This window comes from Phodopus roborovskii, unplaced genomic scaffold (assembly GCF_943737965.1).
Source record: "Phodopus roborovskii unplaced genomic scaffold, PHOROB, whole genome shotgun sequence".
NCBI lineage: Eukaryota > Metazoa > Chordata > Mammalia > Rodentia > Cricetidae > Phodopus > Phodopus roborovskii.
The window spans coordinates 19,915,428-19,987,516 of NW_026126563.1; the positions used below are offsets into that span (position 1 = coordinate 19,915,428).

At 40.8% G+C, this 72,089-nt stretch overlaps 1 protein-coding gene across 1 annotated transcript; it reads right to left on the reverse strand.

Moving 5' to 3' along the window:
* Positions 1 to 19,533: 19,533 nt before the first annotated feature.
* Positions 19,534 to 53,877, reverse strand: Dsc3 (desmocollin 3). The gene is made up of 16 exons (XM_051202024.1): positions 53,796 to 53,877; positions 46,154 to 46,238; positions 43,937 to 44,136; positions 42,911 to 43,030; positions 41,616 to 41,771; positions 40,309 to 40,453; positions 37,911 to 38,077; positions 34,998 to 35,132; positions 34,424 to 34,609; positions 30,466 to 30,725; positions 30,210 to 30,352; positions 28,526 to 28,750; positions 25,355 to 25,579; positions 23,287 to 23,408; positions 22,699 to 22,953; positions 19,534 to 19,749 (listed from the first exon to the last, which is right to left on the reverse strand). Exons 1-16 carry the CDS (start codon positions 53,862 to 53,864, stop codon positions 19,552 to 19,554), a joined length of 2,691 nt encoding a protein of 896 aa, XP_051057981.1. The 5' UTR covers positions 53,865 to 53,877; the 3' UTR covers positions 19,534 to 19,551.
* Positions 53,878 to 72,089: the final 18,212 nt, after the last annotated feature.

The window sequence follows — 72,089 nt, forward strand, 5'->3', positions numbered from 1 at the left end:
GCAGAGCTCTAGTCCTTTTATTCAACATTAAATTCCCCATTTTATTCATATCCCAAATAGCCACAGGATGGCAGCAAAGCATGATGTATCAAATTTGATTTTTAATTCATAATCAGCCAGCAGAAGTGATTAATAAGGCTTGAATGAATCCCTTTCTGCCCAAGACATGGGACCAGTATCAAATCTACTCATGGAAAACATGGGTGTGGTGCTTGCTTGCACCTGCATAGGCTGCCGTGACAGCTCACCAAGTGATTTCTCCATTTAGTCCAGTTAAAAGCCCTGGCAGAATCTGTCTTTTACGCTACTTCAGCCTGTAGTCTCACTGTTTTATTAATCTGAACATAAGTCTGTGTGTTCATGGAGGTGTGGAAAAAGTGCCCCTGACAGCCTTGGGCTTGCTTTCTCTAGAAGTCAGTGTTAAGTTCCTCCCCTCCCTGCTCCATTTTCCTGCCACACAAAGAAATTAAAATGCACAATTCCACACTGTCTGTACCAACTCCATGTGGCTCATTCCTATTTCCACTCACTCCAAGCGGTATTCTTCACCTGGCTATTGTGTAACAAAAATGTTCCTGTGGAGATGCAGTCTACTCACTGCAGTTCCACAACAGACCCAAGTATGGATACCACCAAAGTCCACTTGGTGAACCGATGGGTTTTATTGGGGTTACTTACAGTAACAAAAGCGACTCTAAGACAGTTACATCACCAAAGTTCCCTCCAGCATGGGTGGCAGGTCACAAAAGCTGAGAAGATGGAGCACATTGCAGGCATCTCAACAGGTTAGAGAGTGTCCTTTCCAAGGAACTCTTGTCTAAACCTCTTCCCGGTGTCTGGGCTGGTGTCTAAGTCTTCTTTGCAGCTCAGCTTCACTTCATCTCAGTGGGACTCTTCATCTTTTATTACTTAACTCTAGTGAATCTGCTCAGTTTCAGGAGCTTCCTGAAGCCAGTGAGTTGCTTGCCCTCCTGCAGAATGGAATATTTCAATGGAGAAAAGCTGTTATACATTACTGGCTTATGAATCTACATTTCCAGCAGGCTTTTTTTTTTTTTTTTTTTTTTTTTTTTTTTCCTGGAGAATGTCCCTAAGAAAATGCTGCACTCTAAGATTTCCATTTGGGAATCCCACACATCTTGCCTTTGGAAGAAAGGTGTCCCTGTACTAGAGTGTTAAACCATGGAAAACCCCCAGCATGGCGGGGGGGGGGGTGTTGGGGGGAGGGTCAATTTGCCTTTAATCAAGCCAATCTTGTAAATACTGCTACTAGCACATTTTTCTACATATGACCTAAAACTAAAATTAATATTTTCTTGTAAGAGCCATTCTATCTCTTACACACAACACGGACAATTTGGTTACTTACCTGTCAATCCAAAACTTTAAAAGAGTAAAAACTCCAACAAATTACAAAAGAAAAGTGAATTTAAAAAGTGATTTCAATCTTATTTGAAAAGTTTCTTTATGTACTTCAACTAATGTAACTCATTCAAATTATCTTAAATATTTCCATGTGTAAAATTGTGCACCTTATAACCTAGAGCAGGGGAACTACAGAATTTATCAGTATAGATTGCCATCTAGTGGTCATATATTAGATTACAGTTTGGACTCTTAAACTGGATAACATGTAGTTAGGGTTCTAGAGTGCATCATCGCTGAATTCAAATTAGTTTCTCGTGATTCTGCCATTACAACAATTAATTTAAATTTTGTTTTCTACTAATGTATTTGCTAAGAAGGTGTGATATAAAAGTATGCATATCAATAGCAGCAGCTATGTCTAGGGGGCTGGTTTGCTGAATAGCCACTCACTCACAGATTTAGTCATGAATATTTCCATGAAACTTAATTTATGAAATTTTCCACCATATTGTGTGTGACTGCATACTCCCTTTCAGAAGAAATAACCCTTCCATCAAATAATTGCAACTAACTAAAATCAAGGGTGTGTTGTTGCTGGCTGTCAGTCCTGTACTCCATCAATGAGACAGTTCTCACTCATTTATTTAAAATATTCACTTAGGTGGGCATTGAGCTGAACATTTGAACTTCCTGACACATAGGATGTGGAGGCAAGAGGGTCGGGATTTCAAGGTTATCCTGAACTACATGGAGGGTTGGAGGGATATGTACATGTCTATAATATTGACTTGGTGCCTTGTTGCATGCTAGTAAACATAAATGATTTATGTTGTGGGGTATTCACCAAAGAATGCTCAGGTACAGCCAATAGAAAGTCTTTAGTAGCCAGCCAGCTACCACACTGCCTGTTTGGGATCCCTGTGTAGCCCTGAGTCTTTCTCGGGGTAAGTTTTTAAGCACAACATCCATACTCTGGGTTGACATACTTCAGATAACAAGAACAGTGAACAGTTACCCAGAAGTAGAACTACAGAAGCAAAACAAGCAAGATTAGCGCATTTGGGGACTTTCCCAAAGCTATAGATTTTGATGGATTCAGTCTTCGCTTTAGTTTTGGCAGGTGGTGCTGTCCACATGTGTTTACAGCCTGAATGGTACTTCCATCATGGAACGTGTTGTACTAAGGTCTGGAGCCCTGTTACAATTAATGACTAAGAAATATCTAGAATCCTCATCTAAAGAAGAAACTATTAGTAATTGTATGGTGTCAGGGTTTGCTACACAAGTTTTGATGTGCTATCCCTCCTCAGAGTTCTCCCATATGTCTAAAAAAATCAAAACTTTTAAGGAAGTGGACATTCCCAGGCAACAGAAAGAATCTTGTAATATAATTGTGAAATGTTTGCAATTAATTATTCTATTAAAACCTGTTATCTGAACCTACTTTAATGAAAACTGCCTGTATCTAAAGCATTGCTTCTCAACCTGTGGGTCATGACCCCTTGGCAAACCTCTACCTCTAAGAATATTTACATTATGATTCATAACAGTAGTAAAACTACAGTTATGAAGTAGCAAAGAAAATAATTTTGTTCCTGAGGGATACCACAAAATGAGTAGCCGTATTGAAGTAGCATTAGGAAGGCTGAGAGCCATTAGTGTTAGTCTCAGCCATTTGAAAAGAACATAAGCATGTATAATATGGAAATGTTTGAAAACACCAAGGTTGTTGGCATTTTCCCATCTGGAACATCAGTAACACAGAGCAAGTGAGAGTGAACATAAGCCAAATGACAAAGCAACTACTGACTTATTCAAATAAGTTTGGGAGAATAAATACTTCTCACATGTTTAATTGGGATTTTTTTTTCAAACACACCATTGTCTTCAGGGACTTAGGGATGATCATTTCTAATGCTTATTATAGAAATATCTAGAACCGCTGGGCATTGGTGGCACACACCTTTAATCCCAGCACTTAGGACGCAGAGGCAGGCATATCTCTGTGTGTTCGAGGCCCATATGGTCTACAGAGCAAGCTCTAGGACAGGCTTCAAAACAATACAGAGAAACCTTGTCTCAAAAACCAAAAGAAAAAAAATATATCTAGGATCTTGTCATTATATGAGTAAATGCTGCTGTAGCTGCTGTTTGGTCCCATGTATAAGCCAGGGGTTCATGTGCTTAGCACAAAGTCTCTCACAGGGACTAGAGATTGTTGATTAGTTAGAATGACTGGCCAGCAAGCCCACCGGTCCTCCTGTCTCTGCTTGGCTTGACTGTTTTTACCTGAGTGCGAGGGATCTGAACTCAAGTCTCTAGGCTTGGACAACAGGCATTTTGACCTTGACACCCCCCACCAACCAAATGTCTGATGATTCCAAATAAAGCTAGAACATGACAGCTAAGAGCGTCCTATCTAGGTAAGTTTCTGATGGTTTCTTTTCAAACATATTTTGGCACTGTACAGTTAGTATTAAAGCAGTTGAAATAAAATCGTAATTTTTAATCTAACAAGTGATGAAATATAACTATACATCCCACAAACCTTAAAAAAAAATAGTAAATACCAGGACTGGGAAAATGGCATGGCAGTGACAAGTATACTGCTCTGATAGAGGACCCAAGTTTCATTCCCAGCACCCATACTGGGCAGCTCACAACTGGGAGCTGGGTGCAAGTCCAGCTCCAGGGAGATCTGAGCCCTCTGGTCTCCAAAGGCACCTTAGCTCACATGTGCACACACACACACACACACACACACACACACACACACACACCTTTAAGGCAAAACAAAAAAAAAAAAAAACATTTTAAGAAGAAAACTTGAAAACTAGTAAATACCAAAGCAAGGAATCAAAAGACCCATGCCTATGTATGCAGCGTAGATTCTGACCCGTTCTTTCCAAAGAGAGCCCACTGAGCAAAGAATAAAGTCGCTTAAAGTCCCATGTAACCCGGCATGTGTGCGAACAGTTGAATAGGGGAAAGCGTGTGCGAATAGAAAAGCCATGGAGAGTTCAAGGTCACATGTTCAGCTGAGGAGGAAGACCCTTTGACCTTCCCCATCACTCAGCTAAGGGCAGACAGAAACTACAACAGGAAGAGAAGACTCCGCCAGTAGCACCACAGAATGCCTTGCATTTTGTTCGTTACGTTTGCTTCCCACATTATGTATTTAAGAGTAAGCAGCAAATACAAAAATATTTATGTCTAAAATCAGGACTTTCAATATTTATGGAATGCATGCCTACTGCTGTCACATTATTAAGCAGTTATTGATTCACTTGGATATTGATATTCTGGCACATTCTTCCAGGAAGCTGACACCAGAAGAAGCTCATTTGTCTCTGATGGTTAACCTTGTTTTATTATTAAAACAATCCCTTCAAGGTGTCAGCTTGACATTGTCTCGAAATGACCCTTTTATTCTCAGCAGTCTTATTAGGACACATTTTTACCCGTGAAGCACTTCTTAGTTAATTGAAAAGATAATTGGAAGCCAAACCCAACCTTCCAAGCCTATTTGTGAGGATATTTTATAATTACAACATTAATTGAGCTAATTAAGTCAACATGATTTTGAAAATTACCTTCAAAAGACAGCTCAAATGTCCACACATTGTAATTTCTCAGAAGAGAAGATGTCATTTCTTTAAAAAGAAAAACACAGGAAATCCCTAAAATCACTTTCAACTCTTTTTAAAAGTGAAGACAAATTATTTTACATCCTGTATCTAAAACAGAAACTAAGGTACCATGCTCTAAAATGAAAGGAACTAACTTTTTGACTTGGAGGAAATGACACTTGAGATTATTTAGTAGACATTTAGAAGTACAAAGGTATTTGCAGGCTTTATAAAGAAATCAAGTCTAGCATTGTAAGAGTTTATATATAAATATTGCTATAATCAGGAAGCATTGTACAAATAATTTCTAAAGCAAATTCTATGTATTACTCAAAGAGAATATACTAGACTTGGATTAAGCAATGTCTTTTCGTTTCTTAACATAGAAATTTGGAAAAACAGCTGTTGGCATAGCTAAGAACTCCATCAGCAAAGTGATAAACTACAGAACTGCAAACCTTCCCTCCTCCTAAGGAACACTGAGAAGGCAGGTGCTTCTGAACAATTCTCTGGGAGCTTCTAAACAAAGATTTGTGGTAGTCAAAAAAAGCCCCACACTAATAGGCACTATCTCCGAAATGACAGTAGAGCTGGGTAGTATATCTAGCTTCAAACCCTCCCCCCCCCACCCCGCCCAGTCACTTTCTTAGTCTTCGGCAATAACAACCCAGTTCCCTTCATTCTGGAAGTAAAGAGAGCAAGACACACTGAATAAGAAGGGTTCTTTGCAGGCTCCTGTGTTGAACTTGTGGTCCCCAGGCTATTTTGGGAAAGTGGTGCCAAACTTCAACAAAGGGCCTTCGCTGAAAGGAGTAAATCACAGGAAATGTGCCTTGGATGGTTGCTGCCAGTCCTGGACCAACTCTCCCCCTCCCCTGTGTCATCTCTCACTCCTTCACTTGGGCTGTGGGGTAGATTACATCTCCACAGGCTCCACTATAGTAAGACTTTGCCCGGTCTCAGGGGCCAAGCAACCGTGGACTGCGTCTTCAGGAAACAGGAGCCAAAATCACCCTTCCTTTGAATCATTCTGTTGGTATTTGTTCTTGTTGACAAGAAAACTTGATGAATATGAATACAAACACCTCATTTACATACGTGTGTATGTGTGTCTGTGTGTGTGTGTCTATATGTGTGCGTGTGTGTGTGTGTGTGCGTGTATGTGTCTGTGTCTATGCATGTATGCGTATGTATGTCTGTGTATCTGTGTGTGTCTGTGCATGTCTGTGTGTGTGTATCTGTGCATGTGTGTCTGTGTGTGTATGTGTGTCTGTGTGTCTGTATGTCTGTGTGTGTCTGTCTGTGTGCTCACACATCTGTCAGTTGATCTGATTTCTGGGCTTCAAGAAAATCTCTCAAAGCAGTTGGTGAATGTGATCTGAAGATACTATTGTGTATTGAATATAAAATGTCAGCAGAAGGCCATGTGTTTGAATGTTTGGTCCCCAGCTGTGGGTGCTATTGGGAAAGGTACAGTAGCTGTAGGACTAGGACAGGAAGCCTTGCTGAGAAGTCCAAGGACTGCAAGATTTTATAGTCTGGCCACACTCGCTGCTTGCCGTCTGTTTCCTGAGTAAGGGTCTAATGTGAGCAACTTTTGTTCCAGTCCCCATGAATTCCCTGCCTGTTGGCATGGCTCTCCTGCCCATATGGACTCTAATTCTCTGATACTGTAAGCCAAAATGAATCTGTTCTCTCTTAAGTAGTTTTTTTTAAGTATTTTTATCACAACTACAAAAAAAAAATTCATTACAGCAACAGACAAAAACAATCATCATCTCACGAGTTTAAATGTCTCAAAACAGATGTTCTACTACTTGTAGTATCTCTTAACATAAAAAAGTATGGGGCCATCTCAGGGCAGGGAGAAATCTGACTTTTAACATAGACACATTATGATTATCAAATAATCAGTTTCCAATAACAAAACCCCACAAGCTAAATGCAGAACAGGAAACAGGACTCACTCAAAACACAGAATAAATTGTGCAGACATCAAATTCATCAAAGGCTTTTAAAAGATTGACCTAAATACACTCAAAATACTGAGAAAAACATGAAGAGACAATGAAAGAAAATTTTAAGATAAAGATAATCGAACAAATTGAGAATATCAACAAAGTAACAAAGGTTATTTTTTTAGTAGCAAAATTTTTTAGAACCTAAAACTATAAGTGAAATTTAAAAAAAAAAATCATTAGAATGGTTCAGTGGAGGAAGGGGTTAGGAAATAGAAAATCAGAAGACCCTAAGACTGATAAATGGAGTTTCTAAATTGAGCATGAACCTTTTTGTTTCTTGTTTAAACTATTGACTTTTTAATTCCAAAATAACATTCTGAAAATACAGCATTCCTCAATTCCAGGGATGGATGTTGCCATGGGCTGCACTGTGGGTCCACTCACTCTGGTATATATCTGTTGGAGCTCTGTTTCCCAAAGTGACTGTGTTTAAAAGCAGAGGGTTTAGGGAGATAAGTAGCATTAAATTTCATCATAAATGTATGGTCTTAGTCCTTTAGAACTTGTAGGTGCCATGAAATAAGCCACAGAAAAAGCTTCACTAGAAATTAGTCTTGCCGGGACTCTGATCTTGGACTTCTGGCCTGCAAAGCAGTGAGGAAAATAAGTATTAGTTGTTCAAAGTGCTCAGTCCGTGGTACTTTCTTATGATGGTGCTGTCATCTAATGTAGCCCTTGATTAGAGTCTGGAGCCTGGATTTAGATGACTTATTTGTGAGCCTGTGAGCATCCACTAGGAGCAAGAGATTTCTACTTTAGAGACCTCACCTTTTGCTTTTCTATAACCCCAAGAATTCTGTGACTCAATATTCTTCAAAATAAAGAGCATGAGGCAGGAGAGATGGTGCCAGAGGGAAAGGTGTTTGGCACCAAAACTGTCCACCTGAGATCCATTCCTGGCATGAACGTGGTGGAAGAGAGAGCCAACTTCCACAAATGACCTAAGCTCTCACTCCCTCTCTCTCTCCCTCTCTCTCTGTCTCTCTCTCTCTCTCTCTCTCTCTCTCTCACACACACACACACACACACACACACACACACACGAAATTTTTATTATAGGGCTAATAAATAAATAAAAATCAAAGACAAAAATCCTACAAACAAGGAAAACAAGATTAACACACAAACAAGACATTATATATTATATATTATATATTATAGCCACACATATTTGAAGTTAGCAATGTGTAAATGACTTTATGAACACAAATCTATCAAAAAAAACACTCTATGAAGGCGACAAATTTGTTCTGGTAAACACTTTCACAGTTTCTCAGGCAATAAACAGAATTGCTCTGTCACATATGTTCACATGAATTGTATATATAATGAATGAAGAACTTTGAAGGTGGAGAGAGGCAGGAGAGATCAGGAGTTATAGGTCATCCTTGTCTACATAGCAATGAGAAACAGAGGAGGAAAGAGGCAGAGGAAGAAGTGGTGACAGGCAGACAGGTGTCTGATACACAATCAGTCAGCTCTGAAGCTATTACACGTAGAGTCACAGAGAACTAGTCACAGAAGGCACACTACATGAATGCTCATAGTGGGAAATATGTCTCAGCCTAAAGTAAACTGGCTGATGTCGGTAAAGGGAGCTCGTAAGGAATGGGCGTGAAATAGTGGTCAGGTGACAGCCATGTCTCCTGTTACCACCAAAGGTCATGTAGCTTCTCAGGGGCAGAGCAGCCACCTGAGTCCATGCTGATGTCTGTGGGGCCATGCTGCACCTGGGAACATACAGATTTCAGTGATATCACCAATGTCATGGTGGTATCTGAGCCAGTGATGCAGCTGAGGGCCATGCCTGGGTCCATAGGCCTGTTGCGGCCATGGTCTGTGTTGCTGTCCAAGGTTCTTGTTGCCATCAAAGGCCATGTAGACTCAAGGTCTGGGCCCACGTTGTTGTTGTGCAAGGTCCACACTTGCACAGGGGCTGTGCCTAACTGAGTGGCCTAAACTGCCACCTTAGGCAACAGTGATATCCAGACCTGGCCACTGCCAAGGAACATAGTCCTACCATGGCTGGAGTCTGGGTTGAAGTCTAAGACCCACGTTATCCCAAAGGTCACACAGAAGCCTGGGGTTGGAGTCCAACCCTGTGACCTTGTTGGTGTCTGGGGACCATGCCACCACTAGAGTCATACTGACATGAGTGGTCAGTGCTTCCACCCAGAACTAGGATGTTATCCTCACATCCAGGTGAGCTGCTGCTAAGGACCAGTCTAGGTCCATGGTTCAGATTGAGGCACAGTGTGCGATTTCTTTTGTTCTACCCTTCTTCACTACTTCTCAAAACGTTCCTACTACTTACCTTGGAGGACCCAAGTTTTTCTTTTTATTTAATTATTTAATTAATTAATTTCCTTCTACATTCCAACCAGAGTTCTCCCTTACACCCTTCCTTCTGCCTCCTATAACCTCCCCTATCCCATCCCCAACCATCCCCCCCTAACAAGTAAGGACTCTCATGGGGAGTTTACAAAGTCTGGTACATTAAGTTGGGGCAGGACCAAGCCTCTTCCTCTCTGTGTTAAGCCTGAGCATGACATCCTTATTATAATTTTAAAAGCTGCACTGGAGAGAAAGTCGGCATAAACAATGTGTCTTGGGGAAAATGGAATGGTAAAAAGGAGGAGAAGAGGGGAGAGACAGGCTTCTGGGGACAGGAGCAGCAGAAAAGAGGTAGAGAGGGAGAAAGGAACAGACATAGGAGGGGAGAGAGATGAGAGGTGGGTAATGCCCTTTTAAAATGGAACATACTGAATGTGCACAGGAGGTGCTCTTAGTGGCTGCAGCTGAGGACATTTCCTGTCAGAACCCCAAGGGCAAGCCAGTACAGACACCTGAATACAATAATCCCCTCATAGGAAATGGGCTCCAACAAGCTAGTTTATGCATCAGGGATAGATCCTGCCAAGGACCCCTCAGATAGCCCAACCTTCACAACTCTCTGCCACATATGAAAGGCCTAATTTGGTACCTAGAGGTAAGGAGCCAAGTTTTAATCTGCAAAATAATGAAGACACACAGCAGAAGTAAAGAATTAATTACCCAACATGTACCCAATGTTAGTTTTACATCTGTCTTTTGTGTTCCCAAGCAATGCAGACTCTGGTTTTTTGGTTGGTTGGTTGGTTGGTTGGTTGGTTGGTTGGTTGGTTGGTTGATTAGTTTTCCGTTGTTGCTGCTGTTATTGTTTTTTTGTTTGTTTGTTTTGTTTTGTGACAGTGTTTCTTTGTGTAAAAGCATTAGCTGTCCTGGAACTAGCTCTATAGACCAGGCTGCAGACTCTGGTTTTATCGGAAATTTCCCTTAGATAGTGATTAGAGCAAGAACATGATAAATTCACAGCATAAATGTATTATATGGCTGAAAGAAACAGTCACTGTCTCATCGAATTATTAAAATTTCTAACAATGGATTTTATATTTGAGGTCAGGCTTTCCTTTCTGCCTTCAAATGACAGCATTAAAATAAACAAAGTGAACAAGCTAGGGCTGGGCATGTAGTTTAGTGATGGGATACCTGTGTGGCATGCAGGAAACCTTGGATTCAAAGTAAGCAAAAGGAACAAAACAAACAAAAACAGGACCTCAAAGCTCCATTTTCAGTGACAAAGGGGAAGAGACTGTGGTGGCAGAACCTAAGTGAATCTTGGTGGTAACTCAAGTTTCTGTTTATGCCTTGGCATCCAGCTGCTCTTCTAGTCGAGCAGGACCTGTAATTTACCATGATGAAGAGGTTCAAGAAGATGGGTAGAATGCCTGCAGTGCAAGCCTGGTGACCCCAGTTCCATCTCCACCTGCAGGTAGTAAGCGAGAGCGTACTGCACAGAGTACTGATTGCCCTGCATACATGCCTAGTGATGCACATGCACTCACTTATCACATACACACACACACACACACACACACACACACACACACACACACACTAAAATAGCAATAATAATTAAAATACCCTTTAAACAAATAAAAAAAATAAGAGTATGTTTGTGGGATATCGCTCCTTTGCCTAAGTTATGTTATGAAAGACTCCATGTGGCAGGGATGAACAGGAGTTACACTGAGAAAACTCTCACAGTAAAGCTTCTACATGGCTTGTGAGACCTAAGAGCAGCTCAGAGACTGCAGCCAACAAAAAGCCAGGACTCTGTGGTGTCGTCCTAGCATGTGGGAGGCTGAAGGAGGAGGAACACAAGTTCAAGCCCAGCCTGGACTACATGGTTGGACAATGTCTAAGACGGGAAGCCAGACTCTCAAATCTGCAGCTCCCTGGAAATGAAGATCCTCCCCCTTCTGGCCTCCAGGAGAGAATGCAGAGCAGCTGAGCTCTGCACCCCAGCGTCCCCCAGCAAAGAAGCAGCTGCGTTTTTTGAGTCACAGAATCCAGATCAGAAATGTGGACTACTTAAATCCACAGAGTTCACGGTCATTTGTAAGACGTCAATAGAAAAAGGTTTTACAGGGTTCTTCCTCAGATAACAAACTTATGAAAGGAAACATTAAACGAGTGATGATGTGACAAAAGAAGCTATAAGTTGAAAGGGCCAATGGGAGACCTCAGGATGTGACAACAAAAACATGTTCCTTCATGGAAAGCTCAAACTTGGTGTGTAGAACATAAAAGAGTAAAGGTGTCAGGAACAATCCATTACACATAAATTATGCTGAGCGTTCACGGTATGTGAGCAAAGCACTCGGTTTAAAATAAAGAAGTGGGCAACTATATTAACTGTGAATGAAGGAGCAGCTGATATAATTAAGAGATAAACTAGTAACCACATAATATTCTGGCCATGTCCTCCAGTCGAAAACATTTGACAAGCATCCTTGCCATTTGTCATAACGAGCAACTGTAACACAACTATGAGGACTTTTACTTGCAGAGTAGTCTCACAAGCTGCAGGCTGTTGCCAGCTTGGAATCTTGGTGCTAATGTCTACGTTTTTGCAGATCTGTGCATGCATGAGTATTTCCATGCACAGATAAGATTTTTGAGCTACTGACTCAGAGGTAGGTAGAAAAGCTACTCTAGAGTACAAAAATGAAAATAAACGGGTGGTCTTTGCTTCCCTGGGAGATGTCCCAAGTGTTAAGGTAAGAGATTGCCTGAGGGTGGAGATGAAATACTCAAGGGTGACACAGGCCAGCTGGAGGGTAAATGGCTCCAGTCTGACATGCTGATCCCCACTGATGGAGGACAAGCTAGATCCCCACTGTTGGAAGATGAGCAAATGCCAGATGTTGATATTGGCAGTGAGGTTCTCTAAAACACTTGCTGGTGCATGCCTTCTTGTCTAGTCAGTTACGAAGGAGCAACCAGGTGACATGCACCTGGCAGCCATCAAAGCCCAGGTGCAACCTCAGCTCTGTTTCAAGGTAGCAGAGAAAATAAGACAAGAGAAGGGGCAGAAAAGAAGAAGACGTGGAATTGGCCAGGGAAGTAAAAAGAAGAGGGAAGGAAAGAGGATGAAGAGAGAGAATAGAAGGAGAAAAACGCCAGTCATCCCTTGCCTTACCAAAGATCCCAGAACACTGTGCGCTCACAGAACAAGAACAAGAGGTCTGATGTCCTGCTGTGGTCCTGCCCCACCCCATTCAAGCTCACACATGCTGCCCTTGGAGACAGAAGCATCCCAAGCTGTGTTCCCTCTCCCTTCCCAGAATGCAGATACAGGACCCATGGGTGTCAGCTGCTCTCTCACTGCTGTATCTTTACCATTTAAAACCATGATTAACATGTGATAATTGGCCAAGTAACTTAATGAATAATAAATGAATAACCATTTTTTAAACAAGAGAATGAAGCAAAAGTAGACCTAGTACTTACATACGTTACCTGGCAAGTTACTAAATATCCCCATACACTGAGAGAGATCAGATCAGGTCATCATTTGCACTCAGATTTGAACCTTGTTCTTGGCTTAGACCTAAGTGTTGTAATTTAAAAAAACATGCACAAGACACCATTCAACAGGGCTTGGATGTTTTGTTATTTTTTGTTTTGTTTTATTTTTTAATGGGGGGGAAATGAATGGGAAAGGGGGAGATGGGAGAAGGGTGACTGGACTCTGGAGACAGGAGTGGAAGAAGAGAAGAGAGAGACAGAGAGAGAGATGGAGAGACAGGCAAAGAAGCAGAGATAGAGAAAGGTAGGAGGTGGGCAAGTCCCTTTTTAAAAAGAATGTAATGAATGTGCACAGGAGGTGCTCTTAGTGGCTGCAGCTGAAGACATTTCCTGTCAGAACCCCAAGGGCAGGCCAGTACAGGTGCCTGAATGCTAACAATAAACACACACACACACACACACACACACACACACACACACACTGTGTTAAGATTTATTTTAGGTTTTATTTATGTGCCTTTGTAATATACCATATATCTATAGATGTCTGTGCAGTAGAGAATGCATAAAATACCCTGGATGTGGCATTAGAGGCAACTGTGAAGCAGCCACTATGGGTGCTGGGAGTTGAACTCAGTCCTCTATAAGAGCAGCAAGAGTTCTTACCAACTGTGCTATCTCTCCCACCACCCTTATGCATGTTTATGTGTTAGTGGTTCCTTGTCTTTTTCTCTGGGTCATTATTCTTATGCTGTCTTATCCTCACCTGTCAACAGTGGCCTTAATCCACTGTTACCTGATTGCTACACATGCTTGTGTATAATAGATTGGATATAGGGAGTTAATCTAATCAGCAGGCAGAAATAAAAATTGGTTTAATTATATTGTTAAAAAGTATGGACAGAAATTGATTGCAGCTTTTAAGTATTTGTAAAATGAGTGAAAATTTAAAACAGGGTAAAGTATTGGACTGATAGTCTCAGAAACAAGAATCCATCCAATTTTGTGGGGGAAGTGTGCCCCCACAAACTGTGAGGACGCTGATGTAATGGGATTGTTTCTATTGCCCTTTTGCCTAAATATTTTTGATTATAAAGACAAATTAAGTTATGAGGGAAGTGAAGGTTTATTTGTATATCATGGTTGCATGAATTGAAGCCTAAGTTAGCATAACTTATAAAACCTAGATCCTGGGGCTGGAGAGAGAGCTTCAGTAGTAAATCGCATAGACTGTTCTTGCAAAGAACCCTGAGTCCATTCCCAGCAACTATATGGCAGTCATGACCATCTGTAACTCCAGTTCCCAAGAGTCTGATGCCCTCTTCCGGTCTCCTGCGTGCATGTGGTGCACAGACATACACACATATAGATAAAGTAAGATAAACAGTTTTAAAATAAATTAAGTAAAGCGTAAATCTCCTGAATGACAAGACTGTTCAGGCTGGATGGAGGCCACATGAGCAGGGTTCTCATTTGAAGGACAACATGGCGTTCAGGATCCGAACCCAGGCACATTCACACTTAACTCTGAGTCACCCTTCTGCCTCAGGTATACTGTGCACTTCACTAAGTGGGAATCACAGGGCTAAAACTTTACTAAACCAGCTTGAAACAAAGAAACAAATAGATAAAAATGCACCATTGTTTTTCTCTTTGAACTCTCTTTCTGGGTCCTATATGCTTGGGGCTTTTTTGGTTTGGCATTTCCTAAGTAAATGTATGTCTCTGTAAGGATGGAAAAATGTAGCCTAACTCTCCCTAGACTCTGCCCCCTAGCAGTGAGTAGGCAAAAGGTCATTCTTGACTGTTTACGACAGGGCGGTTTACCAACAGCACCTGTGAGTGAATGAGAACAGGAAATGAGCCGTGCCACACTACCCAGAAGCCTTAGAGAAAGCAGACTTCCTGGGCAAAGCGTGGGCTTGGATAGCTCAAATTGATTGGTCCACACTGGATGCTATGAGATGATTGGTTTCTGATGCGTGGGCTTTGTTGTAACCCTATAAAAGCTGTCTGAACCCTGTACCCAGGGTTCCCAGTCCCTTACCCCACGTGGAGTATGGCTGTGGACCCCAGTGCACTGGCATATAAAAGACCTCATGCTTTTGCATCAAGACTGCTTCTTGTGAGTGATTTCGGGGGCCGCCTTTCCTGAGTCGGGGCGTGAGGGTTCGAGCCCTCCGCGAGTTTTTCATCTCTATGTATCTGCTTTAACTTGTCTACGATGATTCATTAAAAAAAAAAAAAAAAAGAGTATAACAGGAATAATCTGTATGATTGCCCTTAACTTCCAACCATGCTACATCATATCAGGGAAGCCTGCCTGCTTCACAAACATAACTTCAGTTTTCACACGGCTCTACCCAGTAATTCAATTTCACTAGAGACACAGACATGCATAAAAGAATTGGAATCATTAAGGGTAAAATTGAAACCTATCCTTTAGCAAAATTCATATGCATATAATTTTATCACACAACACATTTAGCACAAGGCATTATGAAGGGAAAACATAAAACATCTACATAAGGGTACCAGAATGTAAGAACAAATGTTCCCCATGGAATCCTATTGCATCTCTTGGTATAGGTTGATGAAAATGCTAAGAAAACTGATAGAAGCTTTGTTCTAGAGCTGGAGAGATGGCTTAATAGATAAGAATGCTAGTTCCTCTTTTTGAAAACCAGAGTTCAGTTCCCAGTACCCATGCTGGATGGTTTACTACCACCTACAACCCCAGCTACAGGGGTCCGTCTAATGCATTCTTCCGGTCTCTGAAGGCAACTGTACTTGTGTGAGTATATACACAGACAAAGTAGATCTTAAACAAAAATACTTTCTTCCCACAGTGGTTGCATGTCTCACAGGAGACAGTGATTATAAATGGGGGAGTTTGGGGGTTTCTTTCCTGCTCTTCAACATTTGTGGGCCCAACGTAGATGTAAGTTCTTCTGCTTCGGGAAGTATGCATGACAGTGCCTTGTGTCCTGGCACTGTTGGTGTGCTCACCCTGTTTGGTTCTTGAGAACAGGAGAGGTCTGAGTCATTGCAAGGGTGTGGCCCAGGCTCACTTGCAGACACTTGAAAAGAAGTCCTGGGAAGGGGGAGCCAGCCACAAGGAAAGGCAGAGCACCAGCCTCTCCTGCCAGGACCAGGAGGAAGGCACCTCACCAGCAAGCAAAGCCAAAAGCATACTGGGAAACCACTTGCCTCTCAGATTCCTATTTCCTAATGGCTTCCTTGAGCGAAGGGTAGAAAGAATGTCATTCCATCCACGTTGCCAAAACACTGCCCCCTTTATTCTCCTATTAGTAAATTTCTATACCACGTGCTAAAAGGGGCTGGAGCTATGGTTCAGCCATTAAGAGCAGTTACTGGTCCCCAATTTCAAGTTCTTTACCAGTGTGGCATCACTGCAATCCCAACCACAGTATGAATTTTTCCAGATGGCCCTCATCTGGAAAGTTGTGCCTCAAAAACGGCATCCTGGACCCAGTACGTACTGATGATACCACCAACAACTTCCCTTGGACCTGTTCTCTAGAATATCCCCCACTATGCTGCAAAGGTGCCCGGGAATGTTTTGATTTTCTTGCTGGCCTGAAACTCAGTGTTTAGGTCACCTTCGATCCTTTAAGTCTGTACACACAGCAAAGACAGGAAACCAATTTAGCATCACTTTATTATATTCCTTATCAAGAAGTATTATTTTACACACTCGATGCATGTTTACTTTTATCAGACAAGTTTCAAAATCAATTTAAGTTTCAAAAATTAAAGTTGTTTAAAACACTGAAAAATACACTCCAATTGCTCTTTAGACAGTTAACTGCTTCCCTATAAATGTAAGAAAAAAATAGTCTGTACATTTCCATAAAAACCCGTAGGGGTGAAAGCGTTAAAAAAAGCAAGCTGTTTTTCTTAAGCACTAAAAGCACAATTTTCACCTTATACATGTGAGGAAAGAATAACATTATATGATGCTATGAACCAAAAAAAAAAAACAAAACAAAACAAAAATCAAAAATAAAAAAGACCATTTCCAAGAAAATGACTCTCAGAGAAAAAATGAAAATATGAAAAATGTGAAATCAAATCAGAATCTTAATACTCATGTAACTGAAGGCCTTAGCATGGCTAGAAGAGGTAGGGGTTATCTGGAGGAGACTGTTAGACATGGCAGTTCTGGCCCTTCGACTCACCGCTTGTAGCGCAGGCTTTCCTCAAGCTGCTCACCTAGCTACAGAGAACTGTGAACTTCCTTGACGCCTGGCCCCCCACATCCCTAGTGCTGGTTGCTTTATGCTTGGAATCAAATCCTGGACCTCATGCATGTCAGGCAAGCATGCAGCTGACTGAGCTACACGCCCAGCTACACCCCTTCACAGCCTACTTTCCTGATTTCGTACCCCAAATAAGAAGAGGTCTTAAAAATGTCTTGCCTGACACTTCACCAAACTAATGGGCAGCTGTACTGGTTTAAGAGCAAGATGAGACTTAGGGAAATGCAAATTGCATAGAAGGCCACCCTCGCTGTTGTTCACGGGCCTGCTGGCTTCACTTCCTGACCTTTCCACCCGTTTTGCTTGCTTGTCTCTGAACAGCACTCTGCTCCATGGCTTGTCCTCCCTAAATGACAGTTCTTCCATGGATCCTAAATTCCTGTTTCTTCTGTCATGATAATTTCCCCTAACAAAGCAAACCGATCAAAAGTTACCTCACTGGGAAAGATGACTGAGTTTCTGGAAGATTGCCACCTAGGTGTTCCTGCGGGAGTTCCTTCCAGCAGCTTTGGCAGACAGGAAAATCACACACACACACACACACACACACGCACGCACGCACGCACGCACACACACACACACACACGCACGCACGCGCACACACACACACTCACACACACACGCACGCACGCACACACACACACACACACACACACCCCGAGGGAGGGCTGGGCTTCTGGACTGGCCCCAGACCTGCTTCCCAGTAGGGCGTGAGCCAGTGCTATAGAGACAGCTGCAATTCTGGCTGAAGAGTGGGTAAGAGCCCCGAGTCTGCGGCTCTGAGGGCTCCACTTTCTCCCCACTGTCTGCTTAACTTGTACTTCGTCTCCTGGCACCACAAAGCCTCAACTTAAAGGACAAGGCCAATTGGCTCTGCATCAAAAACAAGAGTAGTGGCATCTGCCTGTAATTCTAGTATACAGAGGCTGAGGCAGGAGAATTGTGAGTTTGAGTGAGGCCAGCCTGGGGTATGTAGACATAACCACACATAGGCACGCGCGCGCGCGCGCACACACACACACACACACACACACAGGAAGGAAGGAAGGAAGGAAGGAAGGAAGGAAGGAAGGAAGGAAGGAAGGAAGGAAGGAAAGAAAGAAAAAGGGAAAGAAAAGAAAGAAGAGTTTTAAAAAAGTAGAAGAAAAAAGTGATGGGGGATATAAAGTTAGCAAAGATCAGCACTAGGTTCCCCCCCAAAAAAAGTCATTTCTGTAAACTTCTCCCCCTGAAACCTGGGGGTCCCAGCAGTGTAGGGGTAGAAAAATGGATCCTGTAGTTGGCTTCTAATATTTGGTTGTACAAATCTTTACATATCAGTGAAATAAATCCATTCTTCCACTTGCCTGTCTCTTTAGTTCCAACTAAAACTAGAATATATGTCTCTAAATTTAAACAAATTACACAAGCAGGCAAGAGCTGTCACATTCGGGTGTCACACCCACAGTAACCAGGCAAGAAGACTGCCCCTTTAAAACCCCAATTTCCTGTTACAAGATAAGCCACACCCAGCCTTATTTTCCATCATTGCCATTTCCTCTGTGTTTACATTGCATTTTAATCAATGCTCTGGTGCCTAATCTTGTAGAAATATACACTGGCTTCAGCCTGTGTTGAAATAATCAAAATTGCTGCACAATAGGCCAGCTTACTAAATTTTGTTTCCAAAGTCCAATAAAGTATTTGACAGTGAAACTGAAGAGAGGCAGGTCCTAGATTGCAAAAATTTTAATGTAATTTAGTATTAATTATTTCTGTCCTGAAGCATTCAACTAGTGTTACTTAATGTCTTGTTTGTTTCTTAAACCGTTCTTAAGAGTGTGTGGTGAGCTGATATATTGGTACAGCTTAGCTGGTTTTAGATTCATATTTTTACTCAATTCGTTTGTTAGGAAAATATCTGCAGGGCAGGGTGGGTCCTTTACAGACCTTAGCTAACTCCAGGACTACAACATGAGCAGCTTGCTGGCTCTCTATTTCAATACTTGTTATTTTGGAAAAATGTTCTGCAGCAAGTCACTTTAACAACACAAATCGTGGGGGCGGGGACTGCTCATTAATGTGTGCACACACTCTTTGACTCATGGTATGGTTGTATCATAGGAATACTCGGCAGACATACATGCAGGGCCCACTGTGACAGACTGGGAACTGGAGCTCACTGCCCCTGCCCAGCATTGTAGGAACATTACACACAGCACATGGCCAACCTGGAAAAGATCAGAATTCACAAGTGGGTTCTTCTGAATATGTATCAATTTCACACTAAAGCCGGAGTATCACAAGCCAATATAGCTCAAGACCATTTTGTGTAAGTAGTGACTCAGTTGTACAGTGTCATTGTTTCAAACTTCTGGAATAACTGCTAAGGCCCTGCCTGGTTGTCACCCGGTAGTGTTATCTCTTTGTGCACGTTTCTGCCAATGTAAGAAATTTGGGTTCCAAGTTGTTTAAAAAGTCAAATCCATCTTCTTCCTGCTTTTCGCTGCAGCAGCCTACAGAGCCTGCTGGAGATCCCCTGCCTTCGTAGTTGTAGGTGAGGACATAGTCTTGGGATGGGATGTGGTCTTCATTCTGATTACACGCATGCAATTTCTGTAAAGTCCAAAAAAGAGGATTGTATTATTTCTTTAAACAACTTCAATATATGAACAGAAAATTTATTTTATTTACCTTTTATGTTTAATTTTTAACCAGTGTGTCCTCTAACGGAGTCCTACACACAAAAAATGCACATGATTGGTCTATATAATACAGCCATATCATAAAGCAGTATAGTTTGCATTTTAATAATCCATAAAAATAAAAAAACAGGTCTACAAATGTTATATCTAAGTACATTTAAGTCATCATGAAATATTTATCCCCGAATGCTATGTCTACAGTTGAGGTCAGTTTATAAAGTGGAGACGATATGCCAAATGGTTGGAATTTATATGTGAATATCACATGGTCCTAATTTTATGTAACTTTAGTTTGCTAGCCTGTATTACTTTAAGCTACATTCTCCTCCAATATCACCTTGTGATTTTGGAAACAACGATGGGAATACAATGCACAGCATGCTTCTTATGCCCATCAGTGTACAGTGAATATAAACTAAACCTTTATTGTGTGCAGTGACAAAGTACAGTAAGAAAATGACTGTGCTTCAAAGTAGCCAAAAGCCAAGCCAGAGATATATCCCCAGAAGCACTGAAATTAAACCATCAGCTTAACTCATGCAGTAGAAACTATGCTTCCCTTGTGAAGCAGCAAAGCCTTTGACCACCTCTGCCCTTGGTGCTGTGTCCTGCTGGCCCATCCTCCAAATGTCAAGGCTCCCTCTGCTGACCTGTTTGTGCAGTCCTCCACCAACACTCTGCTCAAGGCCAGCTGCTGCCACACCTCCTGTTACTGGCTAGGGCACTGCACTCCCCTCAGTTAGGGCACTGCATTCCTGTTATCAGTTAGGGCACTGCATTCCTGTTATCAGTTAGGGCACTGCATTCCTGTTATCAGTTAGGGCACTGCATTCCTGTTATCAGTTAGGGCACTGCATTCCCTGTTATCAGTTAGGGCACTGCATTCCTGTTATCAGTTAGGGCACTGCATTCCTGTTATCAGTTAGGGCACTGCATTCCTGTTATCAGTTAGGGCACTGCATTCCCCGTTATCAGTTAGGGCACTGCATTCCTGTTATCAGTTAGGGCACTGCATTCCTGTTATCAGTTAGGGCACTGCATTCCCCGTTATCAGTTAGGGCACTGCACTCCTGTTATCAGTTAGGGCACTGCATTCCCCGTTATCAGGGCACTGCATTCCCCGTTATCAGTTAGGGCACTGCACTCCTGTTATCAGTTAGGGCACTGCATTCCTGTTATCAGTTAGGGCACTGCATTCCTGTTATCAGTTAGGGCACTGCATTCCTGTTATCAGTTAGGGCACTGCATTCCTGTTATCAGTTAGGGCACTGCATTCCTGTTATCAGTTAGGGCACTGCACTCCTGTTATCAGTTAGGGCACTGCACTCCTGTTATCAGTTAGGGCACTGCATTCCTGTTATCAGTTAGGGCACTGCATTCCTGTTATCAGTTAGGGCACTGCATTCCTGTTATCAGTTAGGGCACTGCATTCCTGTTATCAGTTAGGGCACTGCATTCCTGTTATCAGTTAGGGCACTGCATTCCTGTTATCAGTTAGGGCACTGCATTCCTGTTATCAGTTAGGGCACTGCATTCCCCGTTATCAGTTAGGGCACTGCACTCCTGTTATCAGTTAGGGCACTGCATTCCCCGTTATCAGGGCACTGCATTCCCCGTTATCAGTTAGGGCACTGCACTCCTGTTATCAGTTAGGGCACTGCATTCCTGTTATCAGTTAGGGCACTGCATTCCTGTTATCAGTTAGGGCACTGCATTCCTGTTATCAGTTAGGGCACTGCATTCCTGTTATCAGTTAGGGCACTGCATTCCTGTTATCAGTTAGGGCACTGCAGGGCATTCCTACATGATCTTATGTGAATGCTGTCTTCAAATAGAAAACATGTAAACACTTGAAATATGACAAAAATATAAACAAAAAATACAATAGGTATGCACTAACTGAGAGCCCTCTTCTAGAATAGTGCTCATGTTCTCTCTATCACAAAACTAAAAGTGTCTGATACAGTGTTTGCTACAAAAGCACTAGTGTCCTCTGATACAGAAATGGAATCAGTGCCAGCGAGAATGTTTAAACAGGATCTCCTACCCTGGCCCCACATACATATCAATGTGAAATTTTGCACACCAATGGAATCAGAATCTTCCAGAATGAAGCAAAGGCATTAGTATAGCTAGAAGCCTTCCAACAATATGAATGTAAACTAAGAATCACTCATTTCTTTCACAGCATTGCTCTCTCTAGAATCTAGATAAGATTCTTTATATTTGCATTGCATGTTTTATGCATTAAAAATAATTCATATGTAGAAATAATAATATGTTGAATGTTTCAAAATTACTAAGAATAAATTTTAAATGTCCTCACACACTGGGTTATTTAGCCATTCTACATTGCATACCTATGTGACCACTCACCACACCCTATAAATATGGGCATCAATACCTAGTCCATTTAGAATAAAGTAGAAAAAAATAAGTAAAAAATTAATGTATAGCCTATGTGAAGCGTGTTGATCATTAACCTAAAGCTGCATTCAAATGTTTTCATAGCAAAATACAAGTTTGATTTGGGAAATATGTGTTTGTGACAAACTAGAATTTATCTTCACATTCTTTTTTAACAAAGGGGTTTATAAGATAGATGTACACCTAGAAATGACTCTTTGGGGGCAGATATTAGTAACCTCTGGTTCTCATAAGATTCTAGAAACTAAGCGAATGTGACAGAGGAATCAAAATGTTTAAAAGTTCAATGTAACAAAACCAAAGCATTTTTTAAATGACCAGAACTAACAAAAGAGGGTGCATAAAACACCACCGTGGCAAAGAGGTTTCTGGACATCAATCATCAGTGTTCTATTGTTCTTTACATCAGAATGAAATGTCTCAGGACACTCACTTCACCAAGTCGGGGCTGAGTGAAACTGTGCCACTCCGAGTAGGTGTATCTGCAGTTGTCAGTCTCCATGTGTGCTCCTCTGCAGGAATCCAGGGTGTGGTGATGCCCAGCCACACGGCAGGAGTCTAAGGTCTGGTGTCCTTTCATCATCTCAATTGTCTCCTGCCCACCGTTTCTCATTCCCGACCCCATTGTGCCACAGAAGCCTTGGCTGGAGTTGTTGGCAGTCTGAGTGGTGAATCCATTGGCCGAGCACTGCGTTATAATAAAACAAGACAACGGTGCAGGACAAAGAATGTCACACTTTGCAGAACGCAGTTAAAGTCATTACTGTTGTAATAAGCTCCCAACATAAATGACTAAGTTTGAATTAATAAGAGTGGGAAAAAATAGAGCCCAAAGGTAGTAGACTTCTTTTATGGTGTTCAATAAATACCACCCGGTAAGCTCTGCAACACTGATAGACCAAAGACGACTAACAATTTACAAGATCCCAACTGTTTTCACATATCAAGTGACTGCTAAAGAACTTTCCCAGGATGAATTGTAAAACTATAGGAATAATTATTCACCAGAGAAATTACTTACCACCCTGTCATCCCCAGGTGCTTCAGTGTTTGATATAATTAAGTTTTGCTGTGCTAAATCTTCAGGAAAATGTTTTCCTTTCCGGGCAGTAACAACTCCACATACTAAAGTTAGCAGTACCGCTAGGTAAAAATAATAAGAAGAAATATATTTTTTGAAGAAATACTTAATCTACCATATATCCAAAGCAAACATCCTTTATTGTTTATGCCTTGGGCCACAAGAGGACAATAAGGATATTGTCCTGGCCTTGCTAAATTCACAGGCACAATTTGAAATGTGAAATAATCACATTTGAAGTGTTTAGTATCATGAGTTCAATTGTAGATCTTAAAATTCTCAAACATTTATGTAAGTCAAACATTAAAGGTATGCACTGATTCCCAAAAGATCAGTTTGCCAATTGGAAAATACAAAATACAAAAAAAAAAAAGAAAGAAAGAAAGAAAAAAAAAAAAAAACCAGACCTTTTCACAGAACATAATTTGTCTCCAATAAACATAATTAAGTACATTTTGTATCTTACTTAGACTTGTATGCTATATCATAATAATAAGACATTTAAGATAATGTGATCACTAAACCAATAGTAATAGCAGTAATTTACAGAGGTCCAGAAGACCCAATAGCACACTGGCAAACCATGGCTACTATTCCAGCCCACCAGATGTTTTTATATAACCCAGACCTAAGATTTTTAGGTTGAAAAACAAAAGCAAAGACAGCAATATTTCATGATACTGAAATTACAGGAAGCTGAGCATAGTGGTATTTGCCTTTAATCCCAGAATTTGAGAGACAGAGGCAAGAAGATCTTTGTGAGTTGGAGGTTAGCATGACCTACACAGTGAGTACCAAGGCAGCCAGAGCTATATAGTAAGACCTTGTCTCAAAAACAAACTAAACTGATGGGCAGTGGTGGCACATGCCTTTAATTCCAGCACTCAGGAGGCAGAGGCAGGTGGATCTCTGAGTTCAAGGCCAGCTACACAGAGAAACCCTGTCCTGGGGGAGATGGGCGGTAAACTAAAACAAAAACTGCAAATGGAAAAATTACAGAAAATTCAAATTTTGGCTCGCAGATTTGAAGTACTGAGGGAACACAGCTATGCCTTTCATTCACATATTCTCAGAGATGGCCTTCCTATTACAGATGTCACAGATTTCAGCTGGCCCAAATATATACCATCTGTCCCTTGAAGGCTGACATCCCTCCCCTCCAGTCTACATGCTATCTTCTGGCTGTGTTTCTTGAACTTCTTCCCCTCATCCACTTCTGACTAGACACAGGAGCCTCCAACAAGCCATCGTTTAACTTCTCCAGGCGTAACCTCACCACACAGACTTTGACTTGACATTTGCCTCCAACTGAAAGCCCTTCTCCCTGTGTGTGCCAACACAGCTAACTCCCCAAATCATGTCATATAGGCATGACCTAATGATCTACCATCTTGAAAGGTGTGGCCACCAGGACAGATAACCTCACACACACAGTAGAATGACTAAGTCCACTTACTGTACTCCAACTTTTTCTTCCTATCAAAACTTACTTTTTTTTTTTTTTTTTGGTGATTTTTGGTTCTATTTTGTTGTTTGTTGTTTTTGTCTGTTTTGCTCTCCAATGAATCCTACTTAATACAATTTTCTGAAGTTTAGTAGGTGTTTAAGATATGCTTATTTTGTTGGGTTGATAAAAAGTAATAAATGTATTTTAGAAATTTAGAATGCTCTAGTCTAAGGATTTCATATCAGTTAACTCAGTTGGACCCCAAAGAGCAGATTACTACCACTGTTCCTTCAAACGAAAAAAGGGAAGCAGAATTAAGAAAGCTAAAGACTTTTTTTTTTTTTTTAACAGTTCTGTATGAGTGTGGAACCTACCCCAGAATGATCGTACTCCCTCAAATAGTGACTAGTCAAGCACAACTCAGCTCCCATGGAATACAGAGGCAACTTGTAAAGGAGCTCACACTTGATAGATGTTTATCTATATTTACTTCCCAAAATCCTTTTCGATAGTCAGATCTTTTATCTCGCGTTTTAACTTCAAGCGAGTGAAAGTACTTACAAAATAACAGTGCGATGCCCAGCAAGATGGCAAGGATGGCCCACTTCCCCAAGGTGATGCCTGCACTCCTGGACCTGGCCACACACTGGCTAGGATGAGTACAATCACACAGATTAACTCTCAAGATTTTGGTTGCAGATTGACCTGCTCTGTCTTTCACAGTAACAGGAATGGTGTATTCTTGAACTTCAGCATTTTTCCGATAGGACAGGCGGGCAGCTGTATCTTTAAGGAAACAAAAGACTTTATTTTGATTGATTGATTTCATGTGAGAGTTGTACACATCTGTTTGCTCACATATAGAGATCCTGTATGAACTCCAGGTGTCATTCCCTAGGAACTGACCACCTTGATTTTTGAGACAGGATCTCTCATTGCCCAGCATTTGCAAACTAACCTAGGCTGGCTAGCCACCAAGCCCAGGAATCCCCACCACCAAGACTAGGATTACAAACAGGTACTACCCTACCTCGATTTTTCATGTGGGTTCTAGGGACTGAACTCTTGTCTTCATGCTTGTATGACAAGCATTTTATTGACTGAACTCTTTCTAACACAATGCTTTTTAATGATTACTTATTCTTTCCTTAGAATCTATTGCACCACTCTTATTGTAAAATACCCACTTACCAACTTAAAAAAAATGCAAAGGGGGCTACCTTGATGCCTTCTACCCTTTCAGGAATTAATATTATCCTAGACATGGTTCCTTGAAATTCTATGAAAGAAAGCCTTAAAGAATAAATTGATATTCAGGTAAGGAATGCATACATGAATTCTTAACATCTGAAACTAAGAAGGCTAAAAAAGGACAATGAATTTGAGGTCAACCTGAGCTACAAAGTAAGATTCTATTTCAAAAGGCTGAAATAATAAGAATAATAATTAAAAATAATAATCTGGCACTGAAATGACCTAGTGGCATTCTGGCAGTATCTAATTGCCCCTAATGGATAGAGAATAAGAATTCTAGGGTGACAGCTAAACACTGAGCTGAACTGGAATCCAGATGCAGAGAGGAGGATAAAACCAGGCTACAGAAACCCACAGAGACAGCTGACCTGAACAAGGAGGAGCTAATGGGACCCCAGACTGATACCTGGGAATCCAGCATTTGACCAACTCAGACCCCCAGAACACCAGTCAGAAGACCTGTGCAATCTAAGGGACCTCTGACAGTGGAACCAGGATGCATGTCTGGTGCACAAAAGGACTTTGGTAGCACATTTCACATGGAGAGATACTCCCTTAACCTAGAGGAGGGAGGGCCTAGTCTCTACTCCAAATGACTTGACAAATTTTGTTGACCTCTCCTAGAAGACATCACCCTCCCTGTGGAGTTGGGGGGCTGTGGGAAGGGAGGGTGGTCGGGAGGCATGGGAGGGAGGGAGAGAAGGAGGAAGAGGGATCTAGAACCTATTTGTAAAATGAGAAAAAAAGAATTCTAGGGTGGCTCTTACTGTAGAGATCATTTTTTCCCTTAATTGCAGCTCATATACTATTTAAGAATCTATACCTGAAGATACACAAAGAGCATTCTCCGTTTTCATGCTCTAAGCCATTCACCTTCTGCTGCCTGCCCATTAGCCCTCTGGAAAAGACAATGCTTCAGAGAGCACAGTACTTCCTATGTGACTAATGCCTTGTATGTGGAAATAATCTCCCCACCAGAGCTAATTATACTACTTCTCATTATAAAAACATAGCCATTTACATCATAATATTTTTTTATCAACTATGGTAGTCAGCTTCCCACAACTGTCTTGGCAGCTTATTTGAATAATGTTATTGTCAATTAACCAAAGCTGAATAGATGTTCAATGGCAATTATAGCATCCTTGAGTTTTTATAATACAGAAAAAATGGTATCATGGCAGCATAAAATATAACCTAGAAAGCACCTGGAGAGTGGAGAGCTTAAATGTATGTTAGAGATTTAAGGTTTTGGCTACACCTTCTGTCTGAAAGTTGCTAGAGGACTGTGAATGGTTCTTAGATTATAATGGAACACTTCAGCATCACCAGTGTCTAAGGAAAGATTGTACAAATCACTGATCATTTCCAAGACCAATGACCAAGCCATAGCCATGTCATATATTATAGTAGTTCAACAACCTTAGATGTTCCTTATCAATCAACTCTGTCCTCTTCCAATTATCTCCTGATGCTACTGTCATCTATGTGAGACATATATCTGGATGAAGAATGGCTTCCTTTCACAGTCCCAATGCATACCCTAGTATCATCTACCATACAATTGTCAGTCTCTTCCTCGGCTTGGGACATAAGTATCTTCACCACCTGACTTCACTTTTCCTTATACTGAACACTCAGCATTTCTGAGAAAGTCTTCTAAACCCAGGTGCTATCCAATCATTCATTTCCCTATTGTGTTATTTTTTTCTCATATGCATGTTCTTTAATCAAAACATTGATTAAGCAATCACTTTTTAAGCCATTATTAGCTGCTAGGCAGAGAGCTCAGTGCTGAAAGTGAGAATATGGATTATGAATACAAGGTGTGTGTGTATGATGCAAACACAGGTCACAGGGCCCTCCTTGTACTTCCAGGATGATTTCTCAGAGGTCTAGCATCTGAGCTGAGGTAGTTAGTGCCTGCCTGACTCATCCTTATGCCTGAACTCAGAGTAGGCAGCTTATCTGACCAATAGAAATAATGTAACATTTATAAGGAAGGGTGAAACTAAGACACAGAGAAGGTGGTGTTTTTTCTAGGCAGAAAGGACAGCATCCATAAAGCTTAGCATGAAAGAACACGGTATCGGGAGCTGGAGAGATAGCTCCATGGTTTAAAAGGCTTACTGCTCTTCCCGAGGGTCAGAGTTCAGGTTGCAGAACCTATACTGGACAGTTCATAACTTCCTGTAACTCCAGCTTCAGGAAATCTGACACTATGACATCCTCTTTTAGCTTCTATGGACATGTACACACACAGTGTATGCGTGTGCACATGCACACACACAAGCCGTACAGAGAGAAATGTATATACATGCATATACACTTACACATGCACACACAGGCACATTCATTGGAAAATGCTGATTTAATACTCTAAACTTCTGCATTGTACTTTGTATAAGTTAACATGTAAACCCTCCAGTAGTTAATCTGCTACATCAAGTCATATGAATCATTATTTTTCTGGAATACCATTCACTTGGTTGAGCGTCCAGATCCTGTTGACTTCTGGAGAAGTGCTTGCCAAGTTGAACTGAAACGGAGGGCCATGGACAGGCTCATCAGGATCCATGGCTGAAATGTCTGTATACCCCATCTTTGGCTTGCAGATGACAAGGTAATCTTGAATTATCTCAGGTGCATTGTCATTCATATCCTCAATGTTCACTGCTAGTGTTCCCGTGCACGATTTCCCCTCTGGGAAGGAAAAGGGACAAAGTTGAGTACAGTTCTCATATGCTTGTCTTAGAGTCTCCAAAGAGGAAAATAAATTCCAACTCTGTATATACATACAAATATATCATTTTAAGTCTAGGTCTAACACATGGGACAAAAACATGTGTTATTTATGTTTCTGAGTCTAGTTTGTTTTTCTTAAGTTAACGATTTCCAATTATGTAAATTTCATGCAAAGGTCACTATTTCATTTTGCTTTACATAGACATGAAATCCAACTGTATGTATGTACCATGCTTTCTTTATCTATTTTTCCTTGATGACCATCTAAACTGGTTCTGTTTCCCAGCTGTCATACAGCAATGAACATGGATGAATGGGTTGCTTTGTGGTATATTGACTTAGAGTCCTGTAGGTATATACCCATGAATGGTACAACTAGAATCTGTATTTTCTGAAAACATGATCTTTGGTTATTAGACAAGTAGCAAATAAGAATATGGATGAATAAAAGCTACAGATTATCTAAATGGTTCCTGCTGCTAATAATATCAGATGCAAGTTTCAACAAACATTTTGCCTGAGTCATTATAAATAATAGAAACAAATGCCGAACTGCAAATTCTCTTTCCTTGGGCTCATGTATGTTAATGAGCTATGATGAATGGTTATAGAAATATTATTCTAATCCCAAGATGCATTCAAACCCATAGGGAGGCTTTAATATATTACATCAAGAACCCTCAACCAAAAATTCTAATTCAATGAGTACAAGGTAATGTCTACACATTGAAATTATTGTTCTTTAAATTAAATCCACGGGTAGAGGAAATTTACTTTAAAACCAGAATTCATGTTTAGAAGCATTTAATAATCACCTAAATGAGTAAAAAACCTCCAGGTAAATTGACACAAAGAAACCTGGAGGAGTCTGAGGAGACCGTTGCATAGTCTTATGTTTAGGTTTTATCATTGTCCTTTACCACAAAACTGTGCAAGAACTAAGTTCCTGCAGATGGAACATGAAGATAAATACAAGATGTGTTATTGGCTGAGCTTGATGGCTTATACCTATAAATGCAGAGCAGGGAAGGCTAAGGCAAGAGAATTGCCACAACTTTAAGACCAGCTTCAGTTACATAGTGGTCTTGAGGACATCTTGGGCTACAAAAGCATCTTTCTGAGTGTGGAGTGCAAGCCTGTAATCACAGTATTCAGTATGCTGAGGCAGGAAGATCAGGAATAATAAAGGTCATCCTTGGTTGCACAGTGAATTTCAAAGCAACGTTGACTTCCTAATACCCTCTTATCAGAAAACAAATTAAACTAACACAACAAGAAATAACTGGTACCTTCTCACCAAAGTCATATTGTAGGACAAGAGAGATATTAGTCTACAGGGCAATTTTCAAGAATTTCAAGGTATAATTATCACAGATTATTTCTGCACAAGAATAATACTAAATTAAAACTTTGTTACCTTGGTCTATTGCCATGACTGTGATATTATATAAGTCATTTCTCGGAGCCATGGTTTCTCTGTCTAGGGCTTTTGATATGGTAAGCAGCCCTGAGACTTCTTCAATGCTGACCCATTCTTTAGGATCCTGCAGTTTTTTATACCTATTAATAAAGTGAAATTGTATAAGTCTTTGTCATCAGAACAACTCTGAATATACGTTCACTGTTTCAATTATGGCAATGGCGTGGGCACATGCTTGCAGAGATTTGTGTACCTTAAGCCATTGCTATTCCTGGTTTCGGGATCGTAGGCCTTATAGCCATTGATCTTGGACCCCACAGCTGAGTTTTCTTTGATCCGCACATATTGCTCAGGGGGTTTGCATTCTGGCCCCTCATCCTGATCCCTCACATGGACTGTGACCACAGCCCGGTTCATGGTGGGCACTCGGCTTGCAACATCTCTGATGAGTGGAGCTTCATTGTTCACTCCGATCTCTAGGGTCACTTGCCGGTTTTCTTCATAATCCAGTGGCTTTAAAATAGAGTATATGCATGTCAGCTCAGTGTGTAGTACATTTGGTATTTTAAGTAGATGGGCATTTTTATTAGTGTGGCCAGGCCTGCTTAATAAATCCATGTTCACGTTTTGTTAGCAGTGACTTCTCTTCTGTGCCCCTATGCTAACTGGCCTTTACCCAAGAGTAGCCTCCAAAACCGCCACAGATGTATCTACAAAACCATGGGAAAGAAATCTCTCAACTATTTTTCCATTATTTTAAGAAAAATTATTCTCAAACTGGAAGTATTGCAGAGTTATGTCAATGTCTAACAGGCTGAGATTGGTATTTGACAAACCTTGTAAAATTGCATGGTAACTTGTAAAATCCAAAAGGTGCAAATATTTTATTTTCTTTCTGTCTGATAGATACTCTGCATGTCTATTTTCTTTTTGTGGTGTTTCAGGAAGCTGGTTGTTTTTTTTTCTGTTGTTTATTTTCATCTCTGTGTTATTAAAACAGAGTCTTACTCTACAGCTTAGGCCAGCCTTGAAACTTACTGTGTTATCCAAGCCAGTTGGCTTAAACCTGTGGTGATTCTTCCTTCTCAACCTTGCAAGTGCTGGGATTACTGGTGTGTGTCCCTACTCAGCCTCCAATATCTAATTTAGCCATCTCTAGTCTGTCTTTTGTCAGAACAAAAACTACCCAGGATCTCATTTCTTAGGAATCCACTTCAGTTTTTGAAGGTTCCTTACTGAATGATGTGGCACTACCTGGTGATAATATAAAGTTTATATTTGTGACAATTTAATAATAATGTTTTGGCACTGTCTATCATCTACCACATGCATTTCTGTTGATGCAGACGACTGTCAAATGGTGAGCTCCTTGATGATCACTGATCACATACAACACTGCCTTAAGCAGTGAGTGTAAATTCACTGAATCCTCAGGCCTGTGTGCAGCAGGAATTCCCATTGCTGCCCCCATTTACAAAGCAGCAGTCTGGATAATAGGAATAGAAACTGGTCTTCCTAAAGTCAAAGGATTTTGTTTGGGCAAGACTTAGAAGCCAGGTGGCTTGGCCTCAGACCATTTCCTTAATGGGCACATTTTACTTTCTCCACATCACTAAATCAATTAATTTGGTTCACTAGCCTCCAGAAATGCTTTAATTAATGCCCTAGTTACAAGTGATTTTTAGACAGAAAAGGCTAGCAAAATCCATAAAACACTATTTTCCATTCTACTATGAAGAAAATCACAGGACTTTTCTCTGACTGTCTTTCTACTGATCAAAAAAAAAAAAAAAAGTCACTTGCCTAATTACTAATTTAAACAAAATAAAAACATATACATGAGGAAACAGAGTGATGGCTTTGCAGTTAAGAGTGTTTGCTGCTGTCCACAGGATTAGAATTTTGTTCCTAGCATCCTTGACCACATCACAGATAACTGCCTATAATTCTAGTTCCAGGCAGCCTTTTCTAGCCTCCAAGGCACCACATACATGAGATGTATTATATTTATATAATTTTAATTGTATAAATAAAATTGTTTTATACTATACTCACATACAGATGTCAATAGATTTGAGAAACAATATCTATACATCCTCTAAAAGTCAAAAACATTGATGAATCTTAGAACCTATAGCATGTATATGAAAACAATTTTTATAATGTCTCAGGAAGCAAGAAAAAAGAAGCATGAAGAGCCATTTGTTTGATGCTACCAAAGACTATTATGCAAATCATATGCTGGGGCAGCCATATGCAGACAAGGGCAACTTTGGGCAATAAGGAAGGACACGCAGGTAACCATTGCAGTTCTGGCTGAATGCAGCTGCATGACCCAGGGTGACTTCCTAGAGCCTCACAGTATCTTCCTGCCAGCTCTCTAGGCTCAAACTCAGTGACAGAAGGAATGCAAGTTCTCTCCACACTAAGTCATGCATTTGTTTCATTACATTAAAAATTATTCTAAAACATCCCACATGTGCATAAAAGTGTTAACAAATGCTTTAGAAAACTGTGGAGGTAGAAGTCAGGACTTTCCATGTAAAAAATAGCCAAGATTTGAAATTTTTTCACACAAAGTTATATGGATCAAAACAAATTGGCAAACTTTAGACAACTAAGAGATATACCCAAGTTATCCTTGATTCAATCTACTAATTATTCAGCCCTTCCAGGTATAAAGGAAGGATGGAAGTATGTATCTAATATATGATCACTAACAGGGAAGAACAAGACTATTGGAAATGAGTCATTCTAGCATAATTAACTCACTACCTCATTCCTTTTTTTCCCTTTTGGGTAGGGATACATACATACATACGTACGTACATACATACGTACATAATACATACGTATATGGGTAATAGTTTTTTTCATACACTATGTTATGGTCTCCATGGTCACCATTTCCCATATCCCAATTCATCCCAGATCCTCCCAACCTCCCCACCTGACCAACTTCATGTCCTTTCTTTCTCTTTAGAAAACAAACAAGCAAACTAACCAAAATAAAACAAACAAATCCCAATTTCTTCAGTTGGTAAGAAAGACTACTCTTTGGAGACACGGTCACCCTAGCAGAGGCAAACCCAAATGCTGTATTTAGTGTGTTTAATTTATGAAAGTAGAAGTCTCGAGGTTAAAAGGTACCTAAGGGCATAGCTTCGCTTCACAAGTCTTAGGTTCAATTTAAAACTCTACAAATTAGCATAATAATCATAAGTATAATTTAAATTGTCATGTTATAAATAATGGAAATACATATGTCTCAAGGTTTGCTGGGGATAAAATTTTGTACTCAATATATCTGAAATTCAGCAAAGAGACAAAGCAGGGACATGCTGAAATAGATGTTTGATACTGAGATTGCATGTCTGACTATTCCCATTTGGACAGATTTTCCAGGCCTTGACATACAACCCCTTAGAGCTCTTATGTAGGAAAACAACTAAAACCAGCACGATTGTATTCTATTCTCATCAATAGGTAAGTGGCTCTCACTCAGTGAATAGACATAATACCTGCTCACAGGACACTATTACCTTTTCATTTGAGGCTAGAAATACAAATGCAAATGTTAATGTCAAGCAAAGACCATTCTGCCTTTATAACTTGAGACCAAGAATATAGAGTACAATCAAATAACAATAAACACAACAAAAATATGTCCACTCAATGCTGTCTTATGTAAAACTCTATTCACCATAGCTATTGCATATTAGGAGTAAAATTCAATCAGGCATGTATCCTAAAAAGAATGAGAAGATTAAGGGGCTTCTAAGTTACATTGGGAATACCCAAATGGACACAGAAGCTTTTTTCAAAAAAAAAAAAAAAAAGAAAGAAAAGAAAAGAAAAGAAAGGAAGAAAGAAAGAAAAGAAAGAAAGAAAAAAGAAAGAAAAGAAAAATGTGTGTCTCTTCTAGACATAGACCCAGACCCAAGGATGCGAATTGTAAAGAAAATGACTTAGAGTTATACTAAGAATTTAAGAAATAAGGTTCTCTAAATGTGGGAGGAGGTACCACTGGATATGCAGAGATCTTTATAATTAACCGTATTGTGGCATACACAGGAAAGAAGGAAGAGAGGAGTCATATGGGAACCATCGGATTAACCGGTTCTGTTTCTACTTGGCTAGTATAGGATCAGTAACTGTCTAGCTGATAAAAGCACTAACTGACATAAAGTTCTTCTTCATTATCTGCTTACCTTCACAACACATAGAACGCCCTCATTAGTAACTGGGTCTGTTGTGATTTTGAAGCACCCATTTTCATTCCCTTTTAAGATGGTAAAATTTGCCTTCCAGTTGGTACTCTTAATCAAGTCCTTATCATCTACAGGTATGCGCAAGATTTCAATGTTATATGTGTTTTCCTCCACAGAAGTTTCATACTGGAAGAAAAGAAAGTCATTAAAAATTTTGCTTACCATAGAAAACTTTCCCAAAGTAAAATGTTTCCTAATTTCCAAAAGAACTTGTCTTCATGCTGTTTACATAGATTACCAAAAAGAATGGTCACAGAGAGTACTGTTTCATGAAACTCTGAGACAACAACTATTTCCTACAAATGTAGACTGATGTTATTGCCCTTCAACAAGAGGCAGATAACATAAATAACATCAGGAAATAGGCCATGTGTAGACATGTATACTATATATTTAAACTGAAATTTTATTCATAAGTGAACACATGCCTCAAAGAATGCAAAAAACTTTATCAAGTCCAGATTAGTAAACAGAAATATTAGAATAAAGATAGATTTGTGTTTTCTAAACTTACTGCATTTTGTCTGAATGTGGGCGCATTGTCATTGGAATCTTGCACTGTTATGATACAAGTTGATGTACTGATCAGTCCAAAAAATTGGCCATTCATGTCTTGGACTTTCATTATCAATGTGTACTTGTCTACAACCTAAAATAAAAACAAATATTTAGTTGACTCAGACACTTGTTTAGATTTGTAATGAAAACAGTACCGCACATTCTTTTGCTTGTTTTTATTTGATTATGTTTGGGCATACTCTTAAAATTTCATAGGTAAAGGTAATTCTGAAAAGGTAGCACTTTACAAAAAGACAGACTGAGAATTTAGACATTATCTGACAGAAAACAGGTAGAGAGCTCCTACACTAGACAGGTGGTCCAAACCTCAGGCAGTAGAAACAAAAGCCAAATGGAGATGAAATATACTTAGAAGTTAGCATACAGTAAGATTCGATAATCAATTATCCACTTATGAGACAGAGAGTTGGTTGAATATGATATGTCAGACTAAATTATATAGGTAAGTAGACAAGGGCACCAATAGCCATCATAGGAAGTCCATAGTAAGACAGCTCTCTAAAGGTAGCAACATTACAGAGGAGGATGAGAAGGGCTGTGAGCATGAAGGGGGCTTGGCACATTCAGAATTTTATTTGCCTAATGAGTTCTGATAGACAAGAACCTGCAGCACCTAACTGTGTGGTCCATCCCTCATGGCAGGAGGTACTGATGCGTAGGCACCCTTACAGACAGGTAGCTAGAATCATGCAGAAGAGGGTATGATCAGAGGAGATGAGACATGAGGAGTAACAAGCCTACTCAAGCACAGGGAAAGGAAGACAACTAAGCAAATAGTATTAATAAGCAAACGATAAAGAAGCAAGATGGCAACCATAAATCCAAGGTAAAAGGCTTTAATGTGTGCCAAGCAAAGAGATGAGAAGATTTGGCCATTGGGAGGTTGCAGATGACCTCAGAACATGGCATAGTGACCAGGGCATGAAGAGATTTATCAGTCATTGTTGCTGCCTTTTCTTTTGTTTTGCTCTTCTCCAGCCATCCCTTCTATTGGTTGCTTTCTGGAGTCTTCCTCTCATCCTTCAGTCTTCTAGTCCTCTATGTGCTCTCCCTTTCTCACTATAAGTTAGCGTTCTCGCAGAGTCCTCAAGACACTAGTAACCTGTGCGTTTCACCTAACTTCCACAATGTGCTCATCCTTTGCTCACCCATGTCTTCCTATATTGCTCTGCACAAAATGCCTGTCCACACAAAATCCCATTACATTTTTGTTTGCATCCTGTGACTAGATCATGTTTGGATCTTTAAAAAGTATAATAATGAAGTCTTATAACTTTATTTCATATTGCTTAACCTCATCAATTTTAATCTGTTAGATGGGGGAAGCCCTGTCTTCAATTAACTAACATACCCATTTCACATATGAGAAATGCATAAAAATACCCATATTTTATCTTACAACTTTGCCATTTGTTGCTGTGATGATTAATCCCCATCATCAACCTGATGAAATTTAGAAACACCATGGAAACAAACATCCAGGTATGTCTGCCTGTGAGGGAGCTCCTAGCTTGGGTGAACTGAGATGGGAAGACAACCTAAATGTGGGCAGCACATCTCCACAGGCTGGGGCCTGGGTTGCATAGAAGGAGAAGCCAGCTGAGCAGCAGAGTTCCGATCTCTCAGCCTGCTGCAAGTGCACTTGTGGCCAGCTGCCTCAAGGTGACCTGCCACCATGACTTCTTGCCCAGATGGACTCCACCCTTGGACCAAACCCCTCCTTAAATTGCTTTTATCAGGTTTTTTTCTGCAAGAGTAGGAAATCAAACAACACATGCTTTATATAGTACTCCTAAATGCTCCAATGTTACAAAATATTTAGATGGTAGTAACAAAAACGTTTGTACTAGTTTATGTCCTTTCTATAGATTCCCACATTCTTTCCTCTTTTCTTTGGAATCACATTCCATTGATATTTATTTATTTATTTACTTATTTACTTTTTTTTTTTTCAAGACAAGATTTCTCTGTAGCTTTAGAGTCTGTCCTGGAACTCTGTAGACCAGGCTGGTGTCGAACTCACAGAAATCTGCCTTCCAAGTGCTGGGATGAAAGACATGTGCCACCCACCAACACCCAGCACTCCACTGATTCTTTTCATACTATTTTTTCCTCATCATAGTAATCATTCTAAGTGCATTGTTGGGCCCTGGAAGCGCCCAACAAAGTTACTTTGTACATGTGATTGATTCATCTTCAGGTAATAGTGCTTGACTCTGAGTTAAACAGCCTGACCAATCAGAGAAATAATGACAAAGATTCAAAAACTTTTTGAAATAATTTGACTTGGCAAGCAAATAAATTTTTTCTACCACATTTTTCCTATATAGATTGGATATTTATTATACCTTCCTAATCAATCAAGCAAATAATTTTAAACACCAGGTAATATTCACATACAGAAGTTGAATTCAATTACCACACATATGACCATACACTACTACAAGCAAATTTTATTTTATCCCAACTAGTAGTTTTCTTTTTAAGAACTGCACACTGCTAGAGTAACTGAATAGGGATCAGAATAAGAACTATACTCATCAAAAAGAGTTAAACCTTATTGTCCTGCATGACAACCGAAGCCTTACTGCTCTGGAACCAACTAGCCTCACATTTTAAAGGAAATAGAATATGCACTAGTTTTCCTAAGAAACCTTTTAAACACCAATCAAACTCTGTTTCTATTTCTTAACGTTTCTCTTACATATGGAAATAGAAATAATGTTTTAAAGATAGGAATTCATATATTCTTTTCCTTCAAATAAAATACAAAATAGCATAGCAAGTTATAGTAAGCAGGAAAGGGTTAAAACCACAGTGGAATGACTTTCTGTAGTAGGGACACTACCTCTCTGTCCAGGTAATGAGAGACAGTCGTGATGACGCCGGTGTCAGGGTGCACAGAAAAGAGCCCAGGTGACCGTGGGTTCTGCTCCAAGATGCTATACTTGAGGCGTGTGTGCATCGTGTCAGGTTCATCTTTATCCGTGGCACAAACCACTCCAACTACAGTACCTGTGTGTTAAAAAGCAAATCCTAACTTCCAGCGCAGCACTTTCCAACTTGTCAGAGTGACAGTGGCAACCTAATTTAAAATGCGAATCTACCCAAATGGATCGCAATGTTAAAGAGAATATAGGAAGAAAACTTCTAATGGAGGATCCAAACTTTCTGGCATTGAGAGTCAGATTAAAATGTTCATAGTAAATTACCAAAATCTAAATGTCAGTCAGTAGTAGATTCAGAGCAGGGCATGGGTGTTACCCTGGTATTACCAGCACTAAAGAGGCTGAGGCAGGCAGATTGAGAATTTTACATCAACCTAGGCTGTATGGTAAGGACTGTTTCAAAAGGCTAAAGTAACTTCAACAGGAATTCCAACATACTGCAATAATAAGCCAACTAGAGGCATAAACTTTATTCTTTTGCTAGACTTAATAGCTCAGTTAGGACTCAGTATATTTATGTAAATGATCAAATTGATTTTTAATTTCATTCATTAATTTATTGGGGATATGCCAAAGCACATATGTAGAGACTAGAGGACAATTTACAGTAATCAGTTCTCTTCTATCAAATGGGACCCAGGAATCAACTCCAGTTGTCAGGCTTGGCAGCAAGCTCCTTTACCTGCTGAGCCATATCATAAGCCCTCAGGTTGACCTTTCTTAGCCCACCTTTTCATGTCCTGCTCATTTGAAGACATTCCTCTTTGTCTCTTTCTTTCTCACTTCCTTGCTTTGTCTGCTCTGACTTGATTTATTTATTTATTTTTCCTCAAGAGCTTCACAACATTAATAAATCAGAACCTATTGGCAGGTGAGCTTCAAATAACCCAGGTTAATGGAAGCCTAAGAATTTGTCCTTAATCTCAAGGGAAAACTGAATCCAATTATCCCTCTTAGAAGCCAGAAAAATACAATGGGGCCATAGGATCATGAAGCTGAGAAATATACATCTATATTTATATGTGTGTGTGTGCATGCATCATAACACACACACACGTGTATATCATGTTTCTGTGACATGATGTGTACATGTATGTTTACAGGTGACAGAACTTAAAGCCTGCCATGACTTTAAAATAGAACATATATGAGAAAGTATGTTTCCTGAACTCCAAACTGTCCATCTTAATTTAATTTCACATGTGTGCAAAGAGGATGCTAACACTAGATAATCAAATTGTCACAGTAAAAGAATATAATACAGATATATTACAGTAAGGACAGAAGCAATGACCAGAAATTGTAGCAGAAAAAATATTAGCCGTCTTTTACATCAGAGTCCCAAGTCTCACCATATGGTTATATATACACTTCATAATGCAAGCCTCAGAAACAAAATACGGCAAAGCCACAGAAATAAAGCAATTTGTTTTCCATACTGAAGTGGGATGCTTAGAATGGAACCCATGTGATCTAGGCGTCCTACAATTATTCCAGTGCTTATTCTAAATTATGTGTCATAAAGTAGTTCAAGAAAACAGACATTTAAAAAGAATTTAAAAACTGTATCCTCCGTCTCTATCATTTAATACTTTCCCACAGCCCCACTGAAATGTCTATACTATATTTATTTTTACTGTTCATTCTATCCTGTGGGTCTTCTTGAAAAAAGGGGGATATGATTAAAAACACACAATAAGAAGATAAAGTAAAATGCACATATACATACAGTAAAAGAGTGTACAAAGTCTGACTAATGGCTGCATCCTCTCACTAATAATTAGTGTCACACTGACCATATTGGAAATTCCTGTAGTACCTGGTAAGAGGCATGTTGATTAGACTTGATGGGATTTGACTAATATTTTCTGATAAGTAAATCCCAGATCTGTGTTAGCTCATGACCGACTGGCCAAGAATACAAAAAAAAAAAAAAAACTGTAATGGGGAGAGACGTCCATTGAAAAAGTGCTAGCTTGCAAGCACGAGGACCTGAGTCTGATCCCCAGAATTCACATTTAAAAACAAGCTGGCAATGATGGTGGACTCAGAATCCCACAGCAGGACAGTTGGAGACAGGTGGATCTCCAGAGCTCAATGGCCAGCCTGCCCATCCTACTTGACATTCTCCAGGCCACTGAGAAAAACACTGTCTCAAAAAACAAGGTAACTTGTAACTTGGGGAGTCTGTACTCAAGTCTTCACATGCACACACATATATACATACACATATACATACACAAATGCACACACAAATGGATGTATGCACAAACATGTTTGACATAGAAACAGCCTTACCAAGTCTACTGCTTTCTGGAACTTCAAAATTATAAATTGCTTCTGTAAAAAGAGGATAATTGTCATTTTCATCCTCTACTTTTATGGGCAGTGGGAGAGGTAAATCGGCTGAATAGCCATCTGCTGTGGATGCATAGGCAATCAGCTGTGGGAGAAAGAAGGACAACGTCAGTATCTGGTCAGCATCACAGTACAGGGAAGATGAGATGCCCTGTACCCTTCCCTGCAAGTCCTTTCAGGAGTAAGCTACCTCATCAGTGCTCCACACTGAGATAATTAAAGCAACGGGTCTTCATTGTAGGGAGGAAACAGCTCCACTTGAGATAAAGAGTGGGTGAGAATGGAGAGAATTTGGAGATGACATTCCATATGCATTATTGTGAGGCATTGGGTGTACTTGGAACTCAGTACTTGGAACTCAACTTTAATCTCTCTGTTATCAGTAAGTTTCATTGAGAGAATGGTCAACTCATGGTCATTAGAAAAATTCTTTTATGATATCTGTAAAGCCAATCTTTCAATTTTGTTGTTCCTGGAGTCTTAGACTGTCTATTTAAACAGTTCTTATTATACAACACATTTACTAATTCCATCACGGATCATTAACCAAAGGAATTGTAACATTAGAATGTAGTTCTGATCAGTGTATAATTACATCAAGTTGAACGTTTTTATAGCCCAAGGCAAAGAGTGCCACATGAGGATATCAGTCAGGTTGGTTTCTCAGCACCTCTCTCGTCTTCTAGAAACAATCTTATTTTCCCAATGAGGAATATTTCTTGCTGAACTTGGTCCATGACAACAGAGCACAGCCTGTGCTATGATGGAAATGTCTAAGTCAGTCCCCCACTGAGTGTACACTTATCCACTTAGCTGTAGCAGAAAACTGAGCTATTAGCCTCTATTTAGACCTTGTTTCCCATATTCCTTTATCTGGTTATCAGAGAGTAACATATGTAGAAGAAAGATGAAGAAGAAAGCCAGAGCAGTGGAGGAACACCAACTGTGAATCTGTCTGGAGAACTGAAAATGTTCTAGCAACCGGAGATGATGTCTGACAAGCTAAGCCTCCTACAACTGTACTGGGTTTTATGTCCAAATACAATTAAACTTCTTTGCTTCATTACAGGATTGCCCGACCAGACCTGAGATAAAGGGTTGAGCAAGCATTCCAACATACAGTGCATTCCATTGTCCTTTTTTACAACACCCTCTAAGGAGAGAAAGCAAGAAGAAAAGAGCAAGCGAGACCTCAAAAGACAAATAGTTCATCAATAAAGAACTGTGTTTATCAATAAAATACCTACATTAAAAACATCATATTCCTCACGGTCCACAGGGCGAGTGCAATACAGATTCCCAGTATCTTTATCTATGAAAAACAAATTCAGTGGTTCTTGGTCAACTCCCCGCCCACTTATTGAGTATAAGACAGTGTAGTTCTGAGCTGCATCGGACTGAACCTGGGAGAAAAATACACAGAAGTAAGCACTTAAAATTACATTTAAATAGTAACTTGTATTATACACATCTATAAGTATTTTGTATCTCTTAACAATATTTCAGCACAAAAGAATAATATAACTTATAGTTGGTAAGGGCCAAGTTCACGGAACACATATGGAAGTCAGAGGATAACATTCAGGAATGATGTCTCTCCTTTCACCATATGGGTTCCAGGGATATGACTCAGGCAGGTGTCAGGCTTGGTGGCAAGCACCTTTACCACTGAGCTATTTTTCAGACTCTTTCCTGCCATTTTCTTTATACCTGAGCCCAAGGATGCTGAGAAGTCCCATCTAAATTGCAGGTATGTATGGCTACATGAGGGCAAGTCAATGGATTACACAAAAATAATATGAACAATAAAATATAATAACATGTACTAATATAAATAATAGTACTAATACTTATGACATAATAGATTGCATAAACAAAACAAGATCTGTAAGGATTTGGACTCTAGAAGGTGAAGCATGCAGTCTCATTTTGAACACAGCGATAGGCCATTTTGACCATTCAAAGGTGGCCAAGTTATATCTGTAGTCCCAGCATATGTGGGCCTGAGGCAGGAGGATCATAAGATTGAGCCCAGCCTGGGATACATATTGAGACCTCATCTCACTTTTACCCCTTCCAAAAAGAAAAAGAACCAGGAACCTTTATCTCTTGGTGCTGTCTTTTCACTCTAGAACTGCTTCACTGGAGGATGCTTTCATGGGAGAGGAGGAATGAGCATCTCCCTTGCTTAAGCTGGTGATTTCTGGAATTTCAGTGAAATGTCGCAATACTGGGGACAAGGACTCAATTTCTTTCTATCTCCAATGCGTATAGCAGTATCTACAATGCCATGTAATACATATAGATACCCAGTAGCCATCTCCTAAGTAAATGAATAAATGATTAAAAGCACATAAAGGCTATGGTGTTGCCTTACACCATTAGTACATCAGTCACTTCCTTATTTTATTCATTTGTACTGTATTTCATGAGCAACTTTAGTCATATCTGCATATTTTTTTAATGCTTAACTATTTGCTAAATCTGAGTCAAACAGACTATCCTCCTGGCAGGATCACAATCAGAAGGAAAGAATACCTACCTGTTGAAGAAACAATGGGAAGGGACCCAAGGAATTCTCCTGCATTGAACAAGGAATGGGTGCCCATCTTCTCTTGGCTCTCCTGAGGACAGTATTCTTAGTGTGTCTTTTCTTCAGTACCTGAATTTAACAGTAAAACTAAGTATCAGGAGCATCACATCCAGGTGAACCATGGAAAGGAAATGCATGTCCCTCATTCCTCCATCTACACACTATCCTATACAGTAGCCACTGGCCACCAGTAGGCATGTGATGATCCATGTTATCTAAAATTATTTAAATGGAAAACTCTATTCTTTTGTTGCACTAGTTGTACCATTAACATGGGTTCACTGCACCAGACACTGGAAATTACAGAACATTCTAGAACATTTCTATCCCTGCAAAATGATCTTCCAGATGCTTTAGAAGTGATAATTTTATCTCATGTAGAGAAGGGAGATGCTTGGTTTCATGGTCATTATTAACAACTAATAATTATTAAGTATTCAGTAAAATACTAAGCAGTCAATTAATTAGCCTTACCACTAGTTCGTTAGCATAGACTGGGTGTAGGCCAATGGAAACCTATCATTTTGTGACTACATTCACAATGCTATTTCTCATGATTAAGTGTTGGCACTTATAAGAAATTCTAAAGGCTGTGATAAAAGAGGTCTCCACTGATACTAAAACACAGCTGACATTTGGTAGAAATCAAAGCTAGACAAAGGTTTCACGGAAGGGGAATATCATTACATTTAACACCAGAAAACCCAAAGCCTGCATTTAACTGGTGTTGAGGAAGATTTAGAAACAAAAGAAAAAGAAAGAAAATGGAGGGGGAAGGGAAAAAATAATAGGATCAAGACAGGACAGAAGAAGGGGAAGGGAAAAGAATGAGGAGGGGAGGGATGTCAAGAAGAGACAGGAGGGAAGAGAAAAGATGTTATTTCTCCACTGGTCCTCTTTGCCATTCTCAAGGAAAGACTTTTACTGAGAAAAAAAAAAAAACATGCTTGAGAATGTTCAGTGTGCTTTGTATACCTTCTTCTGGTGTTCCAGGATTACAGGGACCTCTCTCTGTGTCTGTGTCTTTGAGTCAGAAAGGTGAATGGTAAACAATCTTTTCTTGCCAGACAGAACAAGAGCTCGGGCTGGATAGACTGACCCATCATCTAGAACTCTGAAATCAGGATCGCTTGGCCTGATGCCATCGGCAGAGCTGAGACACTCTTTCAAATTAACTGCCCGAAGAAATTTTCCAGTTGTAAGGTGGAGATGCATGTGTAAAGGAAACATATATGTTAAAATACTGCACATGATCATGGAAACCAAACACATTGTACTTCTAACATGCCTTAATGGTCTTTTCATTCTTAAAAATAGTAATTTCATTTTAATTAAGAACGATGGTCCTTGACTGTATATTTCTATTGAACATGATGTTTTACATGTTGACATGCTTATGAAAATGATCTTCCAGTAAAGAGGTACACACATGAGTCTCATGACAAGGTGAGCCACACACCCTCAGGCACACCTGAATAAACACAGTGAAATTTCCCTCAACAACACACTGAGTGTCTTCAGATGCACCTGCATGTAGTCAGAAGATACACACAGAAGCACCAGGGACAGAGGTCCTGTTCCTGACGTCTTTTCATCACATTTTTTTTTTTAACATTCCAACCCCTCTAACCCCACAGACACAGCTTTCCATGGCCCTCTATGGGACTACCACATGGCATCTTCCCTCTGTGAGACTTTTGCCTCCTAGTAAAAGGTAGGAGTATCAAAACACAACTTTTCCCATCCCATTCTTCATGTGCTGTTGCAGAAACCAAATTGATGATGCCCAATTACCTCACCTAAAGGCCCCTTTGCTTCCTGTGTATCTCTGCTTTTACCTAAATCTGTCGTGGGTGGATTTAATGAAACAATGGATATTTCACCAAAAGGCAGTGAACATTGTAACAATACAGATCTCTCAACTTTATGTTTTCAGATGAATGATTCCTTCTGGTTTATTCTCCCAAAGGAACAACCTATCTCTCTTTGCCTCTTTCTTCTTTCCCACAGTAGGAAAGGTGATACTAATTTGATGAAATCAACTGAGATAGTTTAGGCAGAAATTGAACATCTTGTTGAAGGGCATTTTCATATTTCTTCAACAAGTCTCTCTCTCTTTCTCTCTCTCTCTTTCTCTCTCTCTCTCTCTCTCTCTGGTTTTTCAAGACAGGGTTTCTCTGTGTATCTTTGGAGCTTATCCTGGCACTCACTCTGTAGCACAGGCTGGCCTAGAACTCACAAAGATACACCTGCCTCTGACTCCCGAGTGCTGGAATTAAAGTGCCCCCACTGCCTGGTATATATCTCTCTTAAAAAAAAAAAAAAAAAAAAAAAAAAAAAAAAAAAAAACTCATAGCAGTTCCCTCTCATTTCTAAACTCTAAAAACAAATAAGAAAACAAAACAAACAACAAACAAACAAACAAACAAAACAAAACACCTGGGCAGAACTGCCCAGCTGCTGGGAAAAACTGAAGTTCATTCCATTTCTTGGGTCTCCATTTCAAAATGGCTGACTATGTGCAGTCCAGAGGAGAATGATACACTTTGTTATGTTTCGCATTAAAGGTGCAACACTGATCAGAATACTGCTTCCTGGGTATCAAGATAGCTTAGTGGATAAAGGTGTTTGCTGCCAAGCCTGACACCCTGAATTTATCCCTGGTGTGGACAGCATAAAAGGAAAGAATAAAACCCCACAAGTGGTTCTCTCTCTCTCTCTCTCTCTCTCTCTCTCTCTCTCTCTCTCACACACACACACACACACACACACACACACACACGGGGGGGGGCATGCACACACCCACACATACATAGCATGTGCACAAACACACAAATACAAAATAAATAAATAAAATCTAAGATTAAAATAAAAGAAGACTGTGGTGTTTCTCTTCAATATCCATCTATACTTATGCAATTCTTAGGCCCCAGAGTGCTAAGAGTGTGAGATTTTTAAACTGTTAAAAGATTAATGACTACAAAAAATGTGGCTTGGAAAACTTACACTAAAATTAACCACTAAGTCCAACAGAAATAAGGGTAAAAATTGTGTATTTGAAATAATACTGAATTGTCACCATTTCTAAGACAATGTAGACTAGCTCCAGAGGGCAAAGATGATATACCATGCTCCTGGCAGACTAAGGACACCACACATCTGTTTCAAAGTCGCTGTTCAGAATGTCCTCACCTCTTCCAATTATCTGGTCTGCCTCTAGTGTGGAAGGCACATTTAATGTCACCTTTTCACAAGCTTCACCAACAAAACTGAAGACCTAGAAATTATAAAAGATCACATTAATTCATCAGAGAATAAGAAATAGACTACATGGTTATTTCAGTAAATGAAGAACAAGCACTTGACACGTTTTTCCTGACATTTATGATAACTGCCTCAACATTCTAGTGACATATGAGAAGTTGCTTAACAAAGAGTGTCTATGTTTAACAGACCACTAAGTTCCTACTCAAATGAGAATGACTAAATGTTTTCCTCCATTATTGGAAATAAGACAAGCATGCCTACTCCACTATTTGTATGAGATATTATATTAAAGCTTCTAGCCAGGGCACTTACACAAGGAAATAAGTTGATGCAAATATACAAAAGGATGGAGGATTGGGAAGGAAGGATACACACACACACACACACACACATACACACACAAACTATTAGGAGTAACAACAAAACAGAAAAAACATGAGTTCGAAAAGACTAAGAAATAAGATGAACATACAAAAGTGGATTACTTGGGCCACCAAGATTGGCAATCTGAGTTCAGTATCCAGAACCCATATGGTGAGAGGAAAGAACTAACACCCACCAACATTTCCTTTAATCTTTGCAAACATATCATGACACACACACACACACACACACACACAAACAAACAAACACACACACGTACACACACGTACACACCAAGTAAACAAATACTATAAATAGGTTTATTTTCCTGTAAACTAGCATAAAAAAATCTTAATAGAGTTCCACTTAAGATAAAACACTTTGGAATACATTTGTCAAAAGTACAAGATACCATGCCTTGAAAAAAATAAAACATCATGAGAGAAGATGTAAAATACCCAAGTAAGTGGGAAGTGGACCTCTCATTATGAATCAGAGAAAATATTCTACAAATACATTCTCCTTTGAATCTCAGATTCCTTTTCTGAAGAAATTGGCCTTTCTATACAGATGTGGTGGCACACACCTTTAATCCCAGCACTCAGGAGGCAGAGACAGGTGGCACTCTGAGGTGAAGGACAGCCTGGTCTACAGTGCAAGTTTCAGAATAGCCAAAGTTACACAGAGAAACACTTAAACAAACAAACAAAAACAGACCAAAAAGATAGAAAGGAAGGAAGGAAGGAAGGAAAGAAATCCTTAAAGAAATGCAAAATACCTAGACCCCCACACACTGCATGCACGCATGGTGTGCGCACATGCATACACACACATACACACACACACACACACACAGGCACACACACACACAAGAATGACATTGAAGGACTGACATTATACAGTTTTGATACAGTTCAAAGCCGCACTAACCAAAGCAAAATGCTGTTAACATAAATAAATGTGCAGATGAGATAAATTGAATAGAACTGGTATCCTAGAAATGATAAGCCTCACTTCTGGATAGCCTCTGGGAAGGACAAGGGTCAGAAATCCCCTTACCAAATGGTGCTGGGATGACAAAAGTGGAAAGGAGCCCCTAAGTTATGCCATGCACAGAAACTAACAGAGTGGGCTGCAGACCCAAGCATAAGGATGACAACAATTAAGACAGTGGTCCTCGCCTCCCTAATGCTCAGACCCTTTAACACAGTTTCTCATATTGAGATGACCCCAACCGTACAATTACTTCATTGCTACTTCATAAGCAGAATTTTGCATCTGTTATTAATCATATTGCACATATCTGATATGTAGGATATGTAGGATATCTGATATACAGCTCTAAAAAGGGTCACAACCCATAGATTGAGAACTTTTGATTTAGAAGAAAATTTCACAGTGTTGGGCAATGATTTCTTAGCTGCAATATCAAAACATGAGCCATGGAAGAACAGGACTTGTTTGATATTTAAAACCTTTGTGCCTCAAACAATATGATAACAGAAGAAAAATGAAACCCACAGAATGGGAGAGGATGTTTTTAAATGAAAGAACAATTAGTGACATATCTGTAGTGCATAAAGATACTGTGTAACTACAAAAAGATGGTAAATGATGAAAAAATAGATAAAGAATTTGAACAGAGAGACAGAGAGCGTTCAAAGATGCACCAATGATGGTTAAGAATATGAAAAGATGCCCAACAGCATGGGCCACTAAGAAATGCAAATCTAAACCATAAGCTTGTGAGCTAACATAAACAAGCTAACAATGCCAAGTTGTTGCTAAAATTGCAGAAAAACTAGCTGCCCCCCCCCGGGGTTGTTCATGGAAATGGAAGGTGATATGGACATATGGACACAGTTGCAGTTTCCAAGAGAATTAAACATCAAATAAAGATAGAATCCAGAAAGTCTTTGCTATTTACATCTTTGTCCATATCAGCTTCTACATACATAGTCAAAACACCACCACTGATAAGGACTAAGAAATGCAAACACATCTACCAGCTAGTGTGTAGATCAACACAATGTGATCTAGCATACAATAGGATACTATTCTGCTATTTAAAAAATCAGACTATTGATCCATGCTAAAACATGGATAAACATGTCAATGTTACACCCATCAGACCCAGATCAATAGAGGCAGTACATAGTGTATATGTCTATATGTGTATATATACAGTGTATATGTGTATATAGATATGTAGATATATATATACATATATACATATATATATATACACACACACACACATTCTAAGTAGTGTCTTAACAGGCAGCTATATAGAGACAGAAGACAGTGTTGGTTGACTACAATGGGGGAAGGAAAGAAAAGGAAGCAACTAGAAAGCTATGGAGATACTCCAAGGTCAGCCCCTGGTGACACTTGTGTGCTCTAAATTTGCTGAAAGTCACTGAATTGTGTGCTACACGGTGTATCTTTGCCTCTGACAGTCATCAACAAGTCTGTTTGAAACAAAACAAGGCTCATCCCTGACAAAAACATATCTGTACATATCATCTCTACCTCTTTCAGATCTACAACTTAACATAAGAAACCTCAGAAAAATACTGTGATAACCATGAAGAAGGATTTCAGCTCTGAAATAATCAAGTACACTAGGATTTAAGTGTGGTGTGTGTGTGTATGTGTGTGTGTGTGTGTGTGTGTGTTTGTGTGTGTATGTATGTATGTGTGTGTGTGTGTGTGTGTGTGTTTGTGTGTGTATGTATGTATGTGTGTGTGTTTATCAGTGCACGTGCACCTAAATGAAAATTCCCCTGGAGACCAGAATACATCATCAGATCCTTTGGAGCTGGAGTTAAAGGTAGTTGTGAGCTGGCTTAAGTGAGTGCTGGAAACCAAATTTGGATCCTCAACAAGAGCAGCATATACTCTTAATCACTGAGCTATCTCTCCAGCCCCAACTCATGTTTGCTAGGTATATTTCATTAAGAAAACCCATTCTCGTATAACTAATTAGCTAAGAATTTCTTTAAATAATAAATTTAAATTGGCTGCTTATTTTGAAATGACCACAGTTTTGCTTTATTAATATATCGTTAGCATGTTAAAACACAAATTAGAGAGTTCTTCCTTTCCTAGGGCAATCCTTAGGACACAACTTTTAGATATACCACGAATTTCACTGGTTGCTATGTATTTTATCATTTCCATCCCCCATGCACGATGTCCATGGTGACATGAAATCACTTCCTAACCACACAGTCCTCAGAAAGTGAGTTAAGAGTCCACTCACTTCTGTCCTGTGCCTGTCCTGTGCCCATTCTGTATAACTGAGTTATTCCCTTCTAACTGGTCTGCTGAATGTGAGGGAGAACAGAACATCTGGGCTTGCCAGATCTCCAGAACGCACATGGTGGAAGGGAAGGGCTAAATCCTCCATTTTGTTCTCTGACCTCCACATACAAGTCTAGGTTCTACCGTGGAACTCATATGGCAAAAGAAGAGACCAATTCCCACAAATTGTCCTCTGACCTCCACACATGTACCATTACCTGCCCCCAATACATAAATAACTGCAATACATTTAAAAACACAACAAAAAACTTTATTTCTAAAAAAAATAATGAATTGACAACTTGAATTTAAACAAACACTTTAAAAGGAGACTCTCAGGAATAACTTCAAATATCTGTTTTTGAAATATAAATGCTAAAATAGCCTTAAAAGATAACACATCTTGTTTTATTTTACAGTATTCTATAAATCATTCAAGTGATGTGATTGCAAAATTGTGAGAAATATCATTAAATACTGATTGAAGATCTAACGCCAAATGAAGAGTAAAAGACTAAAGCAGCTACCTGCAATTGTTTCATTTTGAGTAGTTCAGTTTTATGACTTCAGCACAGAGAAGAGTCTTGCTTAGTACACCATTCTCCACCAAAGCAAATGGAGCTACAGAATGGGGTTGGGTGTGGCTCAGTGGCAGAATATGTGCCCAGCATGAACACAGCCCTGGGTTCAGTAGCCAGAGATACAGAAGAAAGGCAATTGATGCCATGGATGCCCTGCCTAAGGTACACAGCATACCCTGACTGAGCAGAGTGGTTGACACTAGAATATAACCCTTTCTTTCTCCTGTGGACACTTACCTTCTACAACATGGGAACACTAGCATTCAAACTCTTAACCACCTCCAGCATAAATGCTGAGATCTGCCACTCTGCAGTCACAGTAGTTTGATGAATCCAACAAATTTCCTCCTGACCTAACTCAATGTAAGATGGGAATTCTGGTTCAGTAGGAAGTATGACTAATCACAGGTCTCCAGAGATACCTTATATGGAAGATATCCCGAGCATGGGATTACTACAGGATCAAAAATGTACCATGTACATCGCTTTGCCTTTATTCCATAGTCAAAAGTTGTTTCAAGACCTACTCAATATAGCTATCAAAGACTTCATTTAAAAAGTAGCCAGTTACCAAGTGTGAGATCTGGGGTTCACTGAGAGTGGGGGAGACATTGCAATCAGTCTAAACAGACATTAAGACTGATTTTATTATCTTTTCCCTTTTTCCTTTTTTTAAAATTAGGGTGTAGGATCTTAGGGTGAAGCCTCACAGGTCTAAAACTTGCTATGTAGACCAGGCTATGTAGACTATCGATCTTCTTATGCCGTCTATAGGGTCCTATGATTAAAGGCACAGGCCACTTTGCTTGGCTTACACTCTGACTTTCTTACAACGAGGCTTTAAAATAAAGCTTCTCCGCCTTTAATTACTTTACTTGCCATAATCTTTTTCAATAATAAAACCAACGTAAATGTCTAGATTCCCTTTTACTTTAAGTATGTCAAATATTCTCTTTCTGGTAAGGGGGGGGGTCCCCCACTATTGAGTAACACACAACCTGGCAAGATGGAAGGCATTAGTTGCAGGTATATACTCCAGGGAGGGAAGGCAGAGAGTCTTGGAAGAGGAGCCCTTTAGGAAAACAATAGAAAACAGCTGATCTGGTCTTAGTTTCATCACCCCTGATGATTTCCTGTCACATTAAATGTGGGAAGACACTAAAAGAGTTGTCCAGGACTTTCATTAACAGTGAGATGGTTGTTTTTCTCTCACTTGGCTTTCCAAATTTGTCTCCTCCCCTCAGCTGTACTCGAGGGCCCTTCCGAGTGGGAAAGAGATGCAGAAACTTGCCATTGGAAAGATTCCTGTGCCTGGCTGGGAAAGTGTGGTGCTGACCATGTTAAGAGTCCTTGACGAGTGCTAAAGGTTTACTTTGAAAAGCCCTCCCCAAAAAGGTCCCCGTTTTTAGAGGTCCACGATTAATCAACACTTAATTAAAGGTGTTTCTAAATTCCCTCGATTAATGTTGTGCTCAAAGGCTGCTGGGGGGGAAAAAAAAAGTCATGAAATTCAAGGTATTTGTAAAGTAGGGGCTGTGATGAGAAAAACTCCCAATATGCATAAGCTAAACTCTGTGCAATTCCTTTGTAAATAACCCTGAAGGAGCATGCTGTGGAGCAGAGTTGACTTGCCTGTTTAGAACTGCTAGCACCTTCTGGCCTTGACCCACCAGGACCCTGACCCTTGTAGAGCCTTGCCGTCTATGCCCTCCTGTCCAGCTAGTACCTTTAATTCTCAGAACAAAACACTTGTAGTCTCTTCTCCTTGTTCTCCAAGTTCTTCTCTCGGTGAAAATGTAAAAGACCAGAGTCTTGTTTGTAAAGTAAAATGTTGGAAATTCGTCCAAACACATCTATTCTGAGAGCACAGCTCTGGGGGGGGGGGCGGGTCTCATTTATAGTCATTTATAGTCACTTCCAAGCCCAATGCTTACTGTTGCAGGCAGACTGCTGGGATCCTTAGCAAATTTTTCGGGTCCCTAATGTGTTTCAGATCACAAATACCCGTCTGCTGTCTGTAACTCCCTGATTTAAAGAGGGGATGAAACTTGAGCCCACTGCCATCAACTTGCAACCAGGTCTAGCCAAGAACCTGATAAGGTGATATATGTCTATAATGCCAGCTCAGACAAGGTGGTGGGTGGCAAGAGGATTCCAGGTCAAGGCCATCCTTACTGCATAGCTAGTTCAAGGTCAGCCTGAGCTACTCTCGAGTAAATAAATACAGAAGCAAACAAACAAGGTTCACATAACTCAGTAGACCAGCTCCGTGGTCTGATGGGCCCCTCTGGCCCCTGTACCTCTTGCCTGTCTTTGGGGGCATCAAAAAGGTCACATCCTCAGCTCCTTTGTGTGTCACCAGTGCTAGCCTTGGACTGGTCTGACGTTTCTTCACAGGTTACCATGCGGTCAGAACTCCTAATTTTTCTCTTCAAATCTTCCTGGGCTTCAGTAAACTTTCATTAACTTCTTTTCCAGGCAGACCACGAGCTCAACCCTGGGATGTGGGACCACGGGAGAACCCAGGCAAAGCTCTGCCCAGGAACAGTGCCCCTCCCGAGCCAGACTAAAGACACCAGTCACATCTTGCCCTCAGCCTCTCAGTTCTGTGGCTATAGTCTTATTGCAACCCCATGGAAATCCAGTGCAACCCTTCAGCAGCCTTTCCACACCTGAATATCTTTGGCACACAGCACAGGTGAACAAGCAAGCACGCGGTGTGTGTGTGGTGGGGGGCAATTCAGGTGAGCCTTTTGGAGGAGGAAGAGCTAAGAACACTGTTTCTCAGAGGCAACGCCGGGATAATACATCCAGGGACACAACTTTGCCATCCCGCCCCCTGCCCCGATTAAGGTGGGGCTCAGTAAAAATCTGAGGCAAGGAAGTTCCTAGAGTCCCACCACACCTGCCTTTTGCTAGGTCAAGGATCCTAAATAACAATCGCCTCCCGCAACTGTCCTCCTTTCTTTCCACCCAAGCCTAGCTCAGTCACCACCTCAATTTAGGAGCTGCCAGCAAGGAGCAAATAGCATCCGCTGCCCACCCAGGACCAAGACATGAGCACAGAGAAGTCGGAGGACGACTCCTAATTCAGACATCACCTAAGGCGGCCCAGAACGAAAAGCTGGGACTTGAGGGGTCCCATGATAACTTTTCGCCTGTCACCCCTTTAAACCGAACTTGAACCAGATAAGAAATGATCGGAGACACTCAACCCATCACTTGCCGCCTGTTGTGCCCCCGTGGTGACCAGGGCAGATCCATGCTTTTCTCTTCCCCATCTGGGACTCCATCGATTGCACTGGCGGGTAACTCACCCAGAGGGTCAGTAGCAGCTGTGTGCAGAGGGCTCTGCCCCGAGGGCTCCGGAGCCCAGAGACCGCCATTGCTCGGTGCTGCTCAGGAGGACGCAGGCAGACGCCTAGCAGGGACTCTGAGAGCCAGGGCGCAGGAGGTTTTTCGCAGCAGCTTGCCTAGAAGTCGTTCTGGCCTCTCTCAAGCTTCTTTGCCCAGGAGCGTGTTCTCATCTGAAACTGGATTGGATCAGAGAGACGCTGGGTGGCCCCTCCTAGTTATTTCACAAGTTTTATCACCTCCGGGGCCGCCTTGGAGCTGCCTGAGCCTGCCCTGCGCTCCCCGCGGCCGCCAGGGAGCTCACTCCCCTGGAAAGCGGTCTCGGGTCCACCCTCTGCCCGCTCTCCCACGCCCCTCATCTGTCCCGGGGCGGGCGAGGGGAGTGGGTTGCCGCCCAACCTTCCCCGCGTCTCCTTCGCTGACACTACGCTGAGCATCCCCACTCCAAACCTGGCCCGCCTGCTCTGACTCTACACTGGATGCCAGGAACACACACCTGATTCGGATCATGGGATCCTCCCATGCAGTCCGCTGTGTGCGAAATCTGGGCAACCTCTTCACACGTTGAAACAAAACCCAGGCAGTCTCTCCAACGCTCATTAACATGATAAATAAACCACCGAAGGAAAGATGTCCCGATTGCCATGGATTATCTGTGCCAGATATTAAAATCAAAGAAAAGAAGTGCTTACCATTTATCCACACCCCAAATGAGAGCCTTTGTGCTTTAATTACTGACAATGTTTGTGACATTCTACCGGCCCTCTAAGAAAAGAAAGAAAGAAAAAGAGGAGGGGGGATGGGGGAAAGGAAAAAGGGAAGGGAGGGAGGGAGGAAGGAAGGAAGGAAGGAAAGAAGGAAGGAAGGAAGGAAAGGGAGAAAGGAAAGACATGTTCTTGGATTCTTTGATGTCCACTTATCAAATAGGGTTTTCAGTTTGGGTTTTTTAGTTTGTATTTTTTTTTTCTTTTGGCTTTGTTGTTTCGTTTTGTTTTGTTTTTAAAATGTGATTGTACTAAGATAAAAATTTTCAAATCTGGTCACAGGAAACTCCCAATCAAAATGTGCTCTAAAATAGGGTTTTCAGTTTCACCATCATTCAATAAACATTTATAGGGATCCAAATCCATCCACGTTACCCAAAGGGCTGGAGCAGGGTACATACAGACCCAGTTTCTGCCCAAGGTAACTCAAAGTTTAGGTGGGAAGACCCTTGACTACTGGCTTGTAACAACAGGGGCCATAGCCTTGGAATGCTGCTGGTGGACTTCAGGAAGAAATCCATGTCAGATGTGTTGCTGATCCCCAAAAGCCCATTCAAAATCCTTGGTCAGACCCCTGGGTCAGTCCACTGTAATGTGGAAAGAACATGAGGGTGTTCATTCACCCCACCCTGGTCACTTCTGAGAACATCCAAAGGGTGGGACTTCCCTGAGCTCTCAAGACTCGGACATCCCTAAGCTTAGTGCCCAGTCTCATTACCGGCACATGTAAGCCCCCATCCTTCAGCTGCAGTGTGCCTCAGACACAGAACTCCAAATTTCTCTCTCCCCTCTGGAGATTTCCAGTTCCTGTTCTCCTGTCCTTTGCCCACAACATCAGGGAAAGCTGCACGGTCTTCTCCAGTCTCAGTGTTTGGGATCCAGAGCAGAACTGGCTTTTCTGCCATTGCAGGCAGGAGGAAGGGACAGGCCAGCACAGAGATGTCTCTCTGTCCCTGTCAGTGTTCTTCCTGCAGGTGAAGGGCGAAAGAGCGAAGACACTTCAGCACCGCGTCTTTGTTCCATGAAGTGCAAAGAGCTTCAGATGAGAACAGAAAGGCTGAGGTTCAGGAGTCCAATAAGGGCAACAGAGCAGGGCCAGGGCATGAGAAGCACCGGAGAGACTCTGGGCAGCTTCATGCTTGATGGAGACGGAAAGGGCCGTTGGTTCAGATGAGAAAAACAGAGAAACACCTGTGGCTGGCAGTAAGACTAGCATGACTGGCTCATGACAAGCCATACTGAAGAGCAAGAACTTATCCTGGAAGAAATGGCAATTCATTCAACTTAAGGTATGAAAGTGATTGCTAGGAGCTATCAGGTCCATGATCCACGAAACTATCCCTTTATATGATTTTTTCCCCCTAATCATTATGGAATATGTATGTCTCTATACATAGACACACACATTTTGATGCATTCAATTCTATTCTAAATGATCCTAGGTTTTTAATGACCTCAACTAGATCTTTAGATTAACTAGAATCTCACTGGCTGTGGCTGTCTTTCAAGTAGCTAAAACATCAGCAAGACCAGCTCTTTGGTTGTTTGAACTGTGCTGTCTGATAGGGAGTACTGATAAGCCTACAGATAAGACAGTTGCTTTGAATTTCCTTCTACAAAATAACAGTGACTTAAATCTATTCCATAAACACTAAGAAAGCATGTAAGTGATATTTTCAACTTGTATTATTAAATTTTAGGTGCATTATATTAGCTATATTAAGATGACTGACTGTAGCATTAATACATGCCTTGACATTCCCCATTCTGTGCATACATTTGTCTGATTCCTTCTATAAGACAATATGCACTTGTAATTCAGAGAAGCATCCTCCTATCAGTATGGCAACATAGAACACCCTGGAGATAGATTCAATTGCATATATTTTTACATGAAGTATGCTTTAAAAGAAATTTAGAAAGTTTATTTGAAATATAAGTTTTGGCTTGACTGTAGTCATAATTGAGTATTATTTGCAAGAAAATCAACTTTAAATCATTATGAGACATGAGGAAGCATGCCACTTTTCAGACATGTCTCTTTTAATATTCTGACCTTCAAAATAGAAAGTCACTTAGAAATCACTGCTAAAATAATGACAGGCAGGTAGAAAAATAAGTTATTATCCCCTATTCTGGTATTAGTTTTAAAGATGAGAAAAATAGCAAAGAAGAGTCAATAACTGGAAGAAGCTGGAGATGAACACTCAAAGCTGTAGTAATCCGGGTGAGATAGAACAGGGTTAACAGAAAGCAAACCTGAAAGATCAGGGTTTCTGAACTGGATGCAATGCTCACACCTGTATTCTCGGCACTCAGAAAGTAGTAACCGTAGAACTGTGATTTTGAGGCTACCGTGGGCTATGCAGTGAGTTCCCACCCCAAACAGGATATTTAGGAAAAGCCTGTTTCCTAATCTCAAGCCAAATGCACACATGAAGAAATGGAGGGAGAAGAAGAGGGGCAGGGTAACGTGCCTGAACCTGGGAGGATTCTCTAGAGATGGCAAGGGGTAGCTAATCTTAGGAGACAGAGATTAACCCCTGATCCACTGGTCCAGGCAATGTTGTGCAACTTAGCACCAACCAGTCTAGCACACCCACCCACTCACCTGTTTGTCTGAGACTGGGGTGAAGCAAGTGTGGGTCACCTCAAACACTTCTGTAATGTTGAGCCTGGGCAACATGATGCCTGAGACAAACCTGCCAACCAGAAGCTGAAACACCGCTTTGGTGAAGGGCAAACAGAAGATGGGTTTGAATAAGCCTACTTGACTTGGGGGTTGTCTCCAAGAGGCTGCTAGAAGCTAGGACCAAATGGCATCCTCATTCAAGATCTTGTGTCCTATGTGGGAACTGTCTGACTGCCTTCCTAAATTCCAAGACACACATCCCAGCTTCGTTCTGCCCCCACAGAAATGTTCCAAGTAGCCAAGGGACCTCAGTTCTAGTCCAAATGACAAAAACCAAGAAAAGGGGTGCCTCTCCTTCATTCTGCTCTGCAATGGGTCCCAAGTCTCACTTCTCATCTTGGAGTCATTTCTTCCCAGAATGATTGACAGTAGTATTGTCAGAGTATTGGCCTTCCACTATAGCATTAGCAACCATCACACAAAAGTCTGTCATTTATTCATCACCCAGATTCACTGTCATGCAGTCTTAGGGATGATGACAGTAAGTCCAATTCATACAGGGTGTGCCAAGCTTGGAAGTCTCCCTTTATTAATACATGAGTCAAGAACTGTTACAAGGGCTTTTCCTCCTTCCATTCAAGTCTGGAGGCTCCTCACAAGTAGCCTCTTCAGCAAAGAGTCCCTTTAAGGAGGCAGGGCAATGGCCCCAGTGACTTCCCACTGGTCTGGTAGGAATGATAATTTCCACCCAGAAAACAAAAGCCCATTGTGTTAATGATGATGATTTACAGTCATGAACAAAAGCTCACATTCAGAGGAATCATGACTCGAGTGTGTGTGTGTGTGTGTGTGTGTGTGTGTGTGTGTGTGTGTGTGTGTTGTGTAAATGTGTATACTGCTGTGTGTGGTGAAGACCAGAAGTAGATAATGTTGGATGGTTGGGTGTCCCATTCTGTCACACTCTCTTCTTTATTCTTTAGAGAAAGGATCTCTCACTGAACCGCATTTAGGCTAGTAGCCAGTAAGGCAAATCAATCATCTTGTCACACACACACACACACACACACACACACACACACACACACACGAGAGAGAGAGAGAGAGAGAGAGAGAGAGAGAGAGAGAGAGAGAGAGAAAGGGGGGTATTGGGCAGGAGAGGGAGAGAGAGGAAACAGGATTAGAGGTGCTTGTGACCACATCACAGGAGTTCAGGAGATTTGAATTTTTGAATTTGAATCCTCACATTTGCACAGCAAGCATGTTTTGTTTTGTTTTGTTTTGTTTGTTTGTTTGTTTGTTTTTACCAGTTTAGCCATCTTTCCAGCTCTCATATGGAATTTAAAATCCTATTTGAAGGTCTTATAAATCTCAACTTTATTTCCCTCACAGGGAAGAGTCTTCCTATTGGCTGAGACTCCAAGTTGTCCTGGACCTTCTAGCACTTCTGGAGCTCACTGTGAGCTTCTGTCTGCACACAGGGCATTGCCCAAGCATGAAAGCTAAGGTGTGAGTGGGCTGGCTTCCAGATCTCATGTGTCATTATCCTGGCATCATGCTTGAATCACTGCCCCATGAGCCTTCTCTTTTCCCAGAAGTTGAGGGCCATTCCTCAACATCTGCCTAAGGAAGTCCTAGCAGAGGCTTGTCACTTAGGTCAGGCATGCAAAAGGAGCTTCCTACCAGTTTCCTATGTGAACTACAGGGTTTTATTTAACATTCATCCCTTCATTCTTTACTGCACTAATAATTGTGCCTGTTTTATTTAAATCACCCTCATTTTCAAAGCCTTTTTGGTTTTGTTGTTGTTTTTGCTGTATTGTTTGTTCTGAGATTTTTTTTTTTTTTTTTTTTCTGAGGCAGGGTCTTACTAGGCAGTGCAGGATGGTCTGGAACTCGCTATGTAGCCCGGGATTAGACTCACACTGATTATTTTGCCTACCAAATACTGGGATTACAGGTGTATACTACAAAGCCTGGCTGCGATTTTCAAATCTTTTTAATATAGTCTGACAAATTCATAGAGGACTACAATGTGTTTAGGTCACATCCGCATCCCATGATTCCCCTCAAGTTTTCCAGGAATCCCCTCAACATCCTGTTCCCAACTTCATCTGCTTAAGAATACATCAGAGCCTCACTCCCTCATAAATCCCAACTCTGTGGTCCTATCTGCTGGTTTAAAGGGGAATGCACTGGATAGATGGCTCAGTGGTCAAAAAGCGTTTGCTGTTCTTGGAGAGGACAGGGGTTCAGTTCTCAGCATCCACAACTGTTTGTAACTCCAGATTCTCTGGCTTTAATCCCTTCTTCTGGCTTCTGTGAGCATCGGGTGTGTACTTGGTGAACAAGGCAGCCATTCATAAACATAAAATACAAATAAATATTTTCCAAAATAGAGGAGGAGAGCTAGCAGTCTTCCTAGTAGACTTGTAGGAATGTACCAGAAAAGCTATTCATTGACACTTTCCAGTAAGTATTCAGCTTCATTGACATATTCAGTAATGTTGGCTGTTTCTCCCTATTTCCAATTTCTCTATGACTGATGGTCAGAAAAAAAGCTTTGTACTTAACTATACTTCAGTTTTAAATAAAGAGTCTCTAATCAGGGACTAATATATAATTTATTAATTTACCTCTTCCAGTGTTTCAGTAGTTGTTTGAAATAATTCTCAGAATAAATGATTCCAAACTCAAAGAAAGTGCCCTCAGCCAGAGCTGCCATATTTTCAGCTATGGAAAGACTTGTGCCTTGATTGCATGGTGTCTGGTCAGTCCTCTGTTGATGGATAGCTTGACTTCAGTGCTGTGCCATGTCTGCCTGCATCTGCCCCGCTCCTCTGTGCTAGAGTAGGGGACAGGGCTGGGGCTGAGGCTCAGGGGTAGAGTGCTCTCTTCTCATTTGCATGGGTTTTATCACCAGTCCTAGCTGTCCTGAAGTAGACTAGGTGGATGAGTACTCTGGCTATTATTGCGGTAAATAAGGATCAGGATAAACAAATAGGCCGAATAGATGTTTATTCAGGGAGAAATAACTTACAACCTAGACAAATGAACACCAGGAAATTCAACCCGATCCTCTCCTGTCCGACGCCAGAAAAAGAGAGCCTTTCCTGGCCCCCTCTGACCTCCTTCCACAGGTCACTTCCGCCCATGGCTCCAACCCCCAATGGGCGTGGTCAGTGCTACAGAAGGACTACCTCACTACAGGCTATGACCTTGTCCTTTTCTGCCCTTTATGGCAACCTGCCTTTCTGTAAAATTCTAATAACTGGCACCAATGCCATTCAATATCCATTCCTCCTTTTTTATCCTTTCTTACTTGGGCTTTCTTTCCCTCCTGAAGGATTCTTGGGAAGGACAAGACCATTACGAGCTAAAGTGTCTGTTTTTCTTCACATTCCCTTCCTATAACTTAATTTCCTATAGCGCCATCCTTTGACTGACCCACTGACAGCTTGCCAAACACGTCTATTCATGGGAGGAAGCACTGTGTTCAGACAGTTGACTAGATGTATCAGGTTTCTTCCCCAAGATTAGCCAGGAGCTTTGGCCTATGCCTCCCCTAGATGATTTTTAATTTTGAGCAAATGGAGACAACATTCTTTAGTATCTTTGTGTATTTGGTTATGTTGAAATGAAATTTAAGGTACGGTTTTGGCAATCACATAGTGCTAGTAAATGAAGAAACCCCTCCAATGCTAGGATCCCAAGGCCTCTCCAATGCTAGGATTCCAAGGTCTCTCCAATGCTAAGGATCTCAGGCTTCTGGGTTGTGAGGCTTTTCAACCCTCATTAACTTAGATACTTAATTGAAGTTTTAAATCATCCATAGACTCATTTGGCACAGTTGCCTTAAGCTACACCAAGCTGGTGGGGTTTTGTTGTTGTTTTTAAAACTCTAGCTGCTACATCTTACAAGAACAAAGCACTCTGAAAAAAGACTTTTTCTTTGTCATTTGATGTGATTCTTGTCATCTATACACCTATGTTCAAGTCACCTCAATCAGTTGATTAAAGACTGACATTCCTGGCCATTCATTTTTCTTCACAAGTTGTAATGACTATAATAAAATTCAGACCATAAATGTAGGGTTCAATCCGTTTTGACAAATAAATACACTTGTGTCACCATTCACAACACAATGTAGAACATTACCTTCACTCTCATCAATCCTAACCCTAGCCTGGAGTAACAACTGTTGCTCTGATTCCTGTGCCTAGAGTAATTCTAAGTTCCCTAGAGTTTCTTATAAAGGGAACCCTAGATGGGGATGGTAATCTATTGATGCATGTCTTTTCATCTGTTGGAAATCACTGCTACATTGCTTCAAAGTTTAGTGCCTTAAACAAGGGCTTCTCATCCCTAAGATACTAGGAAACTAAGGCACAGCTTACTGACCAACAAGGATTCAGTCAGTGTTTAGCTAGAGCTGCTCTTAATTCAGTATCAATATAGTCCCGGCCTGAGTCTCAATAGTGAGTCAAGTGGCAGGCCTCAGGTTCCCCATAATCATCAGCTGGAGACACTATGGTTTTCCTGTTAGTTTCTTTGTTTGAAACAGGGTCTCCCTAAATAGCCCAAACTGGTCTCAAACTGGCCTTCTTGATTCTGCCTCTTGAGTGCAGGGATTAGGGACATCCAGACTTATAAGGAGGAGTTTTTCTAAGGCAGTAAACAGTGCACCTACCTGGCCTACTTGAGAAAAAGCAAGAAGGAAAAGATACCTAACAGAAGTTAGGATTTGTAACTCAGTATCAGGAATGATCTGATTGGCACTTTCATGGCTTCTATGACAGTAGGAGCAAGTCATTTGGCAACTCTTCATATAGGGCAGCATGTGAGGGACAACATGTGAGCATCAAAGTCACCCAAGGCTTTGCACACCAACAGGCAGAAACTACTGAACACCACCTTAGAGGCTCACTGCCTGCCACATGACCTGGTAGTCACATGTCTGCTCTTGTGCAGTCCACATGCTTCAGACCCTTCGTCTATGGCCAAGCGTGTCAACAGCTGGCTCTTCTTTTTCTTGTCTCCCAGAATTCCATTTGATGGATTTGTTAAAAGTTGTTAAAAAGTTTTTCCTGTGTGGTGTATCGAGCGCTGGGCATTATGCACATTTCCATCTGTGTGCATAGGTTTTATTTCTGCTTTTTATTTTTATGTCTCTACTATAGCAGAATTACCCAGCCACAGGGCAATTGCTGCATTTGACTTCATTAGTAACAACCAAACCAGTTCCTCATCAACATTAACGAGTCCAGATACTCCCTGTCCTTTTCGGCAATGCTCTGCTGGACTCAGAGTTTCAGCTATGGCCAATTGTGATTGAAATTGGATTCCTCTGATGCAGTTTGGTTCTTTGCGCTTGTGTTTGTGTTGCCCTAATGACTAATGGAGTTGAGCAATTTTTCATTGGCTGGTTTATCAGTTGTAAGTTCAATGGGCTTGCTTTTCAAGGTGTTAGTGTTTTATAATGTTAATATCTGGCAAATATTACCTAACCATAACTATATATGCCATATAATAATGGTATCAAATAATTAAATATTTATTTAAACATTAAAATTTTGTACATTGACTAGAGTTCTATTTGCTGTAAATCTTACCCAATTTTCTCTTCCTTCCCATAGAATATACTTATTTTCCTGTTCCGAGGTTTTTCTGTTCCATGTTTGTGGTAGGAAGATGGAGGCAAAAACAGCTCATTCAATGACTAAACTTGGGACCAATGAAACCATTTTAAAGTTTCTTTATTGATGAAGGCTGGGGATACAGCTCATTTGGCTTTCTCTGAAACTCTGAAGAACTATGTTCAATCCCCCAAGCCCATGTAACAAAGTAGGACATGATGGCACATATTTATTATCCCATGCTAAGGAGGTGGAGACAGATGGGTCCCCAGGACTCATGAGTCAGCCAGATAAATCAGTAAGTTCCAATAAAAATGGGAGATCGTGGCTCAAACACAAGCTGAAGGATGTCCTGAGGAGCAGCACCCAATATTGACCTCTGGCTTCCACATACAAGTACACTCATGAACAAATACACACACTCTCCCTCTCTCATACACACACGCTTGTGTACACACACACACACACACACACACACACATTCTAATACACACCCACTCCACACTCTCCCTCTCTCATACACACACATGCTCATGTATGCACACACACACATTCTAATACACACCCACTCCACCTTCTCCCTCTCTCATACACACACATGCTCATGTATGCACACACACACACACACACACACATTCTAATACACACCCACTCTTCTCACATACACAGTCACACACATACATATATAGACACATGCTCTCTTTTTCACACACACACAAACACACACATGTAGTAGGCATACACACATACCCAGACACACACACACTTTCTCTCTCTCATATACACACATACATAAACACACACATACACACACACATACTCAAACACACACACACACTCTCATGCACACACACGTACATAGACACACACAGACACATGCACATACTCAGACTTATATATATACACACAGACACACACACACACAGACATACACAAATACATGGACACACAGATACACATACATTCACACACATACATATATAGGCACACAAACACATACACATACACACACACACATCTTTTTGCTCATTCCTCTCCCTGTGTTCAGACAGCATATCTGTGAAGATGGCTCACTGTTCTCCTAAGCCAGGAACTCAGAAATTACAAACTTGTTCACTTCAGGAACACCTGTGAAACAGGCCAGGCCATTGAGGCTGTATGTGTCAAAAGCTACCAAGTATTGAAGAGTGCATGAGAGTCATGCTGGCACTGCCATGGCAGAGCTGCTATTTACTGCAAGCATCCACAGTGGGATAGGGCGCCAGAGTTCTGAGGCCAAATAAAGTGCTGGACCAGAAGAGAAGGCTGCACAGAAGAAGGAGGACCCTAAAGGGGGAAAAACACTTACATTTCAGAATAATTCACAAAAAAGTAAATAAAAATGTACATCTCTTTATCCACCTAGATGAAATGTATCGTCACAGAAGGGACTCGGGTCTGAACATGACTAAAACATGAGGGAATTTCAGCTGCAGATGGGCCAAGACAAAGGTCTGTTTTTTCCACCAGTGAAGTTTAGGGGACTATCACCAAGAAAATTAGTTCTGAGCACTGGCTGTGTGTAGATGTCTCTTGGGGAGATGTTAATAAATACCCAGCCCCACCTCAGATCAATTGCATGAGCATCTTGGGAAAAGGATTGAATCCTGTATTGTTCTATGCTATTTGACAGCTTCCTAAGGTGGGGGATATGATTCTTGCTTTAATAGCCAATCCTCTAACTATGGTTCCTACCTCAGTAGTATCAGTAGGCACATAGACCACTTCACTTACCAGGAAAGAGAATGATAGAGACAAAGAACCCAGGACGTGACTGGAACATGTCTGGAAGAGTTTACTCACTTCATTTCCTGCATGGAGTATAGGGAGCTGTATGAGGTAGGTTTTCCAATAGCTCCTCTGTAAAATCCAAAGTAATGTCTCCATTCTCCAAGCCTTGGCACGCTCAACAGAACCTTTCCTATCCATGCAATCTCTGTTTTTATAAGAATTCTGGACACCTTTTGTAAAGGACCAGACCCTTTAATGATGGATGAGACTGAGTATGCTGTAGATTCTGCTTTCTTTTGTCTGTGCTCTTTTGTTTTCTTTTTTAAAAATTTAAATTAGAAACAATCTTGTTTTACACGTCCATCCCAACCCCCCCCCACCTCCCCAGCCCTGCACCAACCCCATACTTCGTCTCCTTTCTGCTCTCCAGAGAGGGTAAGACCTTCCATGGGGGATCTTCAAAGTCTGTCTTATCATTTGGAGCAGGGCCTAGTGCTCCCCCCATGTGTCTAGGTTTAGAGAGTGTCCTTCTATGTGGGGTGGGCTCACAAAGTCAATTTTTACACTAGGGATAAATACCGATCCACTACCAGAGGCCCCATAGACTGCCAGGCCTGCTAACTAACACCCACGTTCAGGGGGGCTGGGTCAGTCCTACACTGGTTTCCCAGCTATCAGACTTGGGTCCATGAGCTCCTCCTTGTTCAGGTCAGCTGTTTCTGTGAGTTTCTCCTGCCTGTTCTTGTTCCTTTTGCTCATCACTCCTCCCTCTCTGCAACTGGGTTCCAGGATTTCTGCTCAGTGTTTAGCTGTGGGTGTCTGCTTCAGCTTCCATCAGCTACTGGATGAAGGTTCTAGGATGGCATATAAGTTAGTCGTCAGTCTCATTATTGTGGAAGGACATTTAAGGTAGCCTCTCCACTATTGCTTAGACTCTTAGTTGGGGTCATCCTTGTAGATCTCTTGATATTCTCCTAGTGCCAGATTTCTCTTTAAACCTTTAATGGCTCCCTCTATTATAGTATCTCTTTTCTTACTGTCTTCTATTCTTCCCCAGACTCAATCTTCCTGCTCCTTCATGTCCTCCTCTCCCCTCCTCTTTTCCCCTTCTCTTTTTCCTCTCCGTCCCCTCCCACCCTGCTCCCAATTTGCTCAGGAGATCTTGTCCCTTTTCCCTTCTCCAGGGGGCCATGTATGTCACTCTTAGGGTCCTCCTTGTTTCCTAGCTTCTCTGGCAGTATGGATCATAGGCTGTCTATGCTCTTTTACTCTCACATTTAAAGTCTCTCCTTAGTTGTAAGGAAACTCCAGTATAGACCTGTAACAAAGAAGAATTTCTTCATCTTATTCATTCAAATCCAGATGTTTCCTATCCTTGAAGAAATACCCACTAATGCAAAAATTCCAGTAGTTTTTCTCCTATACCCAGGGGGGGAAAATCTCTATATGATTCCCTTTAAAATCCCCTCTGCTAACAACAGACAAGATCTTTACAATTCACTTTGATGTCTAAAGCCATTGGGGGGAAAATCACATTATTTTCACATTGTGTTCTTTCTGGGTTAGCTAAATCTTTATATAATGCTTCTAGCATTTGGTAGATACAGATAAGTAAATACAGTACAAAAGAAACACAGTTCCACCATCTTCATACTAACTACTAAAGTACAATACCATACTAATCAGGGGCTTAGGACAGTTCTGAAAGCAAGCTCTGCTTCTCTTTGAAATAGCTCTTTCATCTCCACCAAGAGAGGAAGAGTTGTTTATCTCTTGTTCTTCCTCCCTTTCATCTTAGCCTTCCACAATGAACTGGAATGGTCAGAGCTCTCAGGTAGCAGATGTCTGACAGCAGCACAATTCCAGTAACCACAACTTTCCTGCCCTGTCTTTAAGAAAGGCACAGCCTCCCTGACAGGGTATTTTAGAAAAGTCTTCCATGAAAGCCTGAAATTCAAACTTTGACTCAACACTCAGATTTCAGCAGTGCCTAGAGTTTGGGAAGAAAAGCATCTCAGCTTGAGAGAGCTCTGGGTGTTGAAAAGGACAAGCTTGGTTTGCTCAGAGAACAGAGAGGAATGAGTAAGCTGTAGTGTTAACAACAGGGAAGGGCCATAGAGGACTTAAAGGAAGGAGGGATGATGTACCAATGGGATGATGTTCCAATTGTTTCACAGCATTTGCTAACGGTTGTGAACTTTAACTCTACCCACAAAAAGCTGATGAAGAGGAAAGACTTACTTTACTATATGGAAAATGGTTGATTTGCATTTTAAAAACCATTAATTAAAGATTACTGCAAGATAAACGATGATAAATGCAATAATTTTGTTTTTTAATGACAAATGAGTCACAGGACTTGTTTACAGATTAGAAATGGGGTATAAGAGGAACAGAAGACACAAGGGTGTTAACTGGGGACTTTGGACTAAGCAAGAGTTGGAGTAGAATGAAGAATGATGAAGTCAGGGAGAGAAAGTGGTTTGGGTTAAAGTATCAAGCACATTTATAGAACTGTGAAATTTGAGATGTCTATCAGATGTACAAGTAGAGTTGTATTATTTAAAACTTTGAGACCAAAAGAGAATGTCTAAGGAATTAGCAAAGGTAAAACCCAGCTCCAGGAGTCAAGAGAGAAAGAGGCAATGGCTTCTTCTAGACTAAGACCTAGAATGTGTGTTCCATAAACCAGGGAGGACAGTTTGTCAACGACAAGGAAGTAATTAACTATGAGAGTGGGCGCTTGAGAACCAAGGTGCGATTAAGGCTAAAAGAAAAATTCAGCTGTTGGATCGAGCTTAATGAAATCTTTGGTGACAAGCCAGACTCATTGGTGTGGTGATGATGAGAACACAATAGCAGTGAATAAAAGACAGACCGAATGAGGTAAGAAGGAAATACTGACATAGCTGATCTTTCTCAGGTCACTGCTCCCTTTTGCCCCACTGGTTCTTCTGAAAGATGAAACAAAAATGTGGATGGGAGAAACTAGTCTGTCTAGAGGTAAGCCCAGAGGTAGAGAAAGATGCAGATGTTAACAAAGGGCGTGTTCCTGAGGTGATCAGTGCAATACCGGCTTAACCTCCCCAGTTATGGCTATTCTTCAATGATTAATTTTGATTATCAGCTTGATTGGAAGGAAAAACACCTAATGGGGTGTGATTGAGGACACATGCCTTTGGGTGTGTGTACAAGGTTGTGTCCAGAAGAGATTAGTTGAAGGAAGAGGGCACACTCTGAAGGCATTGACCAACTCAAGGGCTGGGGTCTTGGACTGAATATAAAGGGGATAAAGGGAAAGCAAGGTGAGCCCTGGAATTCCCCTTTGTCTGTCTCATCTGTCCAGATGTGACCATCTGGACCCTCCTGTTATCCTGATGAGCTGGACCCCTAAATCATGGGCCAAGGTAAATCTTGATTCCCTTGAAGTACTTTTTCTCAAGAACTGGGTCACAGAAACAAGGAAAATAACTAATACATCCTTTGAGAAATGACTGGAATGCACTTCAGAAATGCCTTATCTTAAAAATAAAAACTATTAAGTACCTTTAAGTTCCTAGACTTAAAATGACACACATTAATATCCAGTTTCATGTGAGGTCTACACCTAAATTTACCAAGGCATCTACATTAGCATTTCATTGGTTTGCTGTTGAAGTTTTGAATAGGCAGGATTTCTTTTAGAAGGTCAAAGAGGAGGAAAATCACCTCCACCCTCATTAAGGGTTTTGACAGAAAAAACATGGCAGCAGCCATTTCTACAAGAACAGGTGTGTGGTAGCTGCTCTATACTTAAGAGGTACTTTTTTACTAATCACTTAGAAACCATACAGCACAAGTGAATAAGAAGCAGAAGTTTGAGGAACAGAGTTAATGAGAAGTCAACAGTCATGGGAAATAAGTGTAGTAACAGAGGCACCGCATCAGAAGATGCAGAGAGGTCGTTTATTTTAACGATGCTAGTCAGAGTTCGTGGAGGGATGCTGGCAGGCATTCTGTCAATGGCTGTACGAATGTGTAAGTAGATGATTGAAAGTTCAGTACTTTAAACTAAAAAGGTCTTGAAAAGATTGAAATTACTAATGTCATTCTTGAGAAGTACAGATTATGTAATTATAATAGTAGAAAATGAAGCAATACTTGCAAATTAAATCTTGCTCTGGCCTCTAGGAAATCATCCAGATTTTTCTATTGTCATATAATTTATTGTTTTGAAAGCTTATGAGAGATCACTAATGCACAGAGAGAAAGACTTTTAGCAATATTTGTACTACACAGATGTATTGGTATTATGATCTCTGTTCTCACAAAGTTTGTGTGTGGTGTTTTGTGCAACAAGGAGTTTGAACTGACTGATGTTTATACAAAAGCTTTGTGTGAGAAAAAAGATAGATCAACATAGTCAGAAATGGTTGCTCAGCCAAGCATGATGGTGCATGATTCTCATTCCAGAGCACAGAGTATGAAGATCACTTCAAAGCTAGCCTGGCCACATAGTGAGACTTCTGTGTGGCTACACTAATAATGAGAAATAATAACCATTGTTAATATGCTTTTACTTGGAAAAAATAAGACACGTGGCTATACAAGAGATAGCCAACAGTGTCTTCCTCAAAAGACTAACTTTGCTTTTTCTGATTTATGGTTTTAGTAGCTACCAACCCTTTGGACTCTGGCTGGGGCCCCACACCCTATCCCACCCCCAAAAGAGCCAGGATTTCCTTCTGTTGGTAGGATGCAAAATCGTTAGCTGGGGGCTTTGTAACCCATGTGTTGTCACCTTTCCTCTCTAGAGGAGACAGAAATCTGATGGCCACATCATGTTCATAAGACTTCTGGGTTTTGTTCTGGTTTAATTTATGTTCCTGTGATAAAAGTACTGTGAGGAAAAGCAGCTGAGGAGAGAAAGGAGTTTGCTTCAGCTTCCAATACCAGGCTATTGTTCATCACCATGGGGAAGTCAAGACAGACACTTCAAACTGTCAGCCACATCCCAACAGAAAGAAGCAGAGAGAAATGTACACACACTGACCTGCATGCGCGTGTGCACACACGCACGCACACATACACACATGCTGGCTTGTGTTTATCTTAGTTCCTCCATTCAGGACCCCCTGCCTAGGGAATGGCACTGCCCACACTGTATTTCCCATTTATTTAATTCAGACCCCAACTCCACATGCCAACCCAATGTGGGCAATGACTTACTAAGACCTTCTTCCCAGGTGTCAATTAAAGCAAAGCATCATGGCTTTAGATTTATGGCTCTTTTACAGATCACACCTAATTGAGGTTGGCCCTTGGGCTCCACTACAGCCTCAGCCTGGTGTCCCATTAAAGTGAAATTGGCAGCCTTGAAGTCACTAACTATGCCAAGGAAATGCTTTTACAGAAAGGGAGAGTGACAGTGTGGAAACCTACCAGCTATGGTAGAGAGGATATTGATGCCCTGTCTATGTCACCCCGATGGGAAATGCTACCTCTGTCTCCTGGTGTCCTCAGGAAGTCCCATGCACAGGAGGGATTTTTGGTGAGTTACATATTTATTGGAGTTTGAGTACGTAGTAAACGAAGTTTTCCACACTGAGCCCTTCTGGACACTAGGAACAGAGTCACGCATTGGAAAGGATTATAGGTAATCCCTAAGGTAAAATCTACTCCAAATGCTCTAAGAACTAGTCTCTAAGGTTTATGCTCTATCCATACACTCCACATACAACTCAAAAACCTTTTCTTTCTCTCATGTGGGTGGCATATATGTGTTTATGTCCTGTTTGAAAGGCTGTGGGCATACATATGGGTATAGGTATGTGTTCATATTTGTCTATGTAGATGCCTGAGGTTAATGTCTGAAGTCTTTCTATATCACTCTCTTATACATTGAGGCAGTCTCCCAGGTTAACAAGAGCTGTCTGATATGACTAGCCTAGCTAGCCAGCTTGCTCTGGCAATCCAGTCTCTGCCTTCAAACATTGTAATTGAAGGTGGGTCTCCAGACCACATCAGGCATTTATGTTGAATCTGGGAATATATACTCCAGACTTCATGCTTGCATGGCAAGTGCTTTAACCGCTGAGCCAACTCCTCGGTCACAAACTTGAACACCCCCAAAGCCTATGAGCTTTTATTATTCTATGTCTCATTTATAATAACCTCCCCAACAACTTTCTAAGTAATGTATTCCATTATAAAATGAAAATATATAAATGTTTAGTGAATATTTCCACCATTGTGAGATTATCACTAAATGTGTTGGTATCCATGGCCTCATATTTATTTTATATTTAGAATTAAATTGCTCTGGAAATTTTTCTTCCTTTTTTTACCTTTGTACTAGAGATTAGGTCCAGGGCCTTGGCCATGCTAAGCCAGTGCTCTACTGCTTAGCTACATCCCAGCCCTCTCATTTCTTACTGGTAATGTTCGTTCGTGACTTTCTCCTTTTAATTCACTTCAGATTGAAATTATCACATGATTCTCCATCACCAATATTACCCCAAGAATAAAAGCTAGTGTTTCTCAATGCATGGGGGAACTTTAAAGGAGATTTTTAATTAACTCCTTGTTTGCTACTATTTTCTTTTCATTTTTTTGTGAAGAAAATAGAGGCTTATGACCTTGACAAAGCTGTAATTTGGATCTATTTTTCTGGTTAGAGTGAGTGGCTATGGTGTTTGTATCCATTGCCCCATTATGGTCACTGTCTCACAATAACATTTAATTTACTTTTCCCAGGACAGGGTCTTTAGTCTAGCTGGCTACTACTATTTAATGTCACAGAGATAGACATTATTGAAAGTGAGTAGACTTATTTCCACTATTGTTACTTCTTCTGATAAATCTCTTTATATAATCTGACTTCTAATTTTGTATCAGAACGCTGGATATTGGCTGCTTCAGATCCTTTTAGGTTTGGCTTGTTTAGTTTCTCATTCTCTAAAGTTCTCTTCAAGCCCTTGGTTCTTAGAAACTTCTAATTGTCCCATTCCATGGGGATTTTACATTGCAAAGTTGTGGCTCTGCCCATAGCCCCATTCACGTTTCTTAGGCCCATTTATCTTATATTGTGCAGGTCTGGGCCATCACGATCATCCAATAAGGATTACCTGCCACCTTCCCCACACAGCCTCCACACAATAGCACAGTGCTACCAGATAGTTGCCACCTTCTAGACTGTCATCAGTCCACCTTCATGCCTGAAGACCTGACAGCCACCTTTTCTTTGCCATACATTCAGCCTAATGTGTGCACATCTCACTGCCTCGCAGCAGACATGGGGCTAATCACTTTCTGTTGTTTGGTGCTTGCTATTCAGACTTGTCCATGTTCTTTCCAATCATACTACTGCGCCACCAGCTTACACCCATGTAATGTGTAGGAGCTTATCTTCTAAGATGCTTAACTTACTGAAACTGGAGCCCTTTGCTAACAAATGTTTTTCGATCTCTGTATTACCA

What these genes read in the sequence shown, in the direction of transcription:
- Dsc3 (XM_051202024.1), bottom strand. Translation starts at nt 53,864, where the DNA reads ATGGCGGTCTCTGGGCTCCGGAGCCCTCGGGGCAGAGCCCTCTGCACA. An exon ending in AGACCAGATAATTGGAAGAG is followed by an intron (nt 44,137 to 46,153) that starts GTGAGGACATTC and finishes TTCTTCGGGCAG; the next exon opens with TTAATTTGAAAGAGTGTCTC. An exon ending in AGGAATATGATGTTTTTAAT is followed by an intron (nt 40,454 to 41,615) that starts GTAGGTATTTTA and finishes TTTCTCCCACAG; the next exon opens with CTGATTGCCTATGCATCCAC.